This window comes from Sorex araneus, chromosome X (genome assembly GCF_027595985.1).
Source record: "Sorex araneus isolate mSorAra2 chromosome X, mSorAra2.pri, whole genome shotgun sequence".
Taxonomy (NCBI): Eukaryota; Metazoa; Chordata; class Mammalia; order Eulipotyphla; family Soricidae; genus Sorex; species Sorex araneus.
Genome location: NC_073313.1, coordinates 286,705,673 through 286,765,814, shown reverse-complemented (window position 1 = coordinate 286,765,814; position 60,142 = coordinate 286,705,673). Strand labels below are relative to the sequence as shown.

At 42.7% G+C, this 60,142-nt stretch overlaps 4 protein-coding genes across 18 annotated transcripts; 1 reads left to right on the top strand and 3 right to left on the bottom strand.

The window, feature by feature from the left end:
* Window positions 1-7,584: 7,584 nt before the first annotated feature.
* On the bottom strand, window positions 7,585-48,991 carry MRPL30 (mitochondrial ribosomal protein L30). 4 transcript variants are annotated; one of them, XM_055120242.1, is made up of 6 exons: window positions 48,863-48,991; window positions 15,850-15,930; window positions 14,060-14,140; window positions 8,498-8,644; window positions 7,874-7,947; window positions 7,585-7,799 (listed from the first exon to the last, which is right to left on the bottom strand). In XM_055120242.1, the coding sequence occupies exons 2-6, from the start codon at window positions 15,898-15,900 to the stop codon at window positions 7,691-7,693; spliced, it is 462 nt and encodes a 153-aa protein (XP_054976217.1). In that variant the 5' UTR covers window positions 15,901-15,930; window positions 48,863-48,991; the 3' UTR covers window positions 7,585-7,690. The 4 variants fall into 4 exon arrangements, with proteins under 4 accessions (XP_054976217.1, XP_054976218.1, XP_004615857.1 ...); XM_055120243.1 differs by lacking the exon at window positions 48,863-48,991 and adding an exon at window positions 43,509-43,613; XM_004615800.3 differs by lacking the exon at window positions 48,863-48,991 and adding an exon at window positions 19,914-19,984.
* Window positions 20,024-45,557, top strand: MITD1 (microtubule interacting and trafficking domain containing 1). Of its 11 annotated transcripts, none has more exons than XM_055120240.1 (9): window positions 20,024-20,182; window positions 27,983-28,084; window positions 30,068-30,204; window positions 30,286-30,372; window positions 31,146-31,197; window positions 33,488-33,595; window positions 36,142-36,202; window positions 37,416-40,114; window positions 43,974-44,086. In XM_055120240.1, exons 1-7 carry the CDS (start codon window positions 20,044-20,046, stop codon window positions 36,159-36,161), a joined length of 645 nt encoding a protein of 214 aa, XP_054976215.1. In that variant the 5' UTR covers window positions 20,024-20,043; the 3' UTR covers window positions 36,162-36,202; window positions 37,416-40,114; window positions 43,974-44,086. The 11 variants fall into 11 exon arrangements, with proteins under 11 accessions (XP_054976215.1, XP_054976208.1, XP_054976210.1 ...); XM_055120233.1 differs by lacking the exon at window positions 33,488-33,595 and adding an exon at window positions 36,302-36,399 and having other exon boundaries at window positions 31,146-31,258; XM_055120235.1 differs by lacking the exon at window positions 33,488-33,595 and having other exon boundaries at window positions 31,146-31,258; window positions 37,416-37,569; window positions 43,974-44,111.
* Window positions 40,152-48,982, bottom strand: LIPT1 (lipoyltransferase 1). Of its 2 annotated transcripts, XM_055120231.1 has the most exons (3): window positions 48,863-48,973; window positions 43,509-43,627; window positions 40,153-42,635 (listed from the first exon to the last, which is right to left on the bottom strand). In XM_055120231.1, exons 2-3 carry the CDS (start codon window positions 43,586-43,588, stop codon window positions 41,522-41,524), a joined length of 1,194 nt encoding a protein of 397 aa, XP_054976206.1. In that variant the 5' UTR covers window positions 43,589-43,627; window positions 48,863-48,973; the 3' UTR covers window positions 40,153-41,521. The 2 variants fall into 2 exon arrangements, with proteins under 2 accessions (XP_004615858.2, XP_054976206.1); XM_004615801.3 differs by lacking the exon at window positions 43,509-43,627 and having other exon boundaries at window positions 40,152-42,635; window positions 48,863-48,982.
* A 5,847-nt stretch (window positions 48,992-54,838) lies between the features above and the next one.
* CXH2orf15 (chromosome X C2orf15 homolog) lies at window positions 54,839-55,106 on the bottom strand. Its single transcript, XM_055120118.1, is given in 2 exon segments — window positions 54,839-54,977; window positions 54,979-55,106. Coding segments are annotated over 2 exon segments (267 nt in total).
* Between the last annotated feature and the right edge of the window lie 5,036 nt (window positions 55,107-60,142).

The following is a 60,142-nucleotide window of genomic DNA, read 5'->3' as shown; positions in this document are numbered from 1 at the left end:
GAGCTTCTCAGAATAGCCACATGGAGAAGGGGGCACTGAGCTAGAGGGTCCACACTGCAGGCTGAGGCTTGCCCAGCAGAGGACAGGAACATGCAGGGAGGAAAGCTGTCATGGCAAGGACCCAGCCCACAGAGGCCTTCCTGGGCTTCTAGATCCTTCTGCAGATGAATATTCCCACCCATCACTTTTCTGTCATGTCTCTCTATTCCTGAGTCCCCTTGGAGGAAGCCAATAAACTCTCCTCTGCCCAGTGACCTCTCAATGCAGCCTGGAGGTCTGACTATTGCCCTGAGCAAACCCAATGCTGGCTGGCTTGGCAGCTGCGCAATACAGGCCAGCAGCTCCTTGGGCGGGCGGGACAATACTTGGGTGATCACAGCTATAAGCTGTCAGGGCTCAAGAACCAAGGAGAAGAGCAAGAGCGCGAAGACAAAGAGGTGACTCTGAGGACCAGATAGCAGGAACTGCCTGCCTAGAATTGAGAGCAGCCTTAGCATGAGTGAACTGGCAGTAAAATGAAGTGTTCACTTTGTTCAGGAATGATTTCTTGGTGATTTTCCCCACCAATATGTTCTCCTCTTATGTGCTGCCCTATCATGATCTATACTAAAGCAATAAAACACATCCAGATGAGATAATCTCCAAGAATCTTAAAAACAGCACACGGACATATACTTTAAATCTATACACCCAACACATTATGACAGGAATAACAAGAAGCTCTATAGGAAAATCCATATTCAAGATATCTTAATATGGTCCCCTCCCACCTCCCCCCCAAAGTAGACCCTAAGACAAGGATTCAAATGCAATTAGTTTATTTGAGAGGTTTAAGGAACATTAGTATGAAGTTACTCATGAACTGGCTCCGACACAAAGAAGGAAAGAACAAGCACGTGGCAGCAGGCCAGTTACACAGTGGACCCTGGATCTCCATCCTGCAACCAACAAAGAATGATGCAATGCACATACTTCAGAATTACACTGAAGGCACAAACAGCTTCTGAGAATCATTGGTTGAGGGATCTGCTTATTTGAAATGGGGACTGTGTGTTCATTCACTGATCTTCCAATCGTGCCAATAAGCAGCACACTTCTCTGCAGTTAGTTCCAAGGAAAAGGGACTAAAGACAGAAAGATGCAGATATTGGCCACTGGAGGTCAACAAGAGTCTTGAAGCATCTAGAGATGGACAATTATTAACAGCACCTGCTTCACATAATATACCTAGAGACTGGGCTAGCCTTCCAAGACTATTTTCTTTTTTTTTCCCCATGACTTGACATTGTAAGAGTCATCTAGAAAATTATATACAAGCCTGATTAAACCTTGTGAATTCCACACTAGGTTTCTCCATAATGTTAGTTACTAATTAGGTAAAATAAAACTATCCTATTAATAATTGCTATCTCACCTAGTTCCCAAGAATTTACTGAGAATAATTCATTTCAAAGATGTTCACTTCAAACCTGGTTCCATTAAACAATTTTTATATCAGTTTTATTTTATTTTATTTTTTAACATGTGCTCACTGTGGGCGAAAAGCATTGGTCTAAGCTGACATCCTGGTGTCTAAATTATCACTTCTGGGGGCTGGAGAGGTGGTACAGTGGGAAGGGTGTTTGCCTTGCACACAGCTGACCTGTGTTTGATCCCCAGCATCCCATATGGTCTCCTAAGTACCACCAGAATTCCTGAGTCAATAAAAAAATTATTTTCATTGTATCCATTTTAATGTACACTCCATTTGTAATAAGTACACTCATGCCCCTTAAACACTAAACCCCATTCACTCTCCCCTCAGCCATTAAACTATTAAACTACCATTAAACTATCAGCCATTAAACTATTAAACAACCATTCTATCTCTAGAATTTTGACTGTTCATTGTACATTGTGTTTCATCTGTCCCATTTAACGTATGTATGCTCACCCTCAGATTTAAAGATATTTTCCCACATTACTTTTGTTTTTTTGAGCCACACCCAGCAATGCTCAGGAGCCACACTCAGCTCTGGGCTCAAGAATTACTCCTGTGGTATCTGTGAGACCATATGGGTTGTCGGGGACAAACCCAGATGGCCATATGGAAGGCAAGTGACCCGACTCCTCTGTCTTCTAAGCGTAGAGGCTTATGAGGTAGTGGATTTGGGGTGATTTAATGACTCAATTTAATTTTTTAATATTTATATATCCAAAATTATCTCAAAAATTTGTTGAAAAATCATCTTTCCTCTCACCCTATAGTACCACCTCTATATAGTTCTGCACTTTGTTCTGCTGATTTACTTGTCTATCTCAACCACAGTCAGATTATCTGAGCTACAGCAGTATTTGCAAGTCTGGATCCCTGGGTTAAATGAGTCTACTCATCTTAGCCTTTAAAATTTTATAGAAATTTTATCACTCTATCATTTCATAAAACTTTTCTTTTAAAATAATTTTATTCACAGCAAAATTGAACACAAAGGTGTTTCCACATGTGCCTTGTCCCACCGCCCCCAACCTCCTTCAATATCCCCACCTCCCACCACAGACGTGTCTGTCCTGACTGGTGAGGTTACTACCCCTGGCCTGTAGTTCATATTACCGTTCACTCTTGAACATCACGTGGATTTTGACAAAGGTAAAATGACATGTAGTCATAAGCATAGCAGCATACAGAAAGTTTTACTACCCTAAAAATCCTCTACTTATCTCCCCCTCCCCACTAACCTTTGGCTATTCTTTCTACTGTATCCAGGAATCTGCCTTCCCTAAATGTCATCCGCTTGGAATCATGCAGCGTGGAGCATTTAGACGGGCTTGGCACACTGAGTAATAGTAATATCCCCATTGTCAGGATAGAGTTTATTTACCCATTCACCTCTGAAAGGCACTTTAGTTGCCTCTACATTTTGGCAATTATAAAGATGCCAAAACATATAAACACCTGGTTTTCTGTGAACATAATTTTCCAGTTAAAATGAATAAATGCCATGAAACACGATTTCTGGGTGACATACATAAGATACATAAGACAGAGCATTTTATAAGGACTGGCCAAATCTCTTCCCAATCATTTTGCATTTCCTCCAAAAATAAAGAGGGCTCCTGATGTTCGTGTCCCTGCTAATACTTGATGCTGCTGGTGTTTCTAACACCACTAGATTTGGTGGTTCTCTAGTAGATGTTTGAAGACAGAACATTTCTATGTGGAACATCTTTCATGTGCTGACTCACCTTCCGCACGGTGAGGTTCTGGTCTTCGGACACCTTGCTGGTTTTGGTCTCTGGGCCACACCTGGCTGAGTTCAGGGGGACTCTTGGTGGTGCTCAGAAGAGCATATGGAGTGCTGGGGACTGAAGCTGGGCTGGTCACATGCCATGCAAGCACCTCGACTGCTGGACTATCTCTCCTTCACGCCTCTGGTCATCTTTTAACATAATTATTATCCTTTATTAGTGCAAACACATCTTCCCAGTCTGTATTCTGCCTTCTCATTCTCTCAACATTTGTCTTTCACAGATAAGTGTTTAATTTTTATGCTACCTTGTCATTTTTTCCCAATTGTCCTTTCATTGTTTTTCACAAAAATTAATGGCCATATCCAAGATGATAGACTTTCTTCTATGTTATCTACTAGGAGTTTCATAGTTTTTCATTTTACATTTAATACTATGACTAATTTTGAGAATTTGTTGGTAAAAGATATCTAGGTTTTGTGTGTTTTCTTTTGGCATGTGGACACCTGTTTGTTTCAGCCTTTGCAATTCTATCAAAGATAAACTGTTGGGCTGGAGTGATAGCACAGCAGGTAGGGTGTTTGCCTTACACGTGGCTACTCGGGCTCGATTCCCAGCATCCCATATGGTCCCCCGAGCACCAGTACATGAGCCAGGACTAACACCTGTGCATTGCCGGGTGTGACCCAAAAAGAAAAAAGATAAACTGTTGATGTTAATGTGTTTATGTTCCATTGCTTTGATTTCCAGAAATACCATATTGTCTTGATTACTATAGCTTTATAGTAATTCTTGAAGTGTCACTCCCTCTAACTTAATCCTTCGATTTGAATTGGCTCTTCTGGGTCATTTGGTTCTTCATAAAAACGTTACAATAAGTTTGAATGTTTAAAATAGCTTTATGGGATTTAGATTAGGCTTCACTGAAACTACAGATCAAAGTGGAAAAGAATAGATATACCTTTATGTTGATGACACTGAATCTTCCTCAACACTGCAACTCTTGTTTTTTAAGGTGGAAACTTAGCTCTATGGTTATATTTTTCGTTTTTAATTGTTGGCCTACGCCGGCCAGTCCTCAGGGCTTACTTCTGGTGCTATGCTCAGGGATCAACCCTGGCAGGGCTAGACAGACTGTATGTGGTGCCAGGGATCAAACCTGCATCAGCCAAGTGCAAGGCAAATGTCCTATTTGCTACCTTTGCAGACCTATTCATTTTTTGTTTTTTTAACCATACTCCTGGCAGTGCTCAGGAGACCATGCAATGTTAAGGATTAAACTAGGCCTTCCGTACGCAAAGCATTTACTCGAGTAGAATGAGCTGACGCCCAGCCTTCCAGCCTTCTGTCCTGTAGCACTATTGTCCCACTGCTCATCGATTTGCTCGAGTGGGCACCAGTAACATCTCCATTGTGAGATTTGTTGTTACTGGTTTTGGCATATTGAATATGCCACGGGTAGCTTGCTAGGCTCTGCCGTGTGGGAGGGATACTCTTGGTAGCTTGCCGGGCTCTCTGAGAGGGATGGAGGAATCGAACCTGGGTTAGCCTCGTGAAAATGCCCTACTTGCTGTGCTATATTGCTTCAGTCCCAGCCTTCTGTCCTACTGCCCACATTCAGGGCTCGGAACTTCTCTCTAGGTATTGTTGTAACTGAACACTAAGTTTGGATAAGTTGCGTTTTATTTTTTTTGGCACAAATATTTTCAAATTCTTTTTCTTTTGAACTGAGTATTATTAAGAAGTGTGTAGTTTATTTCCCAATACTTAGGTATTTTTCTAGCTGTTCTGCTATTAATTTCAATATTGTAAAGTTTGATTTTCCAATTTTGTCAAAACAATTCTTATGTGGGTGAAATGACTGTTTTAAGGAGGGAAAACTTGTCTGCAAATACACTAAATTCCACTAAATTTATCCTAGATCACTCACAAACTGACAATGGAAAGAATTTTTCTAGGTTTAACTGAACATTTCTGGTAAAAAAAGAGTGATTTTTCTGCTGCTCTGAAACCTCTACAGGCTAAAACACAAACATGAAGAAAACCTGTCAGCAGGCTCCTCCCAGACTCCAACCACCCAGGCCAGAGAGCAGAGTGGGGAGGGCACCGGCCTCACATGCAGCCAGGTAGGGTTTGACCCCCAGCACTGCATATGGTCCCCAAGCCTCCCCAGGAGCCATCCCTGAGCACAGAGCTAGGAGTAAGCCCTGAGCACTGCTACGTGTGACCCCAAGACAAAACAAACACAAAAACCTCTTGTTTATATGTATATTGTTTGAACAAGCGCACAGGCTTAATTTTAACTCAGTTTCAGGGGCATAAAAATGTCATTCTGGGCATTGGAGAGAGGGCGCAAGGACTGGAGAATAAGCTCCGCATGGAGGAGGTTCGGTTCAACCCCAAGCACTAGATGGCCTTGACCGAAGCACTGCGTGGGGCTGACCTGAGCACCAAGTTAAAATAGTCCCACACCCCCAGCTCGTTCCTTATTAAACCTAATTCTGCACCTGGTTGCAAAGGTGTCTTAGATCAAGCAACAGCTGCCGTTAACATCTGCTGGACTAATGCCAGACTCTGCAATCTCGGGGAATACAGATATTACCTCTAAATGGATTCAACACTTGTCAGTCAGCTGAAGAACCCTTTTATAAAGTTGTGACTTTGGGAGCCAGAGTGATAGTACAGGGTAGGATGCTTGCTTCACACACAGCAAAGCCGGGTTCAATTCCTGGCGCCACATATGGTTACCAGAGGCCTGCCAGGAGTGACAGCTGAGCACAGAGCTAGGAATAAACCTGAGCACTAGGCCCTGTAGCCCCAGCCCTCCCCACCCCTAAGAAACAAATGACACAAAAGGTTGTTACTCCTTCCTTCTCACTTTACTACTTATTTACCAAAGCAAGACACTGCATCCTGCATTGCCGGCACCAATGCCAGAGGGGAACTCACTGGGGAGCATTCTGTTCTGTACCCCCCCCCCCCAGGAACCCTGACCCACTAGTGTTTGCTAAAGAGTCATGCCTCAAACCCAACCTGAAGGCTATAAAGCAAAGCATGATAGCACCAATTTAGCTCTCCTTTAGGAAACAATCCCTATCTGAAGCAAAATCAGTTTAGAAAAACTTTGTGCATTAGTCATTGAACATGGTGCAACCAGCATATTTTCAGATGCAATGAGAACAAGGGTGTCTTTTCTTTTTTAATTGAATCACTGAGAGATATACAGTTACAAAACTGTTCATTGGCTGGGTCTCAGTCTGGCAGGTCTCTCTGTCTCTCTTCTCTTTTCTTCTTCTTCTTCTCTCCCCACCCCCTCATTACCCTCCCCACCCCAGGCACTCTGTTTTGCAACAAAGATACCGACAGGTTTCCATGTTTGTTCCTTCACCTACTTTCAGCATGCAGTTCTTGTCTAGAGCGATCATTTCCAACTAACTTGGACATAATGGTCTCCTCTCTATGCCAACTGCTTCTCTCCCAGCACTTGAGGCAGGATCCCAAGCCTGGGCCAGCCCCCCGTCCCCTTGCGTCTTCCATCCTTCAGCATTAGTCTCTTGTTAGGTTTTCTATATATATCCCCCACAAAAAGTGTCTCTAAATCCCTGCTGGAATGCCCACAATCATGTACAAGTTAGAGAATTAGATTTAGAATTACAAGAAAAATTTTAAAAAGGCTAGTTCTGGTGTTAGATTTAAGGATAATACAAAGTGACGGGCACATTGTATTCATAGGTATTAAAGTTTAAATCAGCCAGTCTGGTTGCACCATGTTCAATGATTGGCTGAATCTCTGCTCTTCAGTGAATCAGGCAATCAGTTCCTGAGGGGGGAGGGACCATGTTCTGATCAGCTTCCGATTCTTCCAACATATACCACTATTTAATGTCCACTCACAGAACAGGTTAAATTCCATCAAATAAGTAAAGGCATGTTTAAAAAGCTAATGAGAGGGGCCAGAGAGATAGTTAAGGAGCTTGCCTTACATGAGGCCAAGCTCATCAGTTTTATTCCAGGTCATCACATATAGTCCCCCGGCACCACTGGGAGTGTTCCCTGAGCAGAGTCAGGAAGAAGCCCTGAGAACCACTGGGCATGACCTCGAAACAAAAACCATAAACAAGTTAATAAAGAGCTAGCGAGATCGCTCAGTGGGCTGACGCATGGTTGCCTGGAGAGGCTGAATTGGGTCCCTGGCACTATACCCACTCACTCAAGTACCTCTGGCCCATCCCAAAGCATGGCCCCGCACAGAAGCACCACCAGGTATGGCCCACGTCCAAACAGTGCCAGTCCTACCCACGCTCCAGTGAGAGTATCAGGGAGGAAGAGAAAAGCATCAAACCCAGGAGCACAAAAATCTCCAAGGAAGAACCATGCCAGGCTCAGCCAGTGAAGTTTAATAGAGCACTCTCCGCACATTTAAATGAGAGCGATGTGTGTGTTCAACCGCGCAGCCATGCTGACATCAGGGCTTTGGGTGCCAGTGCAGCACCAGCTCCCCTGTGCTCTTGAGACACGTGTGGGCCATGTCCTCCTCTGTGGGAAGTCCTTGGGGCAGCTTCAGGGGCTGGATTCTGTGACATAAGAAAATCTTTTAGAAACATACAAGACAACAACATTTTTTACAGCTACAGAAATAAGAACAAACCTTATCAAATGTTTAACCACTTTCAGTTTTGCATTCACTGAAGGGATATTCTTGTGAACTTGAGGTGTATGTGCCTATAAACAAAGGAAATGATGTTATGGATGGTCCCAGACTCAGTAAAATGTAACATGAAGGTACATTCTATCTAAACCAAATTTCAAGAGACTATAGCACAGCGGGTAGGGTGTTTGCCTTGCATGTGGCCGACCTGGGTTCGATTTTTCTGTCCCTCTCAGAGAGCCCGGCAAGCTACCGAGAGTATCCTACCCCCACGGCAGAGCCTGGCAAGCTACCCATGGCGTATTCGATATGCCAAAAACAGTAACAACAAGTCTCACAATGGAGACGTTACTGGTGCCCGCTCGAGCAAATGTCGGGATGACAGTGATACAGAAAGTTCAAAAAAGTACCAATTTTCAAACAAATCCTAAAGATTATTAAAAAGATTGTGTACTTGAAGCCAAGCTATAGCATGGGGGGATAGGGCGCTTGCCTTGCATGTAGCTGACCTGGAGTCTACCTCTGGCATCCTAACTGGTCCCCCAAACCCTGCCAGGAGTGATCCCTCAGCACGGCCAGGTATGGCCCCCAAACCAACATAATTAAAATTAATATAGTGCATACTTTTTCTAATCCAAGCATCTTTATCACATCTTTTTCCCAGTATGGACGTCTTTTTGTACTTTTTATTCGGGTAACAATATGCAATTTATGAGGGTGTTGTGGATCTCCGCCATATTTTTCATGATCTGCAGGTGAAGGCTGAAACACCTAGAAAGGAAGAATTTTAACTGGTCAAATTGTAACTTAGACAGTTTCGAGGTACCTCTTTGTACCCCCTAGCCCCTAAAAAGCCACTACCACCATTGAACAACTACATAATCATCCCTGGTTCTTCTAGACTCCTCACAGTCAAACTGAACCTTTCTCCCAGTCCAATTTCTCATATAAACAGAGTCTATATGAGTTTCATATTCTAAGGAGGATATCATACAAAGTGTCTGTAACTTTTAAAAGATGACAGCCAGAACCACTGAGGGGCACTAAAGCATTCAAACAGCAGGAGGATTAACACTACAAAAGCTGGGGAGGAGGTAACCCCACCTACTCTACAGTGGACAAACAGCTGGCAGCAAACACTCAGGGGCACCCAAAGCATAGCCCTCAGCCTCAGAGCATACAATCTTCACCAATGGGACTTAAGCCCCAGCTTCCTTCCATGGGCTCCCAGTACCACCATGTTCCTAGAGGCTACTGGGTAAACTACACCGTGAAGCCCTGGCGGGCCTCCCAGAACTCCTGAAACACGTAGGCCAGTCACTGACATGCCTCACAGCAAATCCCTGTCCACCCCTGTCTGTCTGAAGTTGGTCACAGGTGCTAGGCACTCAGCTCCCGAACCCCTGGCCCACCTGGACTCAGTGGTGCCACAGAAGACCTGTGACCACACTGCACAGGTCCAGGCCCAGACTTACACAGATTAGACTTCAAGCTGGAAAAGGTGACAACAGATGGTACAGATGTTACACAATTAAGGGGCTCTCCATTGGAAGGTCCTAACTGATTAATGTATGTACAATGAGAAGGAACTTCAATCTATATAAAGCAAGATGGGGGGGGGGGGAGTGAGTGTGTGTGTGTGTGTGTGAGAGAGAGAGAGAGAGAGAGAGAGAGAGAGAGAACCTTTAATGAGACTGACAGCAACATAACAGAGGTAGAGGACTATCAAGTCCTGTCTGGACAAATCAACAAGACAGTAAATATAAGGACATAACCTTATTTGAGGAGTTGGAAGGGCTGTGCTCAACAGATACACACAGGGCTCTTTACTGCTAAGAAGTCCAACACACGTTCTTCTCTAGTATACAAGGAATATGCTCTGGCACAGATATGTAAGTGAGGAGGGAAGTCATTTCAAGTATCTTTTTCAATCACCACAGAATAAACCAGAAATCAACCAAAAAAAGAAAGGTGGAAAAAAAATGGGAACTTACAGTGACTAAGCAACATTTTACTGAATAATTATTGGATCAACAAGGAAATCGAAGGAGAAATTAAAAAAAAAATCCTGGGAACAAATGAAAATAAAGATATTTGCTACAAGAACATGTGGAAAGAACATAAGAATAAAAAGAAAACCACAACACAATACCCCTAAGGAGCACAGACACAAACACCCTCAACAAAATCTTAGTAATCTACTTTCAACTATACAGAAAAGGATAAACCAAGTGGGGTTTATACACCAATTAAGTACGTCACATCAACAAAAGATAAAAATCATATGATATGATCAGATGCAGAAAAAGCTTTTTGACAAGATTGAACATGTGTCTGTGATCTCTAAAGAACTACAGTGGGGACAGAGAAAACACATCTCACCACAGAAAAGCTCAATGGCACACGGGAGCTATAGAACTCCACGGAGAACATGGGAAGTTTTCCTACAGGTAAGACAGAACAAAATAAGATGTCAACTCTCTCCACTATGGCCAATTTTGTATTTACTGGAAGTCCTAATTCCAGCAATTTGGTAAGGAAAAAAAAGAAAAGGGGGAAAAATAAAAGAGTATCACTGTATTCAGATATTATAATATACATAAAAAATAATAAAGACTGGAGTGGGTCTGGGGGTCCTCAAGTGAGAAGCCGGAGGACAGCAGGGCAATTTTGAACAACAGGACCACGAGGTTCTTGACAGCCTTGTCATTCTTGTCTGCCTCTGCCTTCTGTCGCAGTGTCTCCATAATGGGATGGTCAGGGTTGATCTCCAGGTGCTTCTTGGCCATCATGTACCCCATTGTAGAGTTGTCCCGAAGGGCCTGGGCTTTCATGATCTGCTCCATGTTGGCTGTCCAGCCATAGGAGCTAGTTACAATGCAGCAGGGTGAAGACACAAGCCTATTGGATACTGTGACCTTCTCAACCTTCTTATGCAAGATTTCCTTCATAAGTTTGCACAGGTTCTCAAACTTGGCCTTGCTCTCCTCCATTTTTTTTTTCTCCTCTTTATCTTCAGGCAGCTCCAGGCCTTCCTTTGTAATGGAGACCAGGGTCTTCCCATCGAACTCCTTAAGTTGCTGCACGTATCTACTGCATGATCAAGCTAGGCCTGGGCATTGATGAAGATGAAGTGACAGCTGAGGAGCCCAGTGCTGCTGTTCCTGATGAGATACCTCCTCTTGAGGGTGATGAGGATGCATCTCGCATGGAAGAAGTAGACTAGAAGTTTCTACCTGCAGATTTGCTCTCTGTATAGTATCCTAATTTCTCCCCCCAGCAGTCCTGAGTGGCGTTATCCACCTGGCTCTAGTAGGTTTTTTTTTTTTTGTCCCATTCCTGTCTTTTCTATCTTAAGGCAGGATACGGGTAGGGTTTTAAGCCGCCCCCTTCAAATTTGACTACAGGTTTGGATGTTGTGTATTGTGTTTGTTTATTTTGTTCTGAAATTAAAGTATGCAAAATAAAGATGATATGTTTTCTAGATAAATAAATAAATAAGACTTCACTAAAAAAACTATTAAAAATAACAAACCAATACAGTGACATGTCAGGAAACAAAATCAGTATACAATAACCTGTTTCATTTCATTGCATGCAAGTAAGGGGGGAAATATAATCCAGAAAACTATCTTACTTAAAAAGTACATCAATGGGCTGGAGCACAGCAGGCAGGGCATTTGCCTTGCATGTGGCCAACCCGGGTTTGATTGCCAGCATCCCATATGGTCTCCTGAGCACCACCAAGAGTAATTCCTGAGGGTAGAGAGTTAGCAGTAGCCCCTGTGCATTGCTGGGTGTGACCCAAAAAGAAAAAAAAAAGGTGCATCAAAAGAATTAAGAATTAATGGACTTATCAAAGAAGGTGAAACATTCTACATGGAAAATTTCAATTATATTGTTAAAAGAAATGAAAGGTGGGGACAGAGAGCATGGTGGGTAGGGTGCTTGTCTTAGACACCACTGATCTGGGTGTGGTCCCCAACATGCCATCTGTGTCCCCCAGCACCACCAGGAGTTAATTCCTGAGCAAGGAGCTAAGAGTCAACCCTGAGCACCTCCAGGCATGATCCAAAAACCAATGAAAAATAAAAAAGAAGGAACAGGAGACACTGTAAATGCAGGCACCCCATCTCCTGTCCCTGGGCTGAAGAGGTAACACTGTCAAGTGACCGTCCTACCCAAAGTAAGAGAGAATCAGTGCAATCCCTATCATTAATTCCAGGGGCATTCTATTATCTAATTTATTATGGTTTGGGGAGTGTATCTATCTGTGCTCAGGGGCCTATCCTAGTGGTACTCAGGAACTCTATGCATGCCAGGGGTGGATCCCAGGTGAACCCTGTGCAAGGCAGATGCCTTATCCCTGCACGAACTCTTGGCCCTCCAAAGCATTCTCTAAGGAAGCATTTTGTATGGAATTACAAAGACACAAAAACCAAAGCAATTTTGATTTAAAAAAAAAAAAGCAAGAATGGAAGCATCATGCTTCCTCATTTCAAACCGCACTATATTATAAGCTATTGTAAGTGATAGCAGTCAAATTCTATAGAATCAAAACAATGTGAAAATGAAATGAAAGTAGACACACTTCAAAGGAACAAAACTAAGAGTTCAGAAACAATTCCTCACATTTATACACAATTAAAAGATGCAAGAGCATAAAGCATAGAAGGAAAAGATTCCAATAACTGGTGTTAGGAAAATGGAAAGCGTGTGCAGAAGAATGGAGTTGGATCACCATCTCATGCTACAGACAAACGTTAACTCAAAAACCAATTAAAGATTTGTACGATTGTCCCGAAACCATAAACTGCACTGACACAAACACAGTCGGGCCCAGGGAGGTAGTTACAAGGATAAAGTACACGCCTTGCATGCTGGTATCTCTGGAGCACTGCCTCATAAAAGCCCAAGGCAAAAACACTGTGATTACTGACTTCCATGATGCATCTGGGGATCCAACTCTAGTGTTAAAAAAATTAAAAATCAATGGATGATATCAAATTGAAAAGCTTCTGTATGGACAAATAAATCATAATTAAATAAATAAATAAGACATCCTACTAAGTGGAAGAAAATATCCTCATAGCATGTCTGATGAAGGGTTAATACTCACAAAATGCAACAAGAAAAGAAACGTGGGCAAAAAATGGGAAGAGGGCTTAAGACAGGACAGGGGAGAAGGCCTAGCCTGCACAGGACTGATCCGGGGTCAGCCTATTGCATAGACTGTCCTGAGGGCCTATGGGAGTGACCACAGAGCCAGGAGCAAGCTGAGTACCACCTGGTACACCCCCCACCCTTTCACCAGCAGAAAAACAAAAAAGACGGGGGAATAGGTACTTCTTCAAAGACATAGGAACCACCTTCCCCCCACCGCTCAACATCTCTCATGATCAGGAAATGCTGTGATGTTACCTCTCTAAACATGCCTAGAAAGAGCAAGAAGTTCAGAAAACATGACAGAAGCTCAGAAAAAGGAGCCGTCAATTCACTACTGGCTCAGTGTCTCTGGAAAGCAGTCTGATGATCTATCAAGGTATTATAAAGAGACACACTGGGACAAAGACTTAGTCCAGGGGTTAAAGCCTTGCAGCCTGCCCATCCTGAGTTAAATCCCTGGTACCACAGACGCTCCCCCAGCACCACCAGGGCCCAAAACATCCACCCAAACATTGCTGATGTAACACATGATCAGCAATTCATGATCAATTCAGCTATCAGAAAAACACAAAAATACTAATCAAAATAATATCTGCATGCCTTGGTCATTCACTGCAGCACTGTATACAGGGGTCAAGCTAAGGAAGTACCCCAAAGGCCTGATGACAGGTAGTAACCATGCCTTTTGTGACAACATGCATGGAAGCAGAGGGGTTCCTGCAGAGAAGACAAATACCTGACTCAGGTGGGACATAAGCACAGCTTGGGAATAGTCAGTGACATGAAATCAAGTCCTTTAGCTTCTGACCTCAAAGCTGAGACTGCTGAGGGCAACATTTTATTAATAATCATTTACATAGAACTATATTATGGTGCTTTAATACTACTATAACCTACATTCATAGTGAGACATTGGCTTTTATAGAAATTTTTCAATATTACAAAATTAGGTAGCTCTGAAAACATTACATATTCTTAAAAAACAGTAACATTAATTTTTTTGAAAAGCCCTATTCTTACTTTATCAGGAATTCTTGACTTAGTAAATTTGTGACGAATCCAACTTGAACAAATGAGTGACTCCACACCTCTTGTTACAATCTAAAATAGAAAATACATATTTTTTTAGAATTCTAAGTGCAGAAATCTATAATCACCAATTTTATGACAACTCTTTTTACATAACTATCATCAATAGCATTAAATATATAATTATTAAACCTTTATCTCAGTCCCCTAGAAAATGAATATATCCCATCATACACCATGACAGATGGCAATATAAATATTGACTATTAGACCAGAGCTTGTATATTATGTATATATAGACTCTTACAAAGCTTTTATGATTAGGCTTCAGTCATACAGTATCCCAATATCCAACCCTCCAGCAGCTTAATTTCCTAGCACCAATGTCCCCAGTTTCCCTCCCATCACCCCCCCACCCCTCAGCCTGCCTCCATGGCAGGCACTTTATCTCTCTTTTCTGTCTTGTCCGCCACCCTCCACCCTCCCCTCGCTTGGGGTGTTGTGGTTTGCAATACAGATCCTGAAAGGTTGTCATGTATCTCCCTTCACCTGCTTCTAGCACTCAGTTCTTGTCGGGCGTGATCATTCCCAGCTATTATTGTCATATTGGTCCCTTCTCTGTCTGAACCTACCCTCTGCCCCACACACACTTCCAATCACTGACCAGGGCTCCTAGCCAGTGTTCCTTGGCCATGGATACTATACCACAGAAGAGTGCAGTTATTCTATATCTGCCCCTCTCCTGACTCATTTCTCTCAGCATGATACTCTTCATGTCCACCCACTTATAGGCAAATTTCATGAAATTTCTTGAAATGAAGAATCAGAAAGTAATATTCCTACTGCTAGGGCTGTTTATGGTTTCCATTCTCAAGTTTCCACTTTGTCGATTAGAGAGAAAGGAACCACAGACTGTATTTCCACAAAGGTGGGTCTATGTCCACCTACACTGTTGGCTGACCTGGCCTGAAGGCTGCCACCCAGCCATCGCTAGAGTGCAACACAGACAAAAAACAAAGCGGGCTTCCAGCCTTCCTCTCAACCCAGCAGAGCCATCGGCTTCAGTTTCTACTCTGCGTTTGCTTTTTACACCCTCTAGCTCTGCTTCTTCAGGCTGAGGTGAAAGGATCGCCAACTCTTCAAACCAGGAAACTGCACAGGCAATTTCCTTCATGCTCTACCCATACAGCAGAGGTGCAGCGACAATCAGAAAACAAGAAGGAGGTTAAGAAGGCAGGTAACCGAGAAGAAACCTGGGCACCAGCCGATCCACGCAACACACTCGCCGCTCCGGGCTCAGGCCTCGGTCAGATTCCCTTGGAGAGGCCACACCTGGCGGTGCTCAGGGCCGACTCCTGGCTCTGCACTCAAGGCCTGTCCTGATGGGGCTCAGGTGCCAGGAGGCCACATGCAGGGCAAACGCCTTGGCTGCTGCCCTCTCCCCAGAAGCATCCCGTTCACCTGGGCAGCGAGCGGGTCTACACGGCGGGACTCCGCCCTTGCGAACAGACTGCCCCACCACGCTTCTCTGAAGAAACCTAGGAAGAAACACTAACACAACTGTGTCTCTTTATTATGCTTTTCTGCATTTTTTCTAATCCAAAATTAAAAGGGTATTCTTTGTGATTTCAGGGAAGACCTACAACTTAAAAAAGGATGAAAGTTTTTAAAAAAAAAAAAGGAAGAAAGTACATGAGGAAAGGCAACACTGGCCATTTTTACATATGCTAATTAGCAAAGACAAACGAACACTCTTAATAGGGGAAAAAATTCTCACTCACCTGGAGCTGGCCAGGGGGCCCCTGAAGCACAGCGCGCAGGGTCCCCGCCATGGTCCCGATGCTCCTGCTGTCCCCTGGAGGCTGAGAACCGGGAAGGAGCCTGGTAAGTACCTCAAAATGGGCAGGGGCCCCTCCAGGAGCAAATCTGGGTTATTCTGTTCGTTGGGTGTTTTTGGTGGGGATCAGTGCGGGTCCTCTGGGTGACAGCTGGCCAGGCTCAGGAGGCCAAGGGTGCTGTGGGTAGAACTTGGGTGACCAAATTTGTCCCTGTACAATCCCTCTGGCCCCAACCTTGGTTATTTTAATATAAGGGCAGTAATTAAATCAGGATCTGTGTATTATTCTGAATTCGGCAAAGTCACAGATAGCAATTATACACAAACCACATCTTGTTTTCACCAAGTGAATTAGAGTATAGGTTAACTTCATTATATTATCTACCAAATTTGCTTTAGTTATATCAGTTAAGATTATCCTTATAATCTTCCATAATATCACACAATTAAGGACAGCAACATCCGACATCCTCACGGTTAAGGGTTAAGGGTTCATCCACCAACTCTTGGGTCCCGAGTAATCAGGAGCCACCTCGAAGCTCTACAGGCTGGGAGGCTCCATGTTGGCTGGGGGCTGACACAGGCTGGGAGAAGGCTGGATCCCAGCCTGAGTGGGGTGAAGGATCACCAGCTCCAGAGTGCACTGTATCTTGCTCTCCTTTCCATGGATGTAACTGCATCTTGTTTTTCTCATATCTCATTAGGGTGTGGGGAAATTGTTTTTTATATAAAAAAGTACAAACCAGACATCCCACAGTTGCTGTCATGTAAGCAAACGACCTAGCTTCACGACTGATCTCAGAAGCGAAGCACACCAAGCTACTGAAACTCCTGGGTACACAGGTGAGCGTCTGAAGGAAAACTCGGGCGGCCTCAGGAGGAGATGGCCGAGCCCCGCAGCCATTCCCACTGGCCCAACTTCACCATTGGAGACTCATCTCTGCAGAGGCCAAGCCGACTGACATTGTAGGTACCAGGCTTGGGGCTGAGAACTCTGGGGTCTCCTCTGAATAGGGCAGGCGGCCTCCCAGCCCACCGCAGTGCAGCCACCCCACATCCCACAGCTGCTGCCACGTGAACGTGGCCCAGCTTTAGAGCTCACCAGTAACCCCAGAAGAGCTGCTCAAACTCATCAGCCCAGTTCTAAGACGCTGGGGCTCCTGGAGCAACACCCCCAAATTCCACAGTACTGACAGCCTAGTAGGTGCATAGGAAATCAGATGGGAAAGTAGCACAGAAGCCCACTAGACTTCTGTGGGCTTAACACAAAACAAAACACAAGGCTCAGCTAGTAACAAACCTTCAGACAATGACTTCAGTGATACACTGAAGTGCAACTGTAAGTGGGCACAAGTCTGAGCTCTGGGCTGAGACACACAGACAGGACAGATACTTCAAGATTTTACTCACAAGCGCAGAGCTCCAAGCCCAGTGAAATGCTCCCTCGGCTTGAACTCTGAGATGGAGACTCAGTGCTGAGGGTGGGCAAGCCTAAGGGTCCTGGAACTCTGATGGCCCTCAGGGGATGTTTAAGCCCTGTGCCTGCCAGGTGCATTCTCACAGCCTTAAGCAAGGAGGTACAGAAGCCAAACACAGCGGCTCACATGTCTTGTTCCATTGACTTGAATCACTCCAGTTATCTGTGGCGATGTTTGGGCCTTTATGTCCATATCCTTGGGGTCTGGCATATTTTTCCATACTACCTTGTAAACTCAAGACCCTGAGGCACAACATGGAGCCACAGTCTTTCTTTCAATAACAGTTTTCACAAATTTTCTCCTTTAAAAATGAAAAAAATATATATATCTTTTAATTGAATCATTGTGAGATAGACCATTACAAAGCTGTTCACGACTGGGTTTCAGTCATGCAGTGTTCTAACACAAATTTTCTCTTACTGGAGTATTTTTCAATGATTCCTTAACCATATTTTCGGTAACAAGCAATATAAAATAAACTACTTTGTGTCCGCTAAGGGGGATGGTGGCAAGCTAAAGACAATGGTGGAAGGAAGGTCCATGTTGAAATATAATTTTGGAGTATAAATGCAAGCTAAGTCTTTGAATCATTTGTTGAAAATGTCCCCATCCCACTGAGATAAAATAACTTCTGTCCTACACTCCTTCTGTGTCCTGGGTATCTCACTCATTCTGAATTTGGGCATAATAATTAAAGTGAAAAATAGAAGTTACTGTGATTTGAAAAAATGCCTCTCGGTTAGAGAGTTAGTTCAAGTAGCTAACTCATGCTTTGATCCGCATGAATTCTGATTTGATTTCCATCTATAAAACATGCATGAATTCAGGAGGCCTGGGCTTAACCCCCGGCACAGCACGGTCCTCTGCGCATCCTGGAAAGAGCTCTGGAGCAGAGCTTGGAGCTCCCGAGACTTTAAGGTGTAGCCCCCAACTCAAGGAATCCGGGGGAAAGGGCATTCTAGTAAACTAATACCTGCCTGCTAAAGGAAGAGAGCCAGAGATAGCTAGATGGGCTGAAGAGTTCATCCTGCATGCTGGGAAGATTTCGTCTATGCCCCCTTGCTGTCCCAACCAGGATGCACATAGGCCGGACATGCTCCTCACACATTTCCGTCTATATGCTGCAAGTCTGGCCTGAGGCCTGGACTTTCTACATGTGATGCACACAGGCTGGCCAGAGGCCACACTTTGTCTTGGTGCTCACACATTTGGGGGGTGGAGGCGTTCAAAGGGGTCCCTGCCATATACACACAGGTACTTGTCCGTGGCTGGACTTCCTGGCCATGGTGATGACACACCTTTTTAGTGATCTGATCACTTGTATTTGAAAAGCATTCCTTTCTTTTTTGGCAATGTCAGGGTTGGAACCACCCAGGCCCACCACATGCAAGGCGACTGCTCTACACTGAACTGCATCCTCAGCACCTTTTAAACGATCCTTAATGGATAAACTCAAAAGGTCTTTTGGTACACATAAAATAATGCGACCCCATTATACTGACATGCACTGAAGGCAGAATGTTAGGTTAATGAATTGCACATATACTGAGTTAGGCTGCTTGTGTTTCAATTTCTTCCCATAGAATATAAAGCAGAGCTGGGGGACAGCATGGTGGCAAAGCCCCTGCCATGCAAGACTGAGTTCCATCCTGAGCACTGTCCCCCACAGTCCAGCTGTGATTCCCATAACCAAGTGTGCGTGGCCTCTGGTCATTACAGCAAAGAACAACAGGTGGAAAGGGGATTACATCTTCAAAATGAAATTGTACCTACCAGGGCTGGGCTGATAGTACCTTAAGAAGCTTTGCACAGGCCCAACCCACCCCAAACGGTCCCCAAGAGTGATCCCAGTGTACAAAGCCAGGAGTAAGCCGTGAGCATCACAGGGTTTGGCCCCCAAACAAAAGAAAATCATAGATATCGAGTAACTGAGTTCTTTTACAAGAAGAAAAATAAAGGAAAAGTTCACACACACAAAGGAAACTAACAAGTAGTTTTGAATAAATGTAAGGTGGTATCTTGGATGTGAATCTGATACAATGAAAGGACATCAGATAAAGTGAAGGATCTTTTGGAGCTGGAGAAACGCTGGATAGGGTGTTTGTCTTGCATGCAGCCGACCCATGTTCGACCCTGGCACCCTACAGGGCCCCCTGAGAACAAAACCAGGAGGAAGCCCTGAGCCCTGCCACCACGAGTGACCCCCAAACTAAATTAAATTCTGATTTAACAAGTCATTCTTAATAAAAATCAGGCATACAGACTACTGTCCTCTGCGCGGTGACCACTCTGACACAATGCCAGAGGGAAACTCGTGCCCCGTGTGAACTCCAGCGTTATCCACGCTTCCAGGGCGTCCCCGCGCGCCGGTGCCCGGGCCCGAGAGACGCGCACGCAGGCCCGGAGCAGCGGCCGCCCTCCCCGGACGCAGGCCGCCCCCGCGGCGTGGACACACGCTCCGGGCGGGCTCCCCGCGCCCCACCGAGCCCGCCGGACCCGACGCCCGCGACAGCCCCCGGGCCGCACTCACCAAACAGCCCGAACACCCGCGGGTCAGCCAGGCCGCTTCCGGCTCCTCCGGGCCCAGCGCGCAGGCGCAGCGCCCCGCCCCGCCCCCGTCCCGGCCCGCCCCCCGGAAGCGAGGGCGGTGGGCCGCAGCAATGGCGCGTTTGCGGCCCGAATCCGCGGCCGCCGTAGCCATAATCACGCGGGCCACAGAGCTGGACTCGGAGTGCAAGTACTCGCAGGCGCTGGTGTGCTACCAGGAGGGGCTGGACCTGCTGATGCAGGAGCTCCGAGGTGAGCGGGCGCAGGTTCCGGGCCGGGAACGCGCTACGGGGGAAAGGGTCCGGGGCGCGGGCGGCTAGTGCGGCGGCCTCGGCCCTAGAGCCGGCCCGCGGGTGCTGGAGGCACAGTCAGGGCTGCTGACCTCAAAAGTTAAGGATTCTCTTGGAAACGATTCTTCATTCTTCATTTTTTTAGAGATACAGACCGAAAAGATTTGGGAAGAAATGTCACAGTTCTCATTTTAATTCCACCTAAGAGGGAAAAATTGAAGCAGAATGCTAAAATACTTTAAAATCTCGGCAATGGATAACGAGGGTGTTCCTTATATTATTATCCTTATTTTTCCGCTTAAATATTTGTTATGTCCCTGGATGGGAGTTTCGCTGGCACACTGACCAGACGAGACGCGAGGATGCAAACGCAAGACTCCTTTATCGCTAGCTCGAGCTGGGGTCCGAGTCTCAGCCAGCGCAGTGGAGTCTGGACATGGACCCCGACTCTTAAATTCTGAGCAGTTTATATAGGGTTTGGTTACATAACAGCATTTTTCCAGGAACTGGCAATATGTTTCCAGTTCTGGACCCTGGCGGGCCCCATGACTTCAGGACCGGCATTGTGTTTGCAGTTCTTGGTCCCTGTGGGTCCTCGACTGCACTCCCTTGGCCCTCCCCGCTTGGCTGGGCGCCATGCTCAGGCCCCCTGCTCCGATAGGCTGCTGCCACGGGGCGGGTTATCTGCCCAGGGTGGTACTGTTTTCTGAGAAGTCGGTACTTTCTGATCGGGGAAACTGAAACTTAGGCCTGCTGAGTTTCGGTCTTAAAGTGGAGCCTGTCATGGCTCCACTTCAATCTCACACATTTTCATTAAACGTAAACAGACTCGCTTACCGGTGGAAGAAATGTTTTTTTCTTTAGAAATAGATGTGCTGAAATGCATTCTGAGAAATGCTGGGAATTGTGGGCACAGAGAGTGGGACTTTTTTCTGCTGTGTAGTTAATAGTATTGGGCAGCACCCACATAATTTCCCACTGGCCCTGATACAAAATGGACATCCAGAAGTTACATATAAAACTAAGACAGACCAGTGCACCGTATGCCATCAGGTGGAGTTTCCTGCCAGCTGCAAGGTGCTGTGCCAATATAACATGAGTGGTTATAATTTGAAGTGTTACAGAAACTCAGACAGCAGAAGGCTGGCCTCAAAGATTAATACATTTCTCAGATCTAAGATTCTATCTTGGGCCAAGACTATCATAACAATGAGTAACCATTGTGTGTGAATACTGAATGCCGGGTGCAGAACACATTTAGAGCATTATCTTATCCTTAGCATTGCCTTACGAAGTGTATCTTCATTTCACAGAATAGAAAAGTAAAGTAGTTTTGCAGTTCTGCCACTAGGAGTCATTCTTAGAAGCCAACACTAGCTATTGATGGCACAGCAGGAAGGGCGTTTGCCTTGCACACGGCCAACCCGGGTTCAATTCCTAGCATCCTATATGGTCCCCTGAGCACCACCAGGAGTAGTTCTTGAGTGCAAAATCAGGAGTAACCCCTGTGCATCGCCAGGTGTGACCCAAAAGCAAAAAAAAGAAGAAGCCAACGCTATTGGTGTATCGCTATTGGTGTATTGCCTCCTTTTCAAAACGTGGTGTGTATTAGCACTTAGATTAGCACTGGTCGAGTCCTCTGGCCTAGGAACCTGAAGCAGGAAAATCACGGGAGTTTTACACCAGTGCAATCCATTGAACTTCTAGAGACAATGACATGACTGTACTGGTTAAAAATGTCGGTAACTTGACAGTGGGAATAAATACAGAGGGAGATAGACTGGTAAAGTGAACACTAAAAATTTAGGTCACTTAGACTTGGCAATGGAAGTAACTTGTAATAAGAGTTTTAGGAAATAATAGAATTTCCTAATTCAGAAGTAAAATTTCCTAATTCAGAAATTCAGCCAAGGGTATTCAAATTTGATTTGTTGTTTTACCAAATCATATTCATTTGGCTTTTCATATTCCAAGAATAAAAAGTAAGGTGGGTTGAGGCTTGGAGGCACTGTCTGCCAGGTAATTTTATTTATTTATTTATTGTAAACAGGGTAACCAAAGTTTTTACAAAGGGGTGGATATAAAGTTGCATTTCAGGGCCTTGTGCTGGGAACCATTTATGGTGCCGGGGATCAAACTTGGGTCACCAAGTGCAAGACAAACACCCTATCCAGTATACTATTGCTTCAGTGCCTTGCCAGATTTTTAAAAAATTTTTATTAGTGAATCACCATGAGATACAGTTACAAACTTACAAACTTTCATGTTTGCATTTCAGTCATACAGTGATCATTTACATCCCTCCACCAGTGCCCATTCTCCTCCACCAATGTTCCCAGTATCCCTCCCACCACCCCCACCCCAACCCCCACCACCCCACCCTGCCTCTGCGCTTACAGATTCTTTTTAGTGTTATCTTTCCTTTCGAGTGATAGGAAAATATTGTGCCTAACATGTAGTACACTTTCTTAAATAAGTATGAACAATAGTTTAGGGCAGACATTAACTTGGAGACTGAAAGCAAACAGACTAATTAAGGAGCTCCTGCAGAAATGAAATGAGAAGCAATAAGGACCTAGAGAATAAAACCAGGAAATGACACTGACAGGAGGGACAGCACAGATGGTGGCATTAGCACACAGCTAGATGTGCAATTGAAGTTCCAAAGGGAATCAGAGATGCTGTAAAATTTTAATCCTGGTAAACTGAGACACGATGGCTGAAATGTTTCCAGTGTCAAACACTGCCAGTTGATCAAGGATGATGACTAAGGAAGGGCTATGTAAAATGCACAACCCAGCAACTGCCAGCAACAAAGGAATAGTGAAGTTTAAGAAGAAATATATTAAAGTGTGCTTCTTGGGGCTGGAGTGATAGCATAATGGGTAGGGCACTTGCCTTGCACCTGGCCAACCTGGGTTTGATCCCCAGAACTGAATATGGTCCCTGGAGCCCTCAGGAGTGATCCCTGAGGACAGTTAGGAGTAAGTCATGAGCACTGATGAGTGTGGTCCAAAAACAGCACCGTAGCACTGTTGTCCCGTTATTCATTGATTTGCTCAAGCAGGCACCAGTAACATCTCCACTGTGAAACTTGTTACTGTTTTTGGCATATCGAATACGCCACAGGTAGCTTGCCAGGCTCTGCCATGTGGACGGGATACTCTCGGTAGCTTGCCGGGCTCTCCGAGAGGGACGAAGGAATCAAACCCAGGTTGGTCTCATGCAAGGCAAATGCTGCCCTACCCACTGTGCTATCGCTCCAGTGTCCAAAAACAGTAATTAAAAACAAAAAAGTATAGTTATATTGCCAGGATGAGATATAACAGTCTTCACACACTTTAAGGAAACTTTTTGGATCGTTTTTAGTGGATTATTCATAACAAGCTACAAAATAAATTTAGGATCTGCCTTTGGGGGAGGCTTGAGTGGTGGTAGAAAAATTAGAAATAATGGTGATGGGAAGGTGAAATAGTGGTGGGATTGGTTTTGGAATATGAATGTAATTATTGTGAACAACTTTATAAAATTTTAAGTATGGTTCTAAAGTCTAGAATGAGGTGTACATTGATGATAATACTGTGATGTTGACAAGATTATTTCCTAGTTGACCGTTTTTTTTTTATTATTAATCATATCCACAAATCTCTAAGGTACTACAATATTACTTTTTGCATGATACAGATAAGGATACTAGGAGACTGAAAAACTGACCAAGGACACATAAAGGTGAAAACAAGTTTTCTACTAAAAACTGGCTCCCTTTATAGTTAATTCTGATCAAAAAGCATGACTTCTCTAAGTTTTTGAGTTCAGAGGACATGTATCAACTCAGTGAAAGAGAATGACTTCTCATACTGCTTTAGGAATAAACAAGTTATCTTACAAAAGATGTATTGATTACAAGTTTAATATATTAAGCCTTTTTTTTCCTACTTTTTATTCCCTTTTCCTTCCCTCTATTGGAGATATTGTGGTGACACAGGTCACACAGCTGTGGTGCTTGCCAGGGTGACACTTCCAGCTGGAGTGCTTACCCATAATTTTCACTGTGGTGTTTGCAGGGTACCTTGTAGTACCCTATGGTACCCTGTAGTCCATGTTACACCCAGAAATCACCTGCAGTACCAGGGATCTGAGACAGCAGAAGCACCAGGACTGTGATTGGTGCATGTGGACAGTATTGAAGATCAGTCTCTTGCAAGGCAGGGCTTCAGCCATGAATCATTTCCCAGTACCCCCAAGAAGACTTTCAAATGGTACTGTAGTAGAGACATGAGAAATTAGGGGTCTAAATAAGACTAACCTTGGCTGTAGAAAGACTTGAAAGGAAAATGTTTCCATATCTGTATTGGTATCATTGCATCACTGTCATCCCATTGTTCATTTGCTGGAGCGGTTGCCAGTAACGTCTCCATTCGTCCCAGCCCTGAGATTTTTAGCAGCCTCTCCTTACTCGTTCTTCCCAACAGTGCCATATTGGAGGCTCTTTCAGGGTCAGGGAAATGAGACCCTTTATTGTTACTGTTTTTGGAATATCGAATATGCCACAGGGAGCTTGCCAGGAGCTGCCGTGGTGATAGCAATAAAAAATTGATAGCAGTAAAAAATTTAAAACTTAGACACACCTGGGTAGGAGAATGGCTGAGAAAAGTATAGTATAGCCACAAAATGAAGTGCACCACTGAGGTTAAGAGTGAGAACAATTTTTGTGAACTGATTATCCTTAAGTGAAAACTACAAAGGGTGAAAATAGGTCTATAGTATCTCTTCTTTCCTGTTTTTTTTTTTAATATAAGAAGATATTCATGGGATTGGAGAGATAAAGTGGGTAAAGTGCTTACTGCATTACATGGGGCTGACTCAGATTTAATCTCTGGGTCTGCATACAGTCCTCCAAGCCTACCACGAATGATCCCTGAGCACCAAGCCAAAAATCAGTCATAAGCACTACTGGGTGTGGCTCAAAAGCCAAAAAGCAAACAAATAAAAATCCCAAAACAGGAATTGAGTTATTTGTTCAAAAGAAACACTGGAAAGATAAAATCCAGAAAATGAGATTAATTACTTAAAGGGAGGTGGGTGGAAAAGAAGGAGAAAATGGAAATGGTATAGCGAGATGAGGCAAGGGCCCTTTTTATTATTCAATATTAATACATAAAGAGGTGAGAAGAACATGAGCAAACCTAAGTATCTTTGGAAAATAGTATGTTGACTGTAGCACAGTCATCCCGTTCATCGATTTGCTTAAGCGGGCATCAGTAACGTTTCCATTGTGAGACTTGTTACTGTTTTTGGCATATTGAACACGCTATGGGGAGCTTGCCGGGCCCTGCCGTGTGGGCGGGATACTCTTGGTAGCCTCCTGGGCTCTCCAAGAGGGACAGAGGAATTGATCCCAGGTCGGCCACGTGCAAGGCAAATGCCCTACCTGCTATGCTACTGCTCCAGTCCAGTATTTTGACTATATTCAGTAAAGAACTCTGATACATGTAAGATTTTATATATAGATGGATACAGAATTATGTGTATGTATGTATGTTACTAAACCTAAGAAGAGAGTATACAGCAGTAATACATTTGACTTGTGTCCCAGATTTTGGTTTGACTCCTCAGCACCACATGTGGTTTCCTGAACACCACCAAGGTCACTCCTAAACATAGAACCAGGATTAGCACCTGAGCACCTGTAGGTGTGATCCCTAAAAAGAAGACAAAGAACTTCCCCTGTAGCAATAAGCACACCGAATATTAATAATTTGATTTCTTGGGGCTGGAGCAATAGCACAGTGGGTAGGGCGTTTGCCTTGCACGCAGCCTACCTGGGTTCAATTCCCAGTATCCCATATAGTCCCCTGAGCACCGCCAGGAGTAATTCCTGAGCGCAGAGCTAGGAGTAACCCCTGTGCATTGCCGGGTGTGACCAAAAAAAGCAAAAAAAAAAAAAAAAGAATTTAATTTCTTGATACTCTTTTACAAAACCTAGTGCTTCTGTAAAAATTCAAGGACATGAATAGAAAATATGAGTTAAAAAGAAAGTTGAGTGCTCAAAAAATGTAGGAAAAGTGCTCAAAATATGATGAAGTATGTCAAAAGGATACAGGAACCAAATTAAAGAAGAGCCAAAGCTGATAAAAATTGAGCAGCAAAGCAATGGTAGTATCGTATTATTACCCAAAGACCAAGTTATTCATGACCCAAATTGATGATTTAAATTGGGTAAATCAGTAGATAAGAAATAAAGGTAGCTTTTCTTTTGGTAGAACCCCAAGTAACAAGCAAGAATGTGAAAAGCATCATATGGCAAGTTGGACTACAATCCTCATTGTCATGGGTATAGACTATCAACAAATCACTGATTTAACTTAAATCAGTGGCTAAAGAGTGGTAAGAAACTGCATTATGCAAGTGATGGGTACTAATCACAAAGGAGAAAAGAGCGGCTTTCCATGGGAGAAAACTCTAAACTCCATATTCACCAAGTTAACCTTAGAGGTAACATCAACATCAGGTTCCCACTGAGAAAGTGAAGAGGTCCTTAGTGATTTTCTTGCTCAAAATGTGTAAGCTCAATCATGAGCAAACAGCAGCCACCTTAGATGAGAGACATTATTACCAATAATGACCACTGTTCTAAGTGTCAAGGACATAAAAGGTGGAGAACTGTTAGAGATAAACTGCATGTCCTTGAATAAAGTACAAAAATGGCCATACTGGGGCACGGATATAAGTATGTTTGTAGGCGCTTAAGAACATAATTAAGGGGTTGGAGCAATAGCACAGCGGGTAGGGCATTTGCCTTGCACTTGGCTAACTCAGCATCTCATGTGGTCCTGAGCACCGCCATAACTACATGAGCCAGGAGTAACCCAGCATTGCTGGGTGTGGCCCAAAAAGCAAAAAACAGAAAAAAAAAACCATAATTAAACGCAGCATGGGATCAGGGCCCAGAAAACGGAACATTCCTTTCTAACGCAGTATTTTATTATTTAAGTTATATTTGTATTAGGGAATCTGAGTACAAGGGATTCAGTACCCTTTTTTTTTTTGCAAATTTCTATAAATACAAACTTAGAATAGGTAAGCTGAACAGAGAAACTGGTTTGTGGCAGAATAACAGTGCATGCTATCTTGAGTATGCTAAAATTTCAAACTTATAGGTGATTTAGGTAAAATAATGCTTTGACTTTGGTTTGACCTGTAGTAAACCATCTCTGTTGCCTTATCAGATTTGGTGTCCTTTTAGACAAGACGATGTCAGAGTCTCCATTCCTAATTCAAGGAGCTTTAGATATTTCGTGTAAAACGAAAGAAGGGGAAATATTTCAACAGGCTGGAGCCCATTTCTCCATCTAAGAGCCTGAGGTTCACCCAAGCATAAACCAGAGAGGACTTGAGCAAGGTGTTGTCCCCAAAAATAGAAAGAGGAGGGTCAGAGCAATAGTATAGCACATGGGGCTTCAGGAATTAAGTCTTGCACATGGACATGGGGTTTGATCCCCGCCTGGAGTTATTCCTAAGCACATAAGTAGGGATAACTATATCCCTGAGCACCACAGGTGTGGTGCAAAACAAACAAGCCTACAAACAACAGCAGCAACAACAAATAGAAGAGGATATGCATGAAGAAGCCACTATGAGTTGATTATTAGTTTATAGACAGGCAAATTATGTCAAAGGATAGAAAATTTGCGGAGAACTGATGCCTGTGCTAAATAGACTGTTTAAATGCCTGTACTAATGAGACTTTTTAAATTTGTAGGCACCAAAGATGATGCACAGAAACGTCTCCTCAGAAAAAAAATTAGTACCTACATGGAGAGAGCAGAAAATATAAAGAAATACTTGGATCAAGAAAAAGAAGGTACAGTGGTTGTTGCAGAGAATTATGTCCACTGATACTGTGGTGGAACACATTTCAGCAAAGGCTTCAGCCTCGGCACCTCAAAGGTCTGTGTGGTCATTCCTGGGGATACAGGGATCCACACTACATTAGCTAGTACCAATCCTCTTGAGAATTGGCAGCAGAATTCTGCAGGCAGAATTTCTGGAATACACATATCCCATGAAGCTAATGTGTGAGCGCCAGTTTGTGTACGGCAATGGAAAATGCACGTAAATACTAATTGCTATTTGTATTTCCTTTATTAAAAAAGTGACCAAAATATTAAAGTAGCTAAAGAAACTCTAAATTAGTTGTGAATCATGCCATTTCAGAAATTGTTTTCCTAATGATCATAGGTGCAGGAAAGTATTACATTCTGTTCTTAATTCCTCTTTTTCTTTTTTGCTGGGGATTGAATCCAAGACCTCACATAGTACATATATAAGGGCCGTTGACACCTTTGGCCTCAGCTGCTCTTCCGCAATATTCTTACTGCAGCCTTCTATCCCTTCCTTCTTAGTATTCTTCATCAGCACAGAACCTGGGGAAGTTCCTCCACTGAGCTAAACTGGGGAGTAGAAGTAAAATTGTTTCCTTCACACCTGAATGAAATCTATAATGTAGTAACTTCCCTTCAAAACACTGATGAACTCTTATCAGTATTGTGTGCTTTTAAAAATACTGTGTTAAATTAACCCTTCTAAAAAAAGAAAAAAATTCATTGACTTGAAATTGATGCATACTTAAATTTTATCAGTGGAAATATTGGGAACAGAATCCAAAACAGTGGTATTTAAGCAATATTTAAAAGTGCAGCCTCCACATAAATTAAGAACTACCAGTATAAGACAATACAGTGGGTAGGACACTTGCCTTGCATGTAGCTGACCCAGGTTCAGTCATATGTTCCCCCAAGCCCCATCAGGAGTGATTCCTGAGCCAGGAATAAACCCTGAGCACAGCTGGATGTTGCCAGAGAGTACTCTAGCACTGTCGTCCCGTTGTTCATCGATTTGCTCAAGTGTGCACCAGTAACGTCTCTATTATGAGACTTGTTACTGTTTTTGGCATATTGGATACGCCACGGGTAGCTTGCCAGGCTCTGCCGTCTGTGCGGGCGGGATACTCTCGGTAGCTTGCCAGGCTCTCCGAGAGGGATGGAGGAATCGAACCTGGGTCGGCTGTGTGCAAGGCCAAACACCCTACCAGCTGTACTATCGCTCCAACCTGTTGCCAGAGAAAAAAAGAAAAATCTCTGATAATGTGTTTTGAATGAACATAATCAGTGAAACTATGTTCTTCACTTGTGGCATATTAGTCCTGGCTTGGGTTATAAAGGAATGCAGTAAATTTCTGCTTAAAATCCCATCTATGGAGCTGGAGAGATAGTACAGAGGTTATGGCACCTGCCTTGTATCCTGCTGACCCAGATTTGAATCCTCAGTACAGAAGTCCCCTCAGCACTGTGCCCTTAGCACCATCAGGGGTACTCCTGAGCACTACTGGATATGACAGATATTACATGACAAATTCTAAACTGCATTTGTACGTTTCTTACTTTAGCAAGATAAGAGGACTGGATAGCTACTATTCATGGTGACAGAAATACCAGATATCTTTATACATGCAGTTTTCTCTTGATTAAAGTGCCTGGCATACAGTATTTAGCTTGTGAACTGTTTCAGTAAATCTCTGGATTTTGCCATTCCTCTTGTCTATGTTCCATGAAGGCAGAAATGCCTTATGGAGTGGTTTGCCTTATTTCAATATGTATAGCACCTTTTAGTGTGTCTGGTATATAGAATGCATTCAGTAAATGTATGCTGAATTGGAAGGAGTTTTAAAACATTAACATATATCTAATCCTGATCAATAACTACGTAACACACTATGCATAAATAAGTGACTTTAAAAAGAAAATGCATGTCCACTGGTTTTTCAATTGAAGCTTGTATTTTGTAGATGGAAAATACCACAAGCAAATTAAAATAGAAGAGAATGCAACAGGTTTCAGCTATGAGTCACTTTTTCAGGAATATCTTAATGAAACAGTTACAGAAGTTTGGGTAGAAGATCCTTATATTCGACAGTCGCATCAGGTGAGAATGTACTAAAATATAATGAAATGTTATTTACCATTCCTGGGTTAGTAATAACCAATCCATCCTGATGTCTTTCAGCTGTATAACTTTCTTCGATTTTGTGAGATGCTTATTAAGAAACCATGTAAAGTAAAAACTATCCATCTTCTCACATCTCTGGCTGTAGTAAGTATCTGACAGTAGGCATAAAATATCTTTTTTGTTGTTTTAATTTAAATCCCGATGAGATTTACAGTTACAAAGTTGTTCATGATTGGGTTGCAATCATACAATGTTTGAACACCTGTCCCTTCATCACTGTACATTTCCAGCCACCAATATCCCCAGGTTCCCTCCTGTCCTCCTCCACTCTGTCCCAGTCCACCTCTATGGCAGGCACTTCCCCATCTCCCTATTTAGGCAGCAAGAACTGTCTTGATAAAATGTTTTTGGTTTTAGGATGTTCTTCCTTGGATCTGACATGTTTGCTGAACTCCTATTCAAATAGTTTGTCACATGAAACTCTTGGATGTTCATGGGAGTGATGATACACTATAGTATTCACAATCTCTTCTTTGCCCATCATGGTATCTTTGTTGATTACTAAATTGGCCTTCTGAGAGTCACAGCATGTTAGTAGGCCTCCCTTTCTTGATTTTGACTCAGAAGAATCCTTCTAAATAATTAATATTTTCAGGATTAATTTGAGTAGACAGCTATATCTAAATACTTAAGCAGTAGAATGAAAACATATTAGAAAAAAATACCCATTTGTTTTTTTGGTCAGTTGCTCTTAAATTTTATTCATTTAAGTATATAAAAGTTAAGGTTCTTTGAGACAATAGACATCGAAAGTGACACAGAACCTTCTCATTTTACTTCATCTATGATATACATTGCATAGTTTAGGAATAAATTAAAAGTAATAACTGATGAAGAAAATATGGTTTTCTACGCAGGGCAATGAGAGAATGCAGCAGAGTGGCCTGGAAGAAATAAAAGAATCACTCCGTAAGTATGGAGTGCTATTGGAATTAGAATACTCCTCTTCAATACATGACCGAGAAATTAGGTTAGTACATGGTAATATTATTACACAGCTACAATATATTTGTAGGATAACATAGCCTCAGGTAGTTTAGGTTTATTTGGGTTGTTCTCATCACAGTGCTCCCATTCCTCTGAATTCCCATTCTGAATTCTGAATTCCCATTCTCCTTGAGTCCTTTGCATAGTTTATTCAGAGCCAAGTCCTTTTGTATGGGCACAGGAAGACTTGTAGCAAATGTTATACTTTGTAACCTGGGAGTCTTTTGACTCTACATGATATGATATTTTCCTCCTGGGCATCTCTGTTCTCTAGACCTAAGCCTCAGTTGCCCTTACTTCCTAGCACCTCAAAATCAAGGTCCAACCGAGAGACGGGGCGGACCCCAGGGCAAGCGGTGAGTTATGTGCTACCCTGGCATGGAGATGGGCCTGGCCAAAGTGCCTAATGCTTAACTGTAAGTTAAGAGCTTGGTCATAGACAAATGCTGTCATGATCCAAAAAGTAATAACTAGATTTGGACCCTGCTAGGGTTAGGAATAATTAATCTGGCCTGAGTGCTGTAGTCTGTGGAAAGATGTTGCCAGGAGAACTGCCCTACAAGCCTCAATGTATCTCTTACTATGTCCCTACAAAATAACTAGTATTAAGATGCTGATGGAGTTCTTGGACTGAGGAAAAGAGAAAAACACCTTAAGAGGTATTTTTCCTGCAGGTGCTCAGGAAGGACTTTGGAATACATCTAGGTGGTGTTTCCTGTGAGCCTGATGGGCCCTCAGGAATGGCTTTCTCATGTTGATTTTGCTACCAGACTGAGTGGGGCCCAGAGGGCAAGGAGGTGAGAGAATAGTAGGGGGAGAGACCTGTGAAGGGGGAGCAGAATCCAGAGAGCTGGGGTGGAGGAATGAGGAGCTAGGAAGGAAAAGTGCAAGACGAAAGATTGAATAAACAGTAACTAATCAGCAACCAGTTTGGTCCTCTTTCCTTCGCCGGCCCAACGCTATCGACTTCCCTGGGGTGGGGGAAACAGCATGAGACTACTGAACTCGGGAGGCGGGAGACATGTAGCACAGCTGCCGCATGCTCCCTTCTGTGATTACACATATACTTTTATTTCTCTTAAGTTAAAATTTTATGATTGCATATACTTAAATTTAATTTTAAAATAAAAATTAGTATTCATTTTTACAGAGAGAAATCAGATTTATTTTGACCTGTAGTCATGTTAGAAGAGGAAGTAATTTTCTGTGTATTCAGCTTATATATACAATATAAATTGGGATGCTCTCCTTTTCCAGAGAAATTAATATGTATTTGTGTGATTTTACTTCTGACACTCTGCCCTATATACAGGGCAGTGTGCTATAATTTTAAGGCAAAATTGTTTTGTTAACACAGTGGCTGTCATTTGTTTGGTGTTAGCACCCTAAGGTGTAATACACAGTTGAAATGCAAAGAACATGAAAGTGCAACCACTTTGGGTGAAGTCCAGGATCCAGTGTTCTTTGTCGACATCCCCATGTCTGGGTAGGGTGCTTCTCAAAACCCCCACAGGATATTTTGAAATCACTTGAATTAGCAAGATTTTAAAAAATTATCCATGGGAACACGTTTTATCAGCAAGCTGAAATTCAGTATTTATTTTTAATCTCTGTATCAGCTAATCAGATCGGTTGCTAGTTTCTCTCATTTTACCAAAGATAAAGCATGAGTGAGTCTAGGTTTGGTTCAACTTATGCCACTGGAAGAAGGGAGTTCTTCCCTAGGAGAATTTTATCCCCCTCAGTCTTACCATTTTTATCCCACTCCTGTTTTTGATGATTAACTTACAGTATTCAGTAGGGTGCTGATGTGGGCACGGGGCCATGCTTGTGAGGCAACTCCCAGCTCTGTGCTTGGGATTATCACCATATTTAGCACTTATCACCGTGCTTACCACCAAATTCCAGTTACCATCCCACCACTAAAAAAAAAATCCCTACCCATTCCTCCCACCCACCTTCTGCTTTCTCCCTGATAACCACTATAGTTTTCATGTAATATTGATAGTTGTGTTGTTTTTTGCCAGTTCATATGATTTAGTATTTTACATTCCATAATGAATAAAACCATCTTGTCACTTTTACTTCATTTAGTATAATCTCCTCAGGATCCATCCATTTAATCCCAAAGAGCACAATTTCATCCCTTCTAATAGAGTAGTATTCAGTGGGTATATGTACCACAGCTCTTTTTTTTTTAACTGGGGTATAGCCAGCATTGCTGGAGGGCCTGGGGGCCTGGGACTACCTTGGCGGTGCTTGAGCAGAGGGTATGCAGTGCCAGGGATTGCTTCTCATTCCATCCACGCTGAGGCAGAAGGTAGGACTGCATCTTTTATTACAGTTAAGTATTCCACTGTGAGTGTTTTAAGTGTGTATAAATATGTGCGTATATATATTATGTATATACTATATGGATACATACATAAAATCACAATCCATTCACCTGTTATTGGACATTTGGGTTGTTTTTAGCTCTTAGTTATTATAAATAGTGCTACAGTAAATAGAGATGGGCGTATATCTTTTTGAATTAATGTTTTTGTGTTTGAGGGTGGGCTGGAGTGATAGCACAGCAGGTAGGGCATCCGCTTTGCACACGGCTAACCCGGATTCGATTTCTCCGCCCCTCTCGGAGAACCTGGCAAGCTACAGAGAGTATCTTGCCCATATGGCAGAACAGTCTAGGTTATCAGGGAGCTGTGCCAAGAGCAACTCCAACACTGCGGTATAAAGTTTCAATTTTATTTTAAATTTCTTGAGAAATCTCCATCTGTTTAATGTAGATTCGGAACCAGACACAGTCCAACCAGCAGTGAAGAAGGGTTCCTTTTTCACTGTGTCTTTGCTATCCTTGGTTTTCATATAGGCCATTCTCACTTGTGAGGTTCTATCTCACTGTCATTTTGATTTGCATCTCCCAGATCATCAGTGATGGTAAATACATTTTCATATGCCTCTTGGGCATGTTTACGCTTTATTTGAGGAAGTGTTTGTACAACCCCTCACCCCATTTTTTTGATAGGGTTGTTTTTTGATGCTGAGTTCTGCAAACGCTTTCTAGATCTTAGTAGCTTTCTGTCAGATGTGTAGGGTGCAAATAGTTTTCATTTAGTAGAGTGTCTTTTGTTTTAGCCATTGCAAATCTTTTTAGTTTGATATAGTTCCATTTGTTTATTTTTGCTTTGTTTCCTTTGCCAGTGAAGTCTCTGATGTTGAAATCTTAGACCTGTGTTACCTTCTATTTTATGGCTTCAGCGCTGATAACCAGTGGTTAATCCATTTTGAGTTAATTTTTATGTGTGATATTATTAGATAGGGATCTACATAATTATTTCGGGGGTGGGGGGTAAGTGGATGTCCAGATTTTGCAACAGATGTTAAAGCAGCTTTTCCTTATATGGTTCCTTTGTCCCTATATGTGTGGATTTATTTTAGGTTCTCGATTCTGTTTATTGGCCAGCATGTCTGTTATTTCCAGTACCACGCTACTTAAATTATTATTATTTTGTACTATTTTTTTGAAGTCAGGGAATGTGACGCTTGCAGTTTTCTCTTCTCGCAAAATTGTTTTGGCTGTTGAGTGTTTTTTGTGGCTCCATACACTTTTAGAACTATTTGTTAACTTTAAAAATGCTATTGGTTTTTTAAATAGGGTCTGAATTGGGTAAGATAGCTATTGTAATAATGTTCAGTCATGTTCTTCCATCCCTCAAACATGGAATGTCTTTCAGTTTTCGATGTATATGTCTTTCATCCCCTTTGTCAGATTGGATCTTTTTTTTGCCCTCTTTTCCCATTGTAAATGAATTTTATTTTACCTTTCATCTAATTCATTGCTTATATATACAAATGCAACAGAGTATATATATTGGGTTTTGTATCCTACTGCTTTTACTAAAAATCATTATTTCTAGTAGTTTCTTATGGGTTGTCCATCTATAACACAGATCTGTTATAGTTTTTTACAATCTAGATTCCTTTTATCTCCTGTTCCAGTTTGTTTTTATTTTGGAGCCACACCCAGTGATGCTCCGGGTTATTCCTGGCTCTGCATTCAGGAATTACATCTGCGGATGCCAGGGATCACTGTGCTGGTGCTTCAGCTCCCAGTCATGATTTGTTTCAAAAATGGTTAAAATTTGAAAGGAACTTATCTCAACATAATAAAGACCATATATAACAAAACTACAGCGAATACCAAAGTCAGTGATGAAAAACAGAAAGCTTTTCCCTTAATACTTGGAATAATAGAAGGGTATGTAAAATAAACAGGTTTTGGTAAAGTTAATCAAATTAGGCAAGAAAAAGAAATAAAAAGTGGGGCTGGAGCGATAGCACAGCAGGTAGGGTCTTTGTCTTGCTCGCGGCCGACCTGGGTTCAATTCCCAGCATCCCATATGGTCCCCTGAGCATGGCCAGGGGTGGTTCCTGAGTGCAGAGCCAGGAGTGACCCCTGAGCATCGCTGGGTGTGACCCAAAAAGCAAAAAAAAAATAAATAAATAAAAAGTGGGGGTTAGAGCGATAGTACAGTAGGTAGGGCATGTGCCTTGCACACAGCCAACCTGGGCTCTATCCCTAGAACCTCATCTAGTCCCTTGAGCACTGCTAGAAGGTACACTGAGCATCAACAGAAACGAAAAATTAAAGATAAATGGATATTAAATCTAGTTAAGGTTCCCCCCCCAGCATTTATTAATATAATAATTTTTAATCTTTTTGCTGCGGTGGCATATTACATTAATTGATATGCAGATGTTGGCGCATCCTTGCACTTAGGGGGAGATTTTACTGTGATTGAATTTGGCTTTATGATTGCTTGTGTCAGGTGTCTGGAATATCATGCTATGTATGTATTTAAATAGGTTCAACAATGGATGGATAATTAAGATTGGAAGGGGACTTGATTATTTTAAGAAGCCCCAGGTAAGATAAGGCCTATAATGATTGTGTAGTACTCTTCTTGTACTATTTTTACAAAATGGTTTTGTTCTCCTTATTTTGAAAAACCTCTTATTTTCTTAGGGTCAATTTTCCCTTGGATATTGTGATCTTGATTTAAGACCATGTTATGAAACAACAGTGGACATTTTTCATACCAAGCATACAAAACAAATATGATGGTTAGTGGTCTAATTTATATTACATATTTTTATTGTCTACATATACTGGACTTTTTTTACTTTAACTATTCCTATACCAGCTTAACAATAAACTTTTATATTTTACTAACTTATGTATTGTTCATTTGTGTGAATAATAATTTTCTTATTAATACCTAGTTAAGTATTTTACCAATTTTGTTGTATGTGGCTTTCGGTGAGCAAGTCAAAAGCACCACTTTTGAGTATACACTGAATCTTGCTTCAGAGGAAAAAAGGGAAGAGATCATGGATGAGGGTGTGTGTGGCTGAGTGATAGCACAGCAGGCAGACTCTTGCCTTCTAGGTGGTCAACCTGGATTCGATCTCTGGCACCACTTATCCCTTCAGCCCACCAGGAGTGATCTCTGAATTCAGAGCCAAAAGTAAACCCTGAGGACCACTGTGTGTGGCCCCAAAACACTAAACAAAAGCTATAGAGGAATAAGGGTATATGGGTCTAATAATCAGGAAGAAGTTCCATTTGGTTATTATCTAGACACATTTGCAACTCATTCAACACAGGTTGGCACATTTGTAGAATTCTGCACCTCAGAATCAATTCTAGTTTTGAGCAGCTTAGTAATTCTGGAGCAGTTTCTGAACTCCTTTGCATAGATAAAAGTAACTGCATTCATCCAGATACCAGTTAACTGACTAGCTGGAGACAAAAACTAGTTTCCATGGAGACAGGCTGGAATAGATAGGGAATAGGCAGATATAGTGGGCAGCTCAGGTGTGTAAAAAAGCTAGTATATGGAGGGAAGCAGTAGTACAGTGCTTGATGGTATACATAAACATTATATTACAGAAGACTTTTCAATTCATGAAGGACCAAAGCCATGGGGAATAGGATTGGGCAGAGCAGACCTGGGGTACCTAGGACACAAGGCACATGCGAATGTTTTACCATTGTGAAACAGCAGTTTCATGACTGGCATAAAAGACCAAAAAGGGTTTCCAGAAAAATTCCTAATGTTTTTCTCTGACATTTTCAGATTCAGGTGTGGATAATACTGAACTTAAAAATATTCAAACCAGTTTTGACAAGGTGGTAAATGGAAAATGAAAATCAGGGCATCAAGAAAGTACTTGGACAATTGTTGACCAACACTTACTTCCATCATCATGTGGAAGTGGCTTTTCCTTCCGGTGAGAACATGTTAGATTTTATTTCCATGTTAAATAACAAACTCTGATAATACAGACCATTACTATGCAGCATTCCACAATCCTTTATAGACTGTTACTATGCAGTTTTCCACAATCCTATGCATTTCTGACCAAGAAATGGTAGATAAAAGTTTCTAGACACGTGACTCAGTCTTGATTTTTGAATTTCAGATTACAGGTTTACTTAGCATAAATATTGGGCCTGGTGCTGTGAGTCCATGGTAAAGTGCCTTGCAGACATCAGGTTCAAGGCCTGTTATTAGCTTCATCCCACACATCTGAATGTGATCCTGGGAGCACTGTCAGGACCACCAGAGCACCGCCAGGAGTAAGCCCTGTGCATTGCCGGGTGTGACCCAAAAAGCCATAAAAAAAAATTTTTTTTTAAACGAAACAAAACAAAAAACCACTTAAGACAAATAAGAACTGAGGCGTCTGCTGCATCCAAACCAATTGAGGAATCTGAATGCCTCCTCGGAAATGTTAATCCTCCAGACCAGATAGCTCACAGGACTCATACAGGTTTTGCATGCAGGCCTGGGTTCAACCTCTGTGTTGCGTGGGCCCCCAAGTTCCAGTGGGACACAGCACTCTCCTAAGAGTACTCCTAATCACAACCAAGAGTGATCCAAAAGCAGAAAAACTTGCTCTCCTTTCAGATCTGCTTCAGGTGTTGCTTTAGCGTGTCCCCTAGATTCTGATATTTAAGAAAACATTATTCTCTCAAATGACTACTGGCTGTCAGTGATGGATTGAAAATAACCTATTTTCGCATCAGGATGATTATCAGTTCTCTGACAAATATTTGTCTTATGTGAGCCGAAGAAGTATTTCCTATGTACTCAAATATGTATGTGTGAGTGTGACAAGAGGGTGTATATATAAAACAAAAATTGTTAAATATGATGCTAGAATGATCTATAGAGTATACATAAACTTCCATGTTAATTTATGTTGCCATGCCTGAATTGTATTTTTCATTTTTTAAATACTACTTGTTTAATACTGCTCTAGAAAATCAGTCCAATTGAATATATTCAAGAAGTTTGATTATAGTAGAAATATCTTTGTTCCTTTTATTAATATTGTGAAAATATATTCTCTACCAATTTTTATAACTGATGGGAAATATAGATGTTAATAAAGTTGTGCAGTGAAATTCAGCAGACATACTTAACAAAAATTCTGTGTATATGTAAAACAAGCTACTGAAGCATATTAAATTGTACAAGTAGACAAGTAGGTGTAAAGCTCAAAGATAAAGCAAAAAAAAAAAATGACCATAGCCTATTTCCAGTGGTGCTGTGTGTCGCTATACAAGAAATATCACTTCCTCCAGAATTTTATGAAGAACACCATTCTATATAAGTTAGATCTGATGCCAAATTATTTAGTTTCTCCCTAAACTCCCTCTGGGATTCTGAATTACCAATCGTATCCTCCACCTAATTATGTAATTTACATTTTCTCCTCCTTGAGTAAAAGACTCAAGTCTTCCTATCTTATAGTTCATATACAGGCAACGGGACAGTGGAACAGGGTAAAAGGGACGTGGAGGGTTAGTACCAATGGGGCTAGTGGTGAAGTAGTACAAAACAATAATATGGGAATCTGTTGTAAATCACTGATCTCAGTACAAACAAGGTACAAAGGGGTTCTACTATTAGAATTTATATTCTGAAGTACCTTTTTTGGTATTATACATAAATGTTGTTGACTGGAGTGATAGCACAGCAGGTAGGGTGTTTGCCTTGCAGACCCAGGTTCGATTCCTCTGTCCCTCTCGGAGAGCCCAGCAAGCTACTGAGAGTATCCCATCCGCATGGCAGAGCCTGGAAAGCTACCCGTGGTGTATTCGATATGCCAAAAATAGTAACAAGTCTCATAATGCTTGAGCAAATCAATGAACAACGGGACGACAGTGCTACAGTTGATTTATAATGAAGCACACATGAAATTTATATAATATTGTAATGCAATGCTATTTCAAATAAAATATTCTAAAATGAAAACGTTTAAGATAAAAATGAACAAATGAGAGCCGTAGAAATTGGAGAAATATTACAGAGGTATTGCACTTGCCCTGCAGGTGACTGCAACAGTGAGTTGAATCCCAACAGTGCATATGGACTCCCAAGCACTGCCAGGTTTATCCCCTGACCACAGGAATAGGTGTGGTCTGTTGTGTAGTAGTAGTTGATAAAACCTGGAACTCTCATTCCATTTCACTTTGTACAGCTTTCTTCTCATTTTTCCTGGTCTGTTTCAGTGTCATCTTCATCTCTAGCTAAATGGCTCCTATTATAACCACCTGGACTTGGCTTTATACTACTCCCATTTTATAATTGTTTACTGATTTGTCTAACTTCCCTCCTAGTGAAGTTTGTTATTTTAATAACTCAGGTGTTGACTTTATTTTTGTAGGTGGAGACGTCTGGTTATGCTCAATTCCTGGCTGTGCACTCAGGGATTACTCCTGGCAGTGCTCAGAGGACCCTATGGGGGTGCTAGGGATCAAAGCTAGGTCAGTCGTGCGTGCAAGGCAAGCATCATATCTGCTATACTAACACCCTGGCCCCCAGATGTTGACCTCTTAATGGATCATAAAATCAGTCTTCATTTGGTATTGATTGGAGCCCACTTATAGCAGTGCTCGGAGAACCATGCAATGCTAGGGATGGAGGCTGGGACTCCCACATCCAAAACATATGTGCCAGTCTTTTGAGCTTTTGTCGCTGGCCCCCAAATTTTTTAAGATGGGTGGAGGGGTGTTTGGACCACACCAGGCAGTGCTCAGGGCTTATTCCTGATTCTGGGTTCCAGAATGGTTCTTAGAGGGGCTTGGGGAATCTGCGCTGGTCATGTGCTTAGTTGTGCTACTGCTGAGTCCCACCAATCAATATTTTAGTTGAATTTTCTACCTGTACCTAGGAATAGGTCATGTATGTTTTAGTCTAATTCTTAAAATACTATAGAAATGAGTAATGTGTGAAAGAATTGTAGGAACTGGGAATGGCTGATGTTTGAAAAAGTTTGGCAGTGAAGAGCTGGAGAAGAACAAAACCTTGAACATGAGCTTTGGGGATGGTGAGTTTTGAACATGGTAGAGATTAACAATGGTAGAGATGCAGTAAAAATTGAAAGAGAATACAAGATAACTGATAGTACACATTTATGCACAGGAGATACAAGACAGAAACTCGGTACAATTAGTGGTATTAGCTTTAAGGAAAAGGCAGCCTGCATGTTAGGGCTTAAGTAGAAAATAAATTGTTGAAATAAAATTGTTGGAATAGGGGCCAGAGTGATAGTACAGCAGGTAGGGCATCTTCCTTGCATGCAGCTGACCTGGGTTCAAGTCCTGGCATCCCGTATGGTCCCTTGAGCATTGCCAGGAGCAACCTCTGAGCATTGCTGGGTGTGACCCCAAAAATCAAAAATAAAATAAATTAAAAAAATAAAATTGTTGAAATAAAGTTATAGGTCAGAATAGAACTAGGGTATGAAAGGAGATGAAGAAAAGATTAGGGAAGAATGGCTTTAGAAAATTGCAGTGGTCTCAATATGCTGAGAGAATGGAAGGATGAGAAAACTCATAGCTTGGGGTATCAGATGTAACAAAGTTGGGGTTTCATTCCTAAGGTAAGAAAAAAGAACTTTTTGAGGTCAGAATATCCAGTACTGTATACATCTCCAAGGTGGTAGCAAGGTAAGTAGCAAAACTCTTAAGTGCATACTAAGTATTAAGAGCAATGCAGAGACAGTTTTCTGGAGTACAGGTGAGCAGACAATATAGGAAAGGACATGAGATAGACTATTTCAAATGGTATTACTGAAAGACTAGCCCCTTTTTATTTTAAAAGTCGTACAATGTAGATTTAAATTTTTTATTTTCTCATTGAATCTACTAGTAGAAGGAATTTTCTAGGAATCACATTATTCCCTTAATTTTTTCACAGAGAAGATTCCATTTACTGTGCAGTTCATTGTCTTCTGGACATACTCTATTTGCTAGTGCAGCAGTTTCAATTGGGCAAAATTTTCTGCCAATAAAACTTGAATTTAATTTTGCACATATTTCCAGTGGCAGCCAATGGTTTGGCATTTCAATATTACAGATTTCAATTCTTCCATTCTTTATGTCTATAAATACTTTAATTTCCAAGGATGACTGTTCATATAATATGTTAAAGGAAGTGCTTATACTAAACTTTGGAGTTTTGCCATATATCCAGTCCCAGGTTTGCAGTTCTTTGGCTTTAGACTTTATTCCAGGAAACAGGGTCTCATCTGTTGGGTTTATCAGATTAATGTGATTATCAATTTGATAATAAGCAGCATACTCTGCAGCAATGGTCTCCATCAGTTTTTCACAAGTCAGAGTGGGATCTTTTTCTAAAAGATTTTTCACTAAGGAAGGTATGCTAGCAGTGGCATTGCTCTTAATCCCCTGAGAAGGACTCTTGAGCAAAGATGACAAGAGGATTCTGTCAGCATTACATAACAAAGTGCAGTGATGGTAAGCAGTAGTTCGGCCAATTTTAGAAGCTGTTCCTGAGATCTTAAACTGTCCATCAAGCAAAATGTCAAATCTTTTGGTAGCCTGGACATCCAGCTGGGGTTGGACAGCATTCAGAGCTCTCACAATTAATTTTAGATTTTCCATCCTATCATACTTCTTTCTGGTTGTAAAAAAGGTCAAATTAATATTACCCATATCATGGTAAACAGTTCCTCCACCACTTCTTCTCCGAGCCAGTTTTATACCTTCTTCTCTCATCAGATTCAGGTTACATTCCTGCCAAGGGTTTTGATGCCTACCAATGACAATAGAGGGAGAATTTCTCCACAAGAAAAGAATTGGCTTGCCTTCTAGATTCATATGGTCATGTATCCAGTCTTCTACAGCCAGATTTTGGTAAACGTTATTGGAAATTGATTGTAAAATGAGTCCACTCTGTACTGCATTTTTAAAGCCAGCAGCTGGGATCTTTAGGTTACAAAATAACTGGAAGCAATTCTTCTTTGAAAATGGGATGGGCATGCTTTTGAAAATGGAAGACAAACAAATTAACTGAGGAAAGGAATATTAAATTCTATTTTTCAGGTACCAATTCTTGGTTATTTAATCCAAATTTATCTAATTCTCTTATGTATCCAATCCAGTTTTTCTTGCTTTTTGTCATTAATCCCAGTAACTTAAACAGAGTACTCAAAGGAAGTAAAGTCAAACATCAAATAATTTCAGCTGAAATAGAGTAAGGGCACAAATTTCGCAAATCGGCAAAAACATGTATCCCAGAGCCAAACACATTATTTTGAGCTTAAAGATACCACATGTTCATGAGAAAATACAGATAAGCATACCAAATGAAAACACTTATAATATAGTCACCTGGAATCATTACAGTTATTATTTTGCCATGTATCCCTTTCCCTGCCTGTATAAATACACATCCACTGCCCCTCATTTCACTCAACATCATATTTTTATTTATATTAGCATTTATGTATATTTTATTGTTATAGTAACCAGTTTGTTCAATCTTAGTTTGTACTTTGTTTCTCTATTTTATTAACCTGTTTGTGAATATCTCTAGGAAAAGCTATAAGCTGATACTTTTTAAAAATGCTGATTCAACTTTAGAAATATGATTTACTGACAGCATCACTGTTTTAGTCAAATCAGAATTCAGATGGTCCCAAATGAGGGCAGGAGGGGTAATTATAATAGTAAAAGTACTATTAGTAAAAGTATAATAGTAAAAGTATTAGTAAAAGTATAATATAAAAGTACTAATAGTAAAAGTATAATAGTACATGTAAAAGCTATAAAGTTTTATTGTTTTTTTTCCACATTTTAAAATTTATAACAGTGTTAGGTGGCAAAAGGTTTTATTTTTAATTTCAGGTCATACCTGGCTCTGTGCTCAGGGATCACTCCTGTGGGCTCTGAGGACCAGATGGGGTGCCTGGAATCATACCAGGCTGGCTGCATGCAAGGCAAGCACCTTACCCTCTGTGCTATTTTCCTGGCCTGGAAAAAATATTTGATACTTTTTAATACTTCCAATAAATTTTAAAACTTGCTAAGGATTTTAAGACTTGTTATAATGATATACTTTGAGTAGTCAAGTAGGATGGTCATATGCTTTCCTTTTAGGTTAAAGAACCAAGATAATAGAAATACAGGGGTTAAGGTACTTACTTGTCTTGCATGTGGTTGACCCTGGTTCAATCCCTGGCACTGCATATGGTCCCCTAAGTACTGCTGGGAGTGATTCTTGAGCACAGAACCAGGAGTGAGCCCAAGCACTGCTGGATAGGGCCCCAAACACAAATAAAGCCCATAATTCAACCAAATTATTTTACTTTTTAAATAGGGGCCAGAGTCTCTTGCCCCCGCACCTGACTGTCTTCACCGAGGCCCTTCGGAGGGGGTGTGTTGAGTCTCCCTCCCAGCTCAGAGCAGAGCTCCGGCAGCAGAAGACCTCCGGAACCCAGCCACAGCCATGCTCAAGTCTACTCTCCACATGCTTGGACGAGCTTCATGCAGAAAGGAACCAGCAGAGGAACCCAGGTGTGTGGGACCTGGGGCTGAGATCTCCAAGCCTACTCGGATCAGAACTGGGGCTCTTCTGCCCAGATCTCCCATTTTCCAGTAGCTAGGCGGTCACACCTACAAACTGCTCCTGGCACTGTATAATCCCATGAACAGCCAACATCCAGAGACCATAAAACCAAGCTCCCTGAAGACAACTGATAGCCTAGTTCTCCCTCATGGAGAATATGCAAGCTTCCTGCCCATACGGGAGAGCCTGGCAAGCTCCCCGTGGCGTATTCATATGCCAAAACCAGTAACAATGATGGGTCTCATTCCCCTGACCCTGAGAGCACCTCTAACTCAGCAGGCACCGTTGGGTAGGATGAGTAAAGAGAGGCTGCTAAAATCTCAGGGCTAGGACAAATGGAGGTGTTGCTGGGCCTGCTTGAGCAAATCGGCCATCAACGGGATGATAGAGTGAAATAGGGGCTAGACCCTGTGTTAGTGCTGGACAAGGGATATGGGATCTACGTAAGTACACACTGCTTTCAGGCAGGAGAAGTTTAAGAGGAAGGAATACTTGGTGTTAACCAAGTGGATGGGAATAGTATATTTTTTAAAATGCTGATTTATCTTCATTAGGCTAATGAAAGACAGTTAACAATGAAGGTGGTAGACTACAGACTAGTCCTGGGCTCTGAGGAATTTACACATAGATCCTGAAAAGCAAATAAGGTGACAGTTACAATATAAATCTTTAAGTGCTATGCCAGTAAGTGCATCAGAAGAGTGGAAATGATAGTGAAGCAGAGATATAATGGGTAAGAAAAAATACTGCAACCAGAGTAATAGCTTGGAGGAAAAGAAAACCCAACCAAAGATTTTAATCCCATTGGTAGGTATGAGTACAAATAACTGTATAAAGTGTATAAAGTACAAGATGGGTGGAGCATGCAAGAATGGGGAGAGACAAAAAATAAAATGGCAAAAGAAGCAGTCAAGTTATGAAAGAATTTAATCTAAATTAATTGAACTTCATCTTGAGAGCCATGGAGGCAGCACTGAAGCACTTTCAGGAAGCAGGAATAACAAATTTATACTTATATTTTTATTATATTTTGAAAATATAATCTAGAAATTTAAGCGTGGAGGGTCTACAGTACTAGTTAACTAAGACAGAGACATGAAGGATCTTATCTTTTACAACATGATTACAGATTCAAACCAACTATCAATTTTTTTTTCAACTATCAATTTTAAATCCCAACTCTCTGTTTTACCAGGTCAGTAACCTAAGGCAAATCAGTTGACTTTTATGTGCCTCTGATACTTTATCTGCAGTAATAGAATAACAACAGGACATACATTGGGATTAAATAAGCAAACACATGTAAAGTACCAATAAAAGTGCCCATCACAAAGTGCACAAATACGTTCTTTTAATTATTATTATTGTTATGATTTCTGGCATGAGAATTGGGCTGAAAGAGGTGATGTTTCCTAGGACAGATCTCATTGATATGATGTAAAGAGAATTGGCTCACTTTGACTGTTGAACTTGTTAAGGCACAAATTTGGATAGATGGTATTTTTTTTCCATGGGAAAGAACTATTCAATGATAAGACAATAGAGTTGGTGGGCCAGTACAATAGTATAGTGGGGAGTGATCTCCAAGCATTGCTGGGTGTGACCCAGAACCCCCTCTCTTGTCAAGATCCAGATGTGTTGCATAAAGTGCAGGTAATGAGTTTATTCTAGTTGCAAAGTAGAAAGCTGGGAGTTAGAAGGAAATGAAGTTAGGAGAAAAATTAAAATGTAAAAGAACTATATGTGTGAATCCTGGTAGGAGTCAGGAGAGGAAGTTCCTAACAATATGGTGGCGTTGCAAGCAAGTGAAGGCAGGTAGGAAGCAACCTAGACAGCAGATCGTCTTCTGTGGCAATCCAAGGGAGGGAAACAACCATCATTAATATATTGAATGATTTGGATAGATTAGAAGATTCTTAAAAACCTCCTAACATGCCCGCTAAGGTTAAGGTTCTGATTTGTATATGTGGAGTGACAGGATAGCAAGGTGCTTAAATGTTGAAGGTCTATTCCCTTACCCCTATTTTACTGACACGTAATTAACACAGAGCAATTTTTAAACACGAGCAATATAATGATTAATGTACATACTGCACATTATTATCACGGTATTCCCATCATATGGCATGTTTTCCCTGCAGAAGCTTAAGAAGAAAGTATATATAGAGTCCTAACACAAAACATCCAAGCGTCACTCACACTGATAAATTAATGATAGCTCAAGATATTGGCTCTGGTCAGAACAGTCTTGCAAAGGGTTCAGAATGGTGCCAATGAACTTATTCATTTGTAAAACATCTCATCCAGATGTTGTTCATACAGTATGAAGCAAACAGCAAAGATACTAACTCAAATCTTGCATCTACTACAAACAGGCATTGTTCTGCCACTTGGGATTCATCAGTAAACTAGTTAAGAGTGAGAAGAGCTCCATGGAAAAATGTTGGGGAAAGGAGAGGAAAGCTCAAAGGGCTGGAGTGTGTGTGTATGTTGTTTTGTTCTGTTGGTCTTTTGTTTTTGTGCCACACCCAACAATGCTCAGGAGTGACTACATTCAGAAATTACTCCTGGTGGTGGTTAGGTATAAAACCCAAGTCAGCCATGTCCAAGGCAAATGCCCTGCTCACTGCTCTCTGGAGTGTGTGTGCTTTGCATGCCAAAGGGGCTAATCCTGTCATTGCACCTTCCCCCAAAAGTAACCCCCAAGCACTGAACTGGGTATAATATCTGAGCACTGCAGGGTAAGGAAAAGGGGTGGGAATAAGGAAAGAAAGAAGAAAGGAATTAAAGGATTGGAATTTTTATGAGGAACTAGGTTGCAATCCTAAATAAGGTATTTAGGCTAGGTTTCATTAATAAGATGACTTTTGAGGGTCAGTGATAGTTCAATGAGTTAAGCACTTTGCATGCTGGAAGCCTGCTGAATACAAGTGGGTGTATCCACCCTCCCCTTAAAAAGTTACATTTCAAGCAAAGACTGAAAGAGATGAGAGAGTTGGGTAATTAATTACTAGATGCACATGAATAGCTAAACAAAGAGGACTTATTTGAGGACTACTAAGTCCTAAAGGATAGAAAAAAAAGGATCACACTGAGATTCTTGCAAAAAGGGATGTCTGCAAAAATTTTATACTGATTTTTTCATTTTTAAAGCAATGTATGCAGTATTGAGGCACAAGACATTTTCTTTATCCTTGGTTTTTCCACACAACACAAATAATCAAGTATCAGATAAGCCAACAATAAAAAAAAGTTCATTAATAATACATGTATGGTTTCTATACACGAGAGGGGCTGGAGTGGGTAGGGTGTATGCCTTGCACGCGGCCAACCCAGGTTCCATTTCTCCGCCCCTCTCAGAGAGCCCAGCAAGTTACTGAGAACATCTGGCCCGCACAGCAGAGCCCAGCAAGCTACCCTTGGCATATTCAATATGCCAAAGACAGTAACAACAAGTCTCAATAGTTACTGGTGCTCACTCGAGCAAATCCATGAACAACAGGATGACAGTAACACATGAGAGACCCAGAAAAATACCGATAATTCACCCGCATAGATTAAGATGCCACCGCTAAGAATTTAGGTAAGGAACAACACTGGGAACAGAGTAAAGTGAAGACACAGTAAACAAAGGCAGGTTGAAGTTCTGCCCTCCCCAACAGAAAAGCTATCAGGTCTTCCAAGAACATGTGCACAGCGGAGGTTTTCATGTACTTGTCTCTGAGCTCTCCTAAGTGTGAGCCCCGAACCAAAAACAATCAAAAGGGCCAGAGACTCCAGAGGGGAAGGTGTTTCTGAGAGACTGGAGGGGGGAAGAGGTTTCTGCCTCACACGAGGCTGACCAAGGTTCCATCCTCGCACCCCAGCGGTCCTCCAAGCCCACCGGAGACAGGAATAAGCCCGGGCGCTGCCAGGTGCAGGGGATGCGTGGGGGTCCAGAAAAAAGCACCTTCCATAAAAGTCTACCTTCCTTTAGCCTTCCCAGCGCCACCCAGGGAATCAACATCTGCCAATAAATTTGTACTTTTTCCTCCCTCAAACCCGAGGTTCCGAAGCTTCCCCGACTTTTGCAGACGTCTGACTGGTACCCACTGCCCTGACGGTGCCCAGGTCAGCTTCTCCATTCCTCAGTCCATGCCACCCTGTGCCTAGGAAGGGCTGAGGCAGCCCGGAGGAGACGGCGTCTCCCGCCCGGCGTCGGACACGCACCTCAGGGGGCGGCACAGACCCCCTGGCCTGACCTGTCCTGCAACTGCGGGAGAAAATCGGGCTTAAAGACCTGATCAAACTTTATTTTCTCAAAACTCTGCACATCTCAACTCTATCTTTCTGCTTCGGGGCCACAGCCGAGGGTGCTCAGGGGCCCGTACCTGGCATCAGGGATCAGTTTTTGAAAAAATTAAACAAAATTATTTTTATTTACCGACCCTTGCTCAGAAAGATGGGAGACAACATTACTGAAAAAAGCCCTTGTGAGGAGAGAAAGCGAGGGGTGCTAGACGCGGGCTCGCAAGACGCCGCTCGGGACAGCGCGGCGGGGAGCAGCCGGGTCCCAGCACCCCCCGCACCCGGGACCGCGGGGCTACCGCCCACACCCCGCCCGGCCTCAAGGAACGGCGGGACGCCGAGCCGCCACCAACCTGCCGCTGCCGGGGGCGCCGCCGCCACGCGGCCAGCCGAAGCGCTCGGCCCTGCCCGGACACTGCGCGGGTAACGCCGCACGCTGGACGGAAGGCGGGGCCTCGGGCCGGAAGTGCCACAAGGGCGGGAAGGCGGGGTCGGAAGCGTCGAGAGGAGGCAGGTCAGCGGAACAGGATGTGCCGTCAGAGGCCGGGTCACCGGCCCGGAAGTGCCGTCAGGAGCGGGTCAGCTGGGTCGGGTGTGCTGTCAGGGGCGGGGCGGCGGGGCCGGATGTGCCGTCGTGGGCGGGCCGGGCCCTTAACGCCCCGGCGTCGCTCGCGCTTCCAGAGTGGCACCCAAAGACGAGCAACGGTCGGCCGGCGTTGGACGGCGCGGGCGCGCTCCGGGCTGCGTGTTAGCCCGGCGCCAGGCGTTGTACACGCAGTTGGGCCGAAGGGCAGAGAAGCCGCTGGAAGAGCAGAAATAAACCCGGCCCCAACAGTCGATTTTCGTGTGAAGAACTGGCGCCGCTGTTTGCGGCACGCGGGAGGACACCAGGCCCCGCCTTCACAGGGGGCGGGGACAAGTGCCTCGGGTGCCGTTGGGCGGGGTAGCTGGGACGCAGGCAAGGCGACCCCCTCCCTTCCCCCCACACAGCGCTCTAGGAGAGGAGCCGCTCTGAGCACAGCCGGGACGGATCCAAAACAACAAAACAAATAGATTCTAACCCTTAGGTTTATGCTTGGCTTCTCTGGCTGAGTTGGATGACGCGGGGTGACCTTAGGTCACACGTACTTGGCAGTTCCTGCCCTTCAGTTCAGTTTTGCAAGTGGCATTTCAGCCACATTCCAGTAACAAAACCCAAACATTCTGTCCGCACTCCCTGTCCCCACCCCACAACCCTGCACAGCCAGCCTCGATAATAAGAAATGAGGTTATCAACCCCATCTCTAGAAGATGAGCCTCCACCCGAATTTATGGTTATCCTTTTTCAGTCTTTCCCAGAACTCAATCTCTCCTTTTGTAGAAGTAGAAATCACGAAGGCTTGCGTCTCGATTATGCTAGGTGACATACATCAGAGTTAAGGATGACAGCGCAATGTTTTCTTTGTCGTGTGGAAGGTAAGTCACCAAAGCAATGGATAAAGCAAAAATCTTGCAAAAGATCCAACCAGCCTTGAAGATCTCGACCCAGGGACCTGCACACCTGGATTCCTCTGCCGGCTCCTTCATGCGTGAAAGGACACCTGATAGCCTAGTTCTCCCTCTTAGAGAACCTGGCAAGCTACCAGGATTTTACTTCCAGCATCAGGAAGAGCCTGGCAAGCTCCCTGGTGTGTATTCATATGCCAAATACAGTAACAAAGATGGGTTTCATTCCCCTGATCCTGAAGAGCCTCTAATGCAGCACCATTGGGAAGGACAAGTAAAGGGAGGCTGCTGAAATCTCAGGACTAGGATAAATGGAGCCATTACTGGGCCCGCTCAAGCAAATTAAGGATCAATGGGATAACAGTGATATATTGATGGTGTTCAGAGCATGGGGTAGGTAGGTGGCAGGAAATGTTAGTGAGGTCAACCTGACAATGTCAGTGTCACCAGAACTTTGGTGATGAGTGCAGTGAGATAAATATAGAAGATTGATGAAGGACTCACAAAAATTACATACTATTGTAACCAGTGGCAAAACTTTTTTTGTTAAGTTGACTTGCATCTTGAAATAAATATCCAGGGATCACAATGTGGTAAAACGCAATTTGGTAAACAGGTTTATCGGCAGGATTGCAATGTAAAACTATAATAAAGTCACAATCTCTCTTCGTTCCTTGGTCTGTTTTATTTTGCAGTCACTCCTGGTGATGCTCAGGGTTACTCCTGGCTCTGCACTCAGGAATCACTCCTGGCAGTGCTTGGGGACATGCAAGGCAGGTACCCACCTACTATACTTACTATCTCTCTGGCCCTCTCTATGCTTATTTATCATTACTCTTTTTTTTTTTATTTATCATTACTCTTAATGTCACTGGCTTGTGTTTCTTGTATTAGGCGGATGATAATATGTTTTGTTCATTTACAGTAGGACTTTTCCTAGTTATTAAAAATAGCTACATACTACTACCCTCTGACTATATTTCTTATTTATAAATTCCATTCCTCTAATATTCCCCCTTACTCCAAATCCCCAATTTTCTCCTGAAATGGTATTAAAGGATCTCATTCTCTCCTGCTGGATAAGAGGTTCATCTTGACATCTCTCCTATTTCTCCAGCTTCTCCCTCAACTGTCCACTCCCCAAACAAACCCAAGTTTGTGCATTATGGTTTCTTTTATGCCTCAGAGTATTTTAACCCCAAACATGAACTGTTTCATCTTAACAAACCTCCAGTGACCTCGCATCTTACTCCAACCTATCCTTTTCTCTTCAGTGCTGAGGTAACATCCAGGCTCCGCATCTTTTCCTTTTTCTTTCAGTTTTCAAACCCATTAACAAAGCTTCTTCCCCAATCACTGTATCACTGTCATCCCGTTGCTCATCGATTTGCTCGAGCGGGCACCAGTAGCATCTCCATTGTGAGACTTGTTACTGTTTTTGGCATGTCGAATATGCCACGGTTAGCTTGCCAGGCTCTGCCATGCGGGCGAGACACTATCAGTAGCTTGCCAGACTCTCCAAGAGGGGTGGAGGAATCAAACCTGGGTCGGCCATGAGCAAGGTGAATGCCCTACCTGCTGTGCTATCGCCAGTAGTCCAGGATCAAACCTAGGACCCCCCACATCCAAATCATGCACTCCAGTCTTTTGAGCTATCTCCCCCAGCCCTACCCAGGGGCTATTCTTGAGAGTTTAACAGCAATCTACAAAAAAGAAACTTACATATGGTTGTCAATTGAGAATAAAAGGAACATCTATAGGTATAACCTAAGACCTCCTTCTACACAGCTAAACGCAATTTCTCAAGACACAATAATTCATTATTATTAAAAGTGGTTTTGGCGGAGAGGCCGCTAAGTGTGGTCACTCGACCTCATACCTCTTCATCCTAAGCAATGGAAAACAAATTATCTAATGCTTCCCTTTCAGCAGGTCTGACTTTAGGGGAGAGACTCTCCAAACAATAATAGTGAGTTTTGTTGAAATATTGTATGCAATCAAAGTGAAAGTAAAGTGAAATTTATTAGTTACACAGGTGGGGGGGGCTAAGGGTGGGGGGGCTAGGGGCGTGGGGGGTTAGGGGTGTGGGGGGGCGGGGTGGAGCTATACTGGGATTCTTGGTGGTGGAATATGAGCACTGGTGAAGGGATGGGTATTCGAGCATTGTATAACTGAGATTTAAACCTGAAACTTTGTAAGTTTCCACATAGTGACTCAATAAAAAATTTTAAAAAAATAAATAAAAGTGGTTTTGGAGGTGAGTGAGATAATACAGCCAGGTAAGTCATTTGCCTAGCAAGCAGGTGACCCTAGTTCAGTCCCCAGAACTATCTGGTTACCTCAAGCACCACCAGGAGTGACTGCTGAGCACAGAGCCAGAAGTAAGCCCTGTCTACCACAGAAGCCTAAAAACAAAACAAAAATGCTTTTGTTGAGTCACTGGTGACATTTTTGTTGCTAGATCATCAGACCCTCTAGTCTATCTAACTTTCAGTGTGTGAACGAACTCACTTTGTCAAGACTCTTGACAAAACAAAAACAAAAACAAAACCTTAGGGCAATCTTGGTCATTACCCTATCTAGGTTTTCTACTAACCTAGTTTTTCTGCCAACTTCTCAATGCCCCTTTTCAGCTTCTCTGCTTTGATCAACTTTAAGTTGATGTTATCCTGCATTATACATTAGCTTTAAGCAATATTATTTATCTGTATAGTACTTCACAATTTATCATTTTAGTGCCTTCCATACAACTTCTACTCACCTTGGAAAGCTGGAATATCCAAACACAATGTGTCTGAGCTGTCAGCTACTTTGCCTCAACGAGTGTGCTTCAAGCCTCTCCTCAACATGCACTACCAAATTCCTTCGGGACTACATCCCCTTCTTGTTACCTGATGCTCACCATCATCTCGCTTGAAGAACCATACTATTGCAAAAGTTTTGTCATGTCTTGACAATATATTTCCTACTTCTCAAAATTAAAAATCAGTTTTGTGGAGGCCAGAGACATGGGTGGGTGGGGAAGGCACCTGCCTTGCATGCAGGTATTTCAGGTTTAATTCCCAACTACATACAGTCTCCAGAGCAAGCCAAGAGTGATCCCTGAGCACTGCCAAGTGTGGCCACCCAAAATACAAACTTAAGTTGTTTGTTTGGGTGTCCTTATGTTGCTATTTGGGAGGCATTAGGATTTCTGCTATGTCTCAGAGTATTTTACTTTTCCTTTATGACACATCAGTTTGTATCTTACATAATTACTTTCTGATGTTTTGTTTGTTTCCACTTTTTGGGTCACACCCGGGAATGCTCAAGGGTTACTCTTGCTCTGCACTCAGGAATTACTCCTGACATTGCTCAGGGGACCGTACAGGATCAAGGCAGACGTCCTTCCCCGTACTATTGCTCTGAACCATACTTTCTGACCTTCTATCCTTCCTGCTAGACAGGAAGCCCAAAGGCAGTGGGTATTCGAGTCACCCGCTATACCTAGCATCAAGCACAAAACCAAGCCAGCAAAAGAATGCTTTTGTATTTTCCCAAGAATATAAACACTTTTGTTCCATAAATGAAAGCTTCATCATATGGATTTATGTTCTATTCAGTCATTTTTTTACTCTAGGATCAATATTCTGAAAATACATTTGTTTAGTATTTTTCTGATCATGTAACATTATTTTACCCAAAATATGTGTTTTCCTCTTTGTTTTTATGAATATTTGGGAGATTACTCAATTGGACATTAGATACAACAATTAAGTAAAAATGTATACAAAATCTTTAAACATATTATTATAGGCCACTGCATATCCAGACATAAAATGGTACTTCTAATTTTATTTAACATTAAATAGAATAATATTTATTTTGGGGGCTGGAGCGATAGCACAGCAGGTAGGGCGTTTGCCTTGCAAGCGGCCGGCCCCGGTTTGAATCCCAGCATCCCATATGGTCCCCTGAGCACCGCCAGGGGTGGTTCCTGAGTGCACAGCCAGGAGTAACCCCTGTGCATTGCCAGGTGTGACCCAAAAAAGCAAAAAAAAAAAATTTTTTTAAAAGAATAATATTTATTTTAAACCATAAGATATATCTACAAAAGTGGTTAGCTGATACATATAAAACTATAATTTCTAATACTAGATTGTTTTCTTCTATTGATATTGACGGTATAAAATGGTGGTCGCGGGGCTGGAGCAATAGCACAGCGGGTAGGGCGTTTGCCTTGTACGCAGCCGACCCAGGTTTGATTCCCAGCATCCCATATGGTCCCCTGAGCACCGCCATGGGTAATTCCTGAGTGCAGAGCCAGGAGTAACCCCTGTGCATCGCCAGGTGTGACCCAAACCCCCCCCCCCCAAAAAAAATGGTGGTCGCATCTGCATGATAAACTATTATACTTGGAAAGAGTTTTTTTTTTTTTTTTTTTTTTGCTTTTTGGGTCACAACCCAGCGATGCTCAGGGGTTACTCCTGGCTTTACACTCAGGAATTACTCCCGGCGGTGCTCGGGGGGACCATATGGGATGCCGGGGATCGAACCCGGGTCAGCCGCATGCAAGGCAAACGCCCTACCCGCTGTGCTATCGCTCCAGCCCCGAGTTATTTTCTAACTGCCATGAATTCAACATGGGGAGAAAAATGTTACAGGAGAGGAAGAAGGAAAAAACCATGTAAAGCTTCTGAAGGTATGCAGTTTACTGAGTTTTTGTGGAGTTTGCCAACAGATTATTTTTTTACAGAAAAGTGATAATACAAGAAAATGAAGTATCCATATTTATCAAAATTAAGTTCTCATTTAATATGCAATTTTAATGGAAAACAATTTTTTTGTTAATAGGTACAATGATTTCATTTGACATCCGTCATTTTTATTCCACCAATTTCTTTAACATATATTACTGAGCCCAAGGCTTTCTCTGGATGAACTACCATACCAATATCTTCACTTCTTGTAAAGTGTTGTTGATTTGGGTCTTCTAATCTTGCAGTTTTGAAATAAGCGGTTTGCTAGTTCCAACTTACATTTCTCAGACCTTTGCATTATGTGATCTTCCACTTTTGAATCGATATGCATAGGTGATATTTGAGTAGATGATTTACTAAGAGAAAACCCCATTGGGACAGTTAGATTAAATGTCACGGTGGTCTGCAGGTATTTCTTTAATAGTGGAAATATTTCTTCAACCTGGTTGCTTGGAAGGAAAACAGTAACAAATAGAGCAGGAATTTCAAGTAACTTCATGGCATTGTTGGTTTGTAATAAAATATCATGGTAAGACTGACAAGAAAACCAAGCCAAATGGTCTTCCACCACTCAGTATTTACATTTTCTATGTGAAATCTTTATATGTTCCACAGATTATTTGAAAGACTTTTTTCTTTAAACTATTTTGATCATATTTTATAATTCATCACCTTTGAAGAAATAATAGAGCTTCTCTGCCTGGTAATTCATTGTTTTTTTTTGTGGGGGGGTGAAAGAGAGAGAGAGGGGGGGGAAGAGAAGAGAGAGAGAGAGAGAGAGAGAGAGAGAGAGAGAGAGTGTATGTGTGTGTGTGGTGTGACCTCAGGGAATGAAACCAGGTCCTCACACATGTGAGGTATGTGCTCGATCAGTGAGCTGTATACATAGCACTGTAGCACTGTTCTCCCGTTGTTCATCAATTTGCTCAAGCAGGCACCTGTTGTTACTGTTTTTGTCCTATCGAATACACCACGGGTGTAATACTACCACGGGTAGCTTGCCAGGCTCTGCTGTGCAGGTGGGATACTCTCGTTAACTTGCTGGGCTCTCTGAGAGGGACGGAGGAATCAAACCCGTGTCGGCTTCGTGCAAGGCAGACACCCTACCCACTGTGCTATCGCTCCAGCTCCACTTTACTTACCAAATAATAACTGGCTCTTTCGCTAATTTCTCAAAATGGGCAAGGCATCACACCTTTGTTCATTTTATTTATTTTGTTGTTGGTGGTGGGGACAGAGGTGCACACCCGGTGGTGCTAATGACTAGTGAATTAAAAATTAATTATGGAATCCTATATACTCTACCAGGGCTTCTGAAAAAAATAAAGATGCTCATGTGCATGGCCGGTAATTCGATCCCTGCCCCTTCCCCTTTATAAGCACCAGTTTAACACCAGCTCTGGCTTCTGTAAAACTGTTAGCTGTAACTGTAAACATTATCCTCTATAATATTATACTATCAAAATACTAAAACAAAACCTGATGTAATTGAAGGTAGAAATTATGTTGGAGACTTTACGACTTCCCTCTCAATAATGAATATAATAAAAGACATAAAAGGCCTAATAGAGCTAGTTAACCTAATTAAATGTCACTGTCACTGTCATCCCGTTGCTCATCGATTTGCTTGAGTGCCCACCAGTCTCCATTGTGAGATTTGTTGTTACTGTTTTTGGCATATAGAATACACTATGGGTAGCTTGCCAGGCTCTGCCATGTAGACGAGATACTCTCAGCAGCTTGCTGGCCTCTCCAAGAGGGATGAACTCAGGTAGGCTGTGTTCAAGGCAAATGCCCTACCCGCTGTGCCATCGCTCCAGCCTAATAGATATATAAAGAACATTCTACTCAACAGCTACATACAGATTCTTCCAGGACATTTTAGGCCCTACACTGACTCTCAATGTATTACAATAGCTAGATACCAAAATTTACTTTGCTGTAAGGGTATGGTGTAAGGTGTAACACTACTGTATTCCTGAAATATTAATATTAACAGTATGTTAATTGTAGTGCTACATGATTATTCCCATAGATGCAGAAAAAAAACTTTTGACTAAATTTAAACTCACAACCAGTTTCATGGCAATAAACATTTATCAAACTGAGTATAGGAAACTACATAAACAATCACTGTATCACTGTATCACTGTTATCCCATTGTTCATCGATTTGCTTGAGCGGGCACCGGTAATGTCTCCATTTGTTCCTGTTGCATGCTAGTGTAGCCCGATGGCATACTGGGGGCTCTTTCAGGGTCAGGGGAATGAGGACTGTTGTTGTTACTGTTTTTGGCATATCGAGTACGCCAGGGGTAGCTTGCTAGGCTCTGCTGTGTGCACGGGATACTCTTCAGTAGCTTGTTGGGCTCTCCAAGAGGGACGGACGCTTTTTGGGTTGGCCTCTAATCGCCTAAACAATAAGAGCCATAAAGGAAAAACCCACAGTACACATTACACTCAATGAAGAAAACTTTTCATTTAACATAAAGAATAGATCAAAATGCCCACTTTCACCACTCGTCTCCAATATGGTTCTGGAAGTTCTAGCCACATTAAAAATGAAGAAAAGACATGAAAATTTGGAAGAAAAGAGTAAAATTGTCTGTCTATAGAAAATATGATTTTATACCACATTCAACATAACATAAACTAAACAATTGTCATTTGCATTTCTCCTCCTCCTCCTCCTCCTCATCATCATCATCATCATCATCATCCCGTTGATCGTCGATTTTCTTGAGCAGTGTCAGTAACATCTCCATTCATCCTAGCCCTGAGATTTTAGAAGCCTCTCTTTACTCATCCTTCCCAACTGTGACACATTGGAGGCTCTTTCAGGGTCAGTGGAATGAGACCCATCATTGTTACTGGTTTTAGCATAAAAATACACCATGGGGATCTTGCCAGGTTCTCCCGTGTGGGCAGGAGCTCTAGGTAGCTTGCCAGGTTCTCCAAGAGGGAGAACTAGGCTATAAGATATTCAAGCTTCTGGGTGCTTGGTTATGTAGTTAGATGTTGGCCTAAGATTTTGGCCAGGCCAGGCCTCAAACCCTGAATGAATGGTTTGAAGTTCTTCCTGTTCCTGGAGTGAGCAGATATCATTGGGCTACACTAGCACATGACAGGGACAAAAGACCAACAGGAAGACAAGTGATACAAGTGATACAAGTGGATGTTGCCATTGATGGGATTACACAGCGCCAGGGGCAGTTTGTGGGTGTGACCACCTAGCGACTGGAAAATGGGGGATCTGGGCAGAAGAGGCCCAGTCCCGATCTGAGCAGGCTTGAAGATCTCAGGCCTGGGTCCTGCACCTGGGTTCCTCTGCCAGTTCCTTCATGCATGAGGCTCGTCCGAACTTGTCAGAGTCTCTTGACCTCGCATCTGGCTGTCTTCATTGAGGTCCCTGGACATAAAGTAAAGGTTAAGGGAAATGAAGACTCATGGTGCTCTAGAGGCTTCCCTTTAATACTGCTTTCGTTACAGTGTATTTAAGAAACAGTTGAGTCCTCCATGGGTCTACCACATTGCTATTTATTATCTGGCAAAGATGGCTAGGAATCATCTGTTGAAGCTCGTGGTTTAGGCAAGGAAGATAGAAGTGCTAGCAGGTGTGTACTACTGGTGGGAACATGGATGTGAACGATTTTTGCACAAGAATTTGTAAAAGAGATGGGAGTTGTTAAAGAGTGGAGGAGATAGGGCTGGAAAAGTGGTTGGGGGCCTCTTGGGGGAACTTCTGTGCTCACCTTAGCAATATTACGCAGGGGCGAAGGTGGGTGGGAGAGTGCTCAACGTTTGAAAGAGGTGACGCTGAAGGTTAATAGTGAAAAAGAACGGAATTGGTGGGAGAGACCATGAGAGAAATAAAAGAAGCTCACATCTTGGTGTTAGATCTGGGAATGGAAGAATAATCGGTGGTCATGAGGGCGCCACTAATATGTCTTAATATTGTCTAAATAGTGGGAGAAAATGAACACTTGATGTTAGCAATGTTCAGGTTAAATAAGGTAAAGTAGCATAAAATCCTTTTTATTTGCATTTCTAGGCACAAAAAACACCTGAAAAATAAAGTTAAAATTCCAGTTACAAATAAAAATTATAAAATACCTTAAACATTTTTGACAATGAAAATTTTATAAAGCATACCGAAACATAAAGAAGAAAAATAAAAATACATACTACAATCATAGATTGTAAGAATAAATACTATTGTTACTATTACCCAAACTGATCTATAGTTTCAAGACAATTGTTGACTTCTTTAGTAGAAATTGGTTTTGGTAGAAACACCCATCCTGAAATGCATAGGAAATCTCAATGTGCTCCGAATAGCCAAAGACAACTGTGAAAAATAAGAATAAAACTGGAGGACTCATTTCCTGTTTAAAAAATTGCTCTAAGGCTATGGTAATCAAAATGATAAAGTACCAGCATATTCACAGATAGAGACCGTGGTTAGACTGCAGCTGAGAAAGAAACCTTTGAACATACAGTCAGATAATCTACTTTTTTGTTTTTACTTTGGGACACTAGTCGGGTCCTTGGGTGTTATCCAGGCTTGTTGCTCAGGGTTGCTTCTTGTGGTGCTTGGGGAACAGCACCCAGGCCTTCCACCGGCAAACCTTGGACTCAGCTCTTTAAATGGTCTTTTCAGCCGCTCTAGTTACTTACAAAAAAAAATTTTTTTTTTAGCAACTCTAAAGTTTCAGTTGTTTCCCGGTATCTCAGAACAAAGACTACATATATTTAAAGAAGAAAAGCCAAAATTTCCCAAGCCCTGCAATGTAAAATTTAGAACCGAGAAGAACGGAGGATTAGCGGCTGGTTACTAAGAGACAGGACGCGCGGCCGGCGCGCCGGGGCAGCGCAGGTGCCCGAGGCGGAGGCCTCCGCAGCGGAGCCGGCAGGTGGTGCACGTGCGCATCTACGAGAGTGGGTGCGCGCGTACGGCTGGGGGAACAGTCCAGGGCGCGCACGGTTGGGGGGAGGGCAGTCCAGGGTCGCGCACGGCTGGGTCGGGGGAGCAGTCCAGGGGCTTTGACGGTTTGGGGAGAGGGCAGTGCAAGGACGCGCACGGCTATTGGCGGGGGTGCAGTCCAAGAGCACGCACGGTTGGGGGGAGGGCAGTCCAGGGGCGCGCACAGTTGGGGGGAGGGCAGTCCAGGGGCGCGCACGGCTGGGGGGCAGTCCCGGGGCGCGCTTGGCTGGAGTGGGCATTCCGGGGGCGCGCACGGCTGGATGGGGAGGGAGGCAAGTCCAGCGGCGCGCACAGCTGGTAGGATTCCCCCCCCCCCCCATAGTGGGTGGGCGAGTTCGGGCGCGGGTACGACTCGTAGGACGCTCCCCCCTCAGTCGGTGGGTGAGTCCGGCGCGCGCACCGTTGGTAGAACCCCCAGAGGGTAAG

What these genes read in the sequence shown, in the direction of transcription:
- MITD1 (XM_055120232.1), top strand. Translation starts at nt 20,044, where the DNA reads ATGGCGCGTTTGCGGCCCGAATCCGCGGCCGCCGTAGCCATAATCACG. An exon ending in ATATTCGACAGTCGCATCAG is followed by an intron (nt 30,205 to 30,285) that starts GTGAGAATGTAC and finishes GATGTCTTTCAG; the next exon opens with CTGTATAACTTTCTTCGATT. An exon ending in ATACATGACCGAGAAATTAG is followed by an intron (nt 31,259 to 43,973) that starts GTTAGTACATGG and finishes CTTTTTAAATAG; the next exon opens with GGGCCAGAGTCTCTTGCCCC.
- MRPL30 (XM_055120242.1), bottom strand. Translation starts at nt 15,900, where the DNA reads ATGGCGGGGACCCTGCGCGCTGTGCTTCAGGGGCCCCCTGGCCAGCTC. An exon ending in GGCCCCCTGGCCAGCTCCAG is followed by an intron (nt 14,141 to 15,849) that starts GTGAGTGAGAAT and finishes TTTCTATTTTAG; the next exon opens with ATTGTAACAAGAGGTGTGGA. An exon ending in AGATGCTTGGATTAGAAAAA is followed by an intron (nt 7,948 to 8,497) that starts GTATGCACTATA and finishes CTTTGTTTATAG; the next exon opens with GCACATACACCTCAAGTTCA.
- LIPT1 (XM_055120231.1), bottom strand. Translation starts at nt 43,588, where the DNA reads ATGCAGCCAGCCTGGTATGATTCCAGGCACCCCATCTGGTCCTCAGAG. An exon ending in ATCCCTGAGCACAGAGCCAG is followed by an intron (nt 42,636 to 43,508) that starts GTATGACCTGAA and finishes CATTTTCAAAAG; the next exon opens with CATGCCCATCCCATTTTCAA.